Source organism: Apodemus sylvaticus, chromosome 7 (assembly GCF_947179515.1).
Source record: "Apodemus sylvaticus chromosome 7, mApoSyl1.1, whole genome shotgun sequence".
Taxonomy (NCBI): Eukaryota; Metazoa; Chordata; class Mammalia; order Rodentia; family Muridae; genus Apodemus; species Apodemus sylvaticus.
Window position 1 is genome coordinate 35,606,183 of NC_067478.1, and position 72,089 is coordinate 35,678,271.

The 72,089-nt window shown below is 39.1% G+C and overlaps 2 protein-coding genes, 1 non-coding gene and 1 pseudogene across 3 annotated transcripts; 1 reads left to right on the forward strand and 3 right to left on the reverse strand.

Annotated features, from left to right (window-relative positions):
- Positions 1-102, reverse strand: part of LOC127690415 (uncharacterized) — a 109-nt pseudogene extending 7 nt beyond the window's left edge.
- Positions 103-15,062: 14,960 nt separating this feature from the next.
- Positions 15,063-21,048, reverse strand: LOC127690205 (tripartite motif-containing protein 43C-like). The gene is made up of 6 exons (XM_052189750.1): positions 20,641-21,048; positions 19,977-20,072; positions 19,003-19,236; positions 17,946-17,968; positions 17,166-17,257; positions 15,063-15,556 (listed from the first exon to the last, which is right to left on the reverse strand). Exons 1-6 carry the CDS (start codon positions 21,046-21,048, stop codon positions 15,063-15,065), a joined length of 1,347 nt encoding a protein of 448 aa, XP_052045710.1.
- An 8,790-nt stretch (positions 21,049-29,838) lies between these two features.
- Positions 29,839-29,910, forward strand: LOC127690310 (small nucleolar RNA SNORD50). Its single transcript, XR_007979038.1, has one exon. It is a non-coding gene; the product is annotated as a small nucleolar RNA SNORD50 (small nucleolar RNA).
- Positions 29,911-49,059: 19,149 nt separating this feature from the next.
- On the reverse strand, positions 49,060-54,566 carry LOC127689561 (tripartite motif-containing protein 43C-like). Its single transcript, XM_052189252.1, has 6 exons — positions 54,159-54,566; positions 53,490-53,585; positions 52,511-52,744; positions 51,460-51,482; positions 50,765-50,856; positions 49,060-49,559 (listed from the first exon to the last, which is right to left on the reverse strand). Exons 1-6 carry the CDS (start codon positions 54,564-54,566, stop codon positions 49,060-49,062), a joined length of 1,353 nt encoding a protein of 450 aa, XP_052045212.1.
- Positions 54,567-72,089: the final 17,523 nt, after the last annotated feature.

Below are 72,089 nucleotides of genomic sequence, written 5' to 3' on the forward strand. Positions count from 1 at the left end.
ATAAAAAATATATCGAATAAAAAAAAGTATAGACATAGCTTCTCTCTTCTGCCACCTACTGACACACATGTGACATAGCAGTCACATCTGCAATGTCCCCCTCTTCTTTTTTTCATAGTGAATTTTAAACTAGACTAGGCTAGAGCCCTTTTCATCACTGTCATCATCATCATCAATAGAAAGGGCAAAGATAATAATAATAATAATAATAATAATAATAATAATAAATTAATAATAACACTACTAATGCTAATAATAATAATAAATAAAATGGCCCCAAGAGGACTATTGATGGAAGGAGAATTTGTAGAAACTAGTCTTGTCCTTGGTAGGTTGATCAAATTCCAGGATAGACACATGCCCATGAATATATTATTAGCCCTAATTGAACTTGGTGGGTTATTATGATAAAATGAAAAGCATCTGAAGTTGGTAAAAAGTCTAGACATAGGAATGCAGCCAGGAGGATTTGGGGTATTGGGTGGGAATGAACAGGATCAAAATACATTATATGGAGTTCTCAAAGAATTAATAAAATATTTCATTTAAAAATGTGATGAGGAAACAATAAGCAATCCCGTGCACACTCATTCCCTGTGTAGCCATGTCTCACGTCAATTCATGTTGAGGGTTTGTACAAGTTTGGCCAACTTTCCTCAAATGACAACTTGATTCAGAATGACTTGGAGTCTGAGTCATCACAGAAGACATGCAAGCATGAGTTGCCTCTCAGTGTGTATACTTGGTCAGAATCACTGGATGAAAGGAAGCTGACAGGCTGAAGACACTGGAGAAATGATCTATTTACTGGTTCAGAGCCCTTCTACAACTTAGAAATTCATATATTGACTCAGAAATCGAATGCAAAGTATCTATTTTTTTGTTGGTTATTTCTGTCAGGGTATTTGGCCAGGGCATCATGGATATAACTAATATAGAACACAGGGATAAAAAACTAGAAGAAATGTATTCTTACCTTCCAAACTCACTTGAAGTGATATAATATATTCTCCATAAGCTGTAAAATATTCTGGATAGCCAAAAAAAAGAAAAAAGAGAAAAAAGAAAAAAAAGAAAAGAAAACAAACAAACAATGGGCACTGTCCTAAACAGTCAGTTTCTGCTCTGAATTTGGTCTGTCCTGTCTAGTGGAACTATCCTCACATTTCACAGCACCACAGAGCACTTGTGCAGTTGTGTACTTTTTGTTTTGATTTAACATTATATACCTATCTTGTACACCAACAAGGTTCCTGTGGGTCATTTTGAAATGTCAAGTTTACTGGTAGAACAGTGTAATCACAGAGGGATTGTAGGAATGTCTCTGTGTAGTGATGCTCTAAATTGGATTTGAATGCTGCCTATCTGGCATCAAATCAATATAAATAATTATGTTGTGCCTCTTTCTCTATTGTCCCTCCTGAATTAATTTACCTACAACATCTTGTGGAACATAGTAGACTTTATCTACATCATCACTTGATATATAATTATTGTACACTAAACTCAGTGATACTCCTGCAGTACCATTCTAATTACAGTGACTTACTTAAAAAGAAATATGATCATATGTACAAACCCTCAACCATTAACAGTTTCCTCTGTTTGTTTGTCATGAAGCTGACATAACTCTACCTGTTAATGCATTCCCAGTTTTGGCAATCTTAAGGAAATTTTTCCAAAAGCGATCTGTGGCCCCCCTTGAAGTGGAAAGACCACAAGTCCTCCCGGGTACCTCCAGAGAAACAGCACATTTTACAACAAAAGATACTGTGGGAAAACACTAATTCCTTCCAATTACATAAATCTATGTAGAAGTTTTGCTGTAGTTTTTAATACTTAGATAATCTTAATTTATCTAGTTTATCAGTAGAAATACAACCATGGAATTTAAAGATGCAGTTAATTGTCACATTGATTTTCATTAACTAATGGTAAACCAGAGGAAAGTTGAGACTTTGTATGAGTACTCTTTGCTTCACCTGTGGTAAGCATGAATGACTGAGCCACATGTCAGCCACATTGTCCCAGACATGCATAAAAGGATATGTAAAGTCTCAAGAATGAGGATGAAATTTGAGTAAGATAAAGGCATTCCTAGGCAGGTCCATTGAGAGACAACCCTAGGAGCCATCATCTTACAACTTGTGCTTGGGAGACTAAGGGAGTGGGAAAGACTATTAAAGACAAAGAAATATGGGACGTTTCTGTGCATTTTCTCTTTCAAATGTATAATAATTATCAGTGGCAAGGTTGAGTGTGCTTTGCTTCTGGCTTTTTTATTTTAAGGCTACATTTCCCAGAACACTTAGACCATCCTTCCTCTGCCACTGCTAACACCCAAGTGTATGACTGTTGTTATAACACTCCTTGGAAAATTTGTTGGGTTTGCTTTCCCAGAAGCTGTGATAAAATTCTCTGACAAAAAAACATCCTGCAGTGGTCTGAATAGGAATGGCACCATAGCTGGGCAGTGGTGGTGTATGCCTTTAATCCCAGCACTTAGGAGGCAGAGGTAGGTATATTTCTGAGTTCAAGGCTAGCCTGGTCTACAGAGTGAGTTCCAGGACAGCCAAGGCTATACAGAGAAACACTGTCTTGAAAAAAACAAAACAAAACAAAAAACAAAAGGAATGGCCCCATAGACTCCTGTGATTGAGTACATGGCCCACAGGGAGGGGCATTATTAGGAGGTGTGGCCTTGTTGCAGTAGGTGTGGGATTGCTGAGGAAGTATGTCAATGTAGAGGTGGGCCTTGAGCTCAAGCTAGACCTAGTGTGTCACTCCCTTCCTGCTTGCTGTCTGACTTAGAAATCTCAGCTCCTTCTCAAGCACATATTCCTGCATTCTGCCATTTTTTACTGTCATGATGATAATGGACTAAACCTCTGACACTGTGCAAGCCAGCCCCAATTAAATATTTTGGTTTATAAGAGTTGCTATGGTTGTGGTATCTCTTCATAGCAAAAGAACCCCTAATTAAGACACATCGTTAGCAAGAAAAGGTTGACATTGCCATAGAAATTGAATTTGGAGCCCATAATTAAGAAGTAGCAGATAGAGGCAGAAAATGAAGGGAAAGTGATATTGCAGCCAAAACCTAGAAGCAAAGAAAAATGAGTGTCCTCGGCTGAGTTTTCTTCCTCTTATATGGCCTGTGATCCCATCCAAGAGAATGATTGCACCTACAGGAAACAGGTGTACAGAGCCATATTGGGGCAGTCTTGCACTTGGTCAGAGTTTGACTTTGGTCAAGGTTAACTTCTCCCAGTTAGCCAGGATCCTGCTCCACCTAGGGTGGAGTGCACGTAGTAAAGGTTAAGTTCATTGTTCTTCCTGGTATAGGGATTCCTGAATTAAACAGGTGACCCACCCAGCTGCCGGAGCAGTCAAGACGAAGACCTCCAAGAGAAGCTAGACAACTTCCACCGGAACTCAGCCTGGAGTCTGGGGGGAGGGTTTGCCCAAACTGTTAAAAGGTCCGGCGCCATTAAAGTTTACGGCTTTGATCAGTGAACATTGACTTAGCCGTACGTTCTTTTCGCTTCTCTTCCCTATGACCCCAAAATTCTCTCAACAGGTAACCCGGTTTACATGTAGCTGCTGGCGGCTACATAGTGGCGCCTGAACGTGGGAAGACCTGGCACGAGAGAATTTCTTGAGGTAGCCCTATCCAGCGAAGCTTCGCGGAAAAGTTGAAAATTAATGGTATCCGCACGGTAAGCAACATAGAAGTCAAAACTAGCGCTAGTGAATTCGTGTCTATCGTTGTGAGTGCAGGAATGGATACAGTTTTTCAAGCATACTGCGTGGACCCAGCGCAGGACTGCTTGGGTTGATAAGATAGGGAAATATGGGGAAGGAATTTGGTAGGCATTTGCCCAAAGCTCGTAAGAGCTGATTTCGGCGAAAAGAAAGGGGTTTTTAAAAATAGGCATATGTCCACAGCTTCTAAGAGCTGTTTAAAGAGGAAAATGGATGCAATTGCTTAACAAGCACGCTTAACTTTCTGTGTATCTTTCCGTGTTTGTCCCGGTGCACCGACTGTCTGTCTATGTGTATGTTTATGTCCTCTCTGTGTCTTTGTGTGAATGACTGTTTCATGTTAAAAAGAAAAATTGGTAAAGATTACATCTGCTGGTAACCTCTTGAGCTAGCCACAGTTTGTGTGGGGATTGATTCAAAGCCACGCTGCAGCAGCGTAGCTCACTCACCCAAGAGGCAAGCATGGCTGGGGAAAAAGCCGCTCTTAAAGCCCAGAAACCTCGAGATTTGGGAAGACTTTGGTTTGGCTTGTGAAATTCATGTAGTCGCTTTATACATGTTTCTAATTGGTTTTAATGATATAAGGCTTTACATTTCTTGACTAAAGAGTTATAAATTAATTGGTTATTATGTAAAAGGTATAGTGTTATTAAGAAAAGGTTAGTTTAAAACTGGTGATTCAGTGTTAGAGCTATCTTAACTAACTACACGTGGCCTAACGCCACTCATGCTTTGTTCTTGTTTATAATTGGATTTAAAGGTATATTTTGCATGTCTTGACTATAGAGTATTGGCTTAAGTCACTGCACATGATTTAAAAGGTATAATGTTATTAACAAAAGTTAGGTTAAGGCTGGTAGTTTAGGGTAGTCGCCATTTTGAACACGTGGCATGACGATTAAGGCTGGTAGTTTAGGGTAGTCGCCATTTTGAACACCACGTGGCATGACGTAATCCAGGAAATACAGGCCTTTGGGACGCTCCTAAATTGGCATGGTGTTTCATGTGAATCTTGGCCTGGAGATTAGACTTAATGAAGATTAAGATTTAAAATATTGTCTCTTTAATAAGTTACACTGTTATACACTTGAACATAAGAACTGGCATACAAACCTTGTGCTGTAAATATGTGTTTGCCATTAATTTTAAAGAAAATAGATTGTTTAAAATTGAGATTTGCTTCCAAAATTACAATTGTGCTCTAATATTGCAAGAAAACATTGAGTTACAATAAAAATCAGTGTGTCATTGGCTACAGTTTTCAGTTTGCAGGCTCGTAATTGTTAACATTTTGTAATTAAGATAATTTTGAGAGTGATACAGCTATGGGTTTTAGAGGCCCATTGCCTCTTTTCCACAAGTTTATAGGCTACAATGGTAGGAGCAAAATTTAACCCTCCAAGATTAAAAAGGAGATCTCTGTAGAAATGTATTTGATATCAAGTAGGTTCCTTTGACCATGAAATTACAGGTTTCTTTTGTTTAATCCTCAAAATGTCCTGCAGGACAGATAGTTTGGGTCTGGTCTTAGATAAAAGGCTCAGATTAGAAGATATTTACCTTCCAGTAATCTCATACAATGTTCTTGCCAAGGACTCAAGGTGGATCCTAGGGCAGATAAAAAAATTTACATTTGAGTTAATGCAAAGCTTAGAGCTGCCTCAGGGGAAGCTAGTGAGGAAGTTTTGAGAAATTGTTTCTGCCTTACAGGCCCCACCTAGGGAGTGTTTGGCTTTAAAAAAAAAAAAAAAGGTTTTTGACTTATCCAGGTGTGGGTTAAAATGCTGTTCAAATCTATGAAAGGTCAAGGAGGCTATAAAGGCATTAACATTTGGCCTGTCTACTCCCTACAAAATTATTGTAAATTTAAAGGGTTGGTTTTTTACTTTACATTCTGATAATTATAAAAGCATTTGCTTCTAATTTTAAAGAGACAACAAAACAATTTCATTAGAAAGTTTTGCCTCAAGGAATGGCTAACAGCCTTATGTCTTGTGAGAAAAAGTGTTTTGTCTCTGTTTCAATACTAGAAGTTAAGATCTTAAAATTTTCAGTGTATAATGTTCATAGAATGTTTGTTACAGGCCCTTGCTCCTATAGACTTTTAGAATTTTTAGGTAAATGGCTTTCAAAAGTTGTTAGGATATATTAATTGGCTTTATCTTATTTACCTCATTTTAAGCTTGCCACAAAAGGTCTTAAACCTCTGTTTTCAAGGTAGGAAACATTTGTTCCTTGCTTCAAGCAACAATCAAATTTATTATTAATGGTTGGTCTATTACATGGTAAGCATTTTTAGGCAAAATTAATAATTGTTATCCAAAAGATAATTTGTACTATCAGATCACATGTTTATTCCTTTAAGTTTCTCCCTGCTTCAACACAGATACCTGAATTGGGTGCTATAGCAGCTATTTTTAAGATGTTAAAGGTCAAGCTTTTAATAATAGTAGATATACATAGCTCATGGTTTATAATTGCTTAAAATTGGTCCATTTTTAATACTGCTAATTTTTAATTTCTACAGTTTATACAAATGAGATTCAAATTTCTAAGAACAAAGGATATGTTCTCTAAATGACTGTCCTTTAGGTATTTGAAATAATTCTATATTTTGTGCACATCAAATTATAAAGATTTGTTCTTGATGTCCTCAATTTCTACCTCTACCACGTAATGGTGTTAATCCTAGAGGACTTAGTTATTACAGATAAATGATATTCATATTTCTAATTTAGAAGATTAAAAAATATGTACATGTGACTAATGATTCATTTTTAGGCTGTCTAGTTGCAACTGCTCTAACAGAAAAAGCAACTATATTTTATATAATTACTTAGTTATTGCCTATGTTATGGGTTATACTTTGTGTTCCAACTTAAATTAATAAAACAATATCTTCTTGGAAGAAAGAAAAAAGGGGAAATTGTGTCCCTGTGCATATAATTTAAATTATGCTTGCATGTTTAAAAAAAAAATTTTAAAATTTAGATGCCAAGAAACTCCTTGCTAAATGTATATGACATCTTGTAATTAGACATATTGATGTCTAGGTGAAATGAAGGAATTCACTTACTAACATATGCCATGATCCTGATTTAATATTGGGGGAGAAGGCATGTCCTCTGTTTTTTCCACAGAATGCTGCAGAAGATATGCTGACTGTGTGCTTGCTGAATGCCCAGACCATGGTAACATAAGAGCTATATTGGGTATATGTTCTTGACTTACCTCAATTGTTAAATGTCCCAGGTTAGATAAATTGCCTAGCTTCAAGCTTTTAGACTTTGTGGGACAGAACATGGAGACTGTTATGCTAGCTTAGGAAAAATTAATTAGAAGAGTTAAAATGACTCTTCTCCTTATTGTGTTCAGCTGACTCAACCATAGACTGGTCTAGAAATAATTCCAATATTGAAGATTCCAATTTTGAAGATGGCTAACAATCTTCAGCCAGCTGTGTTAATTTAACATATAGTCTCCACTTTTCCTGAGAAGTAACAGCTTAATTCTTGATTCACAAGGCTACCTCTCCCACCTCAGAGGCCAAGCTTTGGATCCTTAAAGTTGTTAATTTACAACTGAATTGGATACTTCTGGGACAAGTTAATCCTATTCCACCTTTAACTCTTGACCTTGTCTGTTAAGCAGACTGGCTGTCTCCACCCAGGCTCACCTGGATGGAGAGATTACATGTCTGTTAAAGACACTTGCAGACCCCCCTGGCTTCAAAACTTACACAAGTGGATCTCCAAAGAGGGAGCCACATAGAACTCAGATCTATGTGTGTTTGTTTATGAACAAACATGGGTACCAGCGAGACGTGCGAGGCAAAGCACTGCATGGGGAGGTGAATTTCTGCTTCTGAGTCCCCAGGAAGTACACCTAATTGCATAGGGGTTAACGTCGAGAGGCTGTCCTTAAAATAATAAGGGAGCCTATTACCCCTCCTCTGAAAAAGACGTTATACAATATTTAAGAGGAATTACGGTCAATTCTTCCCCTCCTGGTTAAGGCCCGCCTTCTTATGAAGGATATTTATCCACTTGTTTTCTACCTCCTCGTGTTCAAATTAATAAAAAAAAGGGAGGACATGTACAGAGCCATATTGGGGCAGTCTTGCACTTGGTCAGAGTTTGACTTTGGTCAAGGTTAACTTCTCCCAGTTAGCCAGGATCCTGCTCCACCTAGGGTGGAGTGCACGTAGTAAAGGTTAAGTTCATTGTTCTTCCTGGTATAGGGATTCCTGAATTAAACAGGTGACCCACCCAGCTGCCGGAGCAGTCAAGACGAAGACCTCCAAGAGAAGCTAGACAACTTCCACCGGAACTCAGCCTGGAGTCTGGGGGGAGGGTTTGCCCAAACTGTTAAAAGGTCCGGCGCCATTAAAGTTTACGGCTTTGATCAGTGAACATTGACTTAGCCGTACGTTCTTTTCGCTTCTCTTCCCTATGACCCCAAAATTCTCTCAACAGGTAACCCGGTTTACATGTAGCTGCTGGCGGCTACAAACAGGTCTTCCCAAGATGACTTAATTTAATCAAACATCAGGGTCATACTTGGAGAACTCAGATCTTGTTAGTTGACAGCTATAATTAAGGATCATGGAGGCAACAAAGTGTTGTTTTCACTTCTGAGTATTAGCCTGTATTAGAGTGAGTGTATCTGATAGGAAACAGCTTTCTTTCCTCTCAAGAACCTGTAGGTAAATATCTTTCAGTGTAGGCCCAATGCTGCAGGAGAATCTGGTCCTCTCCCTTGTTCTTTGGGTCTTGTAGCAGCACTTCCTCTCTTCCCTGTGAAGCACTTGTTTACATGCACTCAACAGGGTAGAGTATCTAAAAAGTCAGAATGACTTTTCATTCTGTCAAAACAGCATGTCCTTAATATATGACTTGTAATGGCTTGACCATGCTCGGCCCAGGGAACAGCACTATTACAAGGTGTGGCCCTATTGGAGTAGGTGTGTCACTGTGGGTGTGGTCTTTAAGACCCTCATCCTAAATGCCTGGAAATCCAGGAGAATACAAAAGCCAACAAGGAGGAAATGCAAAAAAAACACTTAAAGAAATACAGGAGAACTTTGGTCAATAGGCTGAGGTCATGAAAGACGAAACACAAAAATCTCTTAAAGAAATACAGGAGAACTTTGGTCAACAGGCTGAGGTCATGAAAGACGAAACACAAAAATCTCTTAAAGAATTACAGGAAAACACAAACATGCAAGTGAAGGAGCTAAGCAAAACCATCCAGGATCTAAAATCAGAAGTAGAAACAACTAAGAAAACTCAAAGGGAGACAACTTTGGAGATAGAAAGCCTTGGGAAGAAATCAGGGGTCACAGATGCAAATATCAACAACAGAATACAAGAGATAGAAGAAAGAATCTCAGATGCTGAAGATTCCATAGAAACCATGGACTCAACAGTTAAAGCAAATGCAAAATGCAAAAAGCTTGTAACCCAAAATATCCAGGAAATCCAGGACACAATGAGAAGACCAAACCTAAGGATTATAGGCATAGATGAGAGTGAAGATTTACAACTTAAAGGGCCAGCAAACATCTTCAATAAAATTATGGAAGAAAACTTCCCTAACCTAAAGAGAGAGATGCCCATGAATATAAAAGAAGCCTACAGAACTCCAAACAGACTGGACCAGAACAGAAATACTTCCCGTCACATAATAATCAAAACACCAAATGTTCTAAACAAAGAAAGAATTCTAAAGGCAGTAAGAGAAAAAGGCCAAGTAACATATAAAGGAAGACCTATCAGAATCACAGCAGACTTTTCACCTGAGACTATGAAGGCTAGAAGGTCCTGGGCAGATCTCATGCAGACTCTAAGAGAACACAAATGCCAACCAAAACTACTATATCCAGCAAAACTCTCAATCACCATAGATGGAGAAACTAAGATATTTCATGACAAAACCAAGTTTACCCAATATCTATCCACAAACCCGGCCCTAAAAAGGATAATAGGAGGACAACACCAATACAAGGAGGGAAACTTCACCCTGGAAAAAGCAAGATAGTAACCTTTCATCAAACCCAAAAGAAGTTAAGCATTCAAATTTAAAAAATAACGTCAAAAATGATAGGAAGTAACAATCACTATTCCTTAATATCTCTTAACATCAATGGACTTAATGCCCCAATAAAAAGACACAGACTAACTGAATGGATACGTAAACAGGACCCTACATTTTGCTGCTTACAGGAAACACACCTCAGGGTCAAAGACAAACACTACCTTAGAGTAAAAGGCTGGAGGACAATTTTACAAGCAAATGGTCTCAGGAAACAAGGTGGAGTAGCCATTTTAATATCAGATAAAATTGACTTTCAACCCAAAGTCATCAAAAGGGACCCTGAGGGACACTTCTTGCTGGTCAAAGGAAAAATACAAAAAGAAGAACTGTCAATCCTGAACATCTATGCCCCAAATGCAAGGGCACCCTCTTTCGTAAAAGAAACTTTATTAAAACTAAAAGCACACATTGCACCTAACACAATAATTGTGGGTGACTTCAACACTCCACTTTCCTCAATGGACCGATCAGGAAAACAGAAACTAAACAGGGACACAATGAAACTAATTGATGCTTTGGACCAATTAGATTTAACAGATATATATAGAACATTCTATCCTAAAACAAAAGAATATACGTTTTTCTCAGCACCTCATGGTACCTTCTCCAAAATCGACCATATAATTGGTCACAAGACAGACCTCAACAAATATAAGAAGATCGAACTAATCCCATGCCTCCTATCTGATCACTATGGAGTAAAAGTGGTCTTCAATAGCAACAGAAACAACAGAAAGCCCACATACACGTGGAAACTGAACAATACTCTACTCAATGATACCTTGGTCAAGGAAGAAATAAAGAAAGAAATTAAAGACTTTTTAGAACACAATGAAAATGAAAACACAACATACCCAAATCTATGGGACACAATGAAAGCAGTGCTAAGAGGAAAACTCATAGCCCTGAGTGCCTCCAAAAAGAAAATGGAGAGAGCATACATTACCAGCTTAATGACACACCTGAAAGCCCTGGAACAAAAAGAAGCTATTTCGCCCAGGAGGAGTAGAAGGCAGGAAATCATCAAACTCAGGGCTGAAATCAATCAAGTAGAAACAAAGAGAACCATACAAAAAATCAATAATCCCAGGAGCTGGTTCTTTGAGAAAATCAACAAGATAGATAAACCCTTAGCCAGAATGACCAAAGGGCACAGAGAAAGTATCCAAATTAATAAACTTAGAAATGAAAAGGGAGATATAACAACGGAAACTGAGGAAATCCAAAAAATCATCAGATCCTACTACAAGAGCCTATACTCAACACAACTGGAGAATCTGGAGGAAATGGACAATTTCCTTGACAGATACCAAATACCAAAATTAAATCAGGACCAACTAGACCATCTAAACAGTCCCATAATGCCTAAAGAAATAGAAGGAGTCATAGAAAGTCTTCCAACCAAAAAAAAGCACAGGACCAGATGGCTTCAGTGCAGAATTCTACCAGACCTTCAAAGAAGAGTTAACACCAATACTCTTCAAACTATTCCACAAAATAGAAACAGAAGGAACACTACCCAATTCCTTCTACGAAGCGACAATTATGCTGATACCAAAGCCACACAAAGATCCAACAAAGAAAGAGAACTTCAGACCAATTTCCCTTATGAACATCGATGCAAAAATACTCAATAAAATTCTTGCCAACCGAATCCAAGAACACATCAAAATGATCATCCACCATGATCAAGTAGGCTTTATCCCGGGAATGCAGGGTTGGTTCAATATACGGAAATCCATCAATACAATCCACTACATAAACAAACTCAAAGAACAAAACCACATGGTCATTTCATTGGATGCTGAAAAAGCATTTGACAAAATTCAGCATCCCTTCAAGCTTAAAGTCTTGGAGAGAACAGGAATTCAAGGCCCATACCTAAACATAGTAAAAGCAATATACAGCAAACCGGTAGCCAGCATCAAACTAAATGGAGAGAAACTTGAAGCAATCCCACTGAAATCAGGGACCAGACAAGGCCGCCCCCTTTCTCCTTATCTTTTCAATATTGTACTTGAGGTACTAGCTCGGGCAATTCGACAACATAAGGAGGTCAAAGGGATACAAACCAGACACTCTGAAGCTAATAGAAAAGAAACTGGGGAAGACCCTTGAGAACATCGGTATAGGGAGAAAGTTTCTGAACAGAACACCAATAGCATATGCTCTAAGATCAAGAATTGACAAATGGGACCTCATAAAATTACAAAGTTTCTGTAAGGCAAAGGACACCATCAAAAGGACAAATCGGCAACCAACAAATTGGGAAAAGATCTTCACCAATCCTACATCAGATAGAGGGTTAATATCCAATATATATAAAGAACTCAAGAAGTTAGACTCCAGAAAACCAAACAACCCTATTATAAAATGTGGTACAGAGTTAAACAAAGAATTCTCACCTAAAGAACTTCGGATGGCAGAGAAACACCTTATAAAATGCTCAACCTCATTACTCATTAGGGAAATGCAAATCAAAACAACCCTGAGATTTCACCTTACACCAGTCAGAATGGCTAAGATTAAAAATTCAGGACACAGCAGGTGTTGGAGAGGAGGTAGAGAAAGAGGAACACTCCTCCACTGCTGGTGGGGTTGCAAATTGGTACAACCACTCTGGAAATCAGTCTGGCGGTTCCTCCGAAAAATGGGCACCTCACTTCCAGAAGATCCTGCTATACCACTCCTGGGCATATACCCAAAAGATTCCCCAGCATGTAATAAGGATACATGTTCCACTATGTTCATAGCAGCCCTAATTATAATTGCCAGAAGTTGGAAAGAACCCAGGTATCCCTCAACAGAAGAGTGGATGCAAAAAATGTGGTATATATACACAATGGAGTACTATTCAGCAATTAGAAACAATGAATTCATGAAATTCTTAGGCAAATGGATGGAGCTGGAGAATATCATACTAAGTGAGGTAACCCAGACTCAAAAGATGAATCATGGTATGCACTCACTAATAAGTGGATATTAACCTAGAAAACTGGAATACCCAAAACATAATCCACACATCAAATGAGGTACAAGAAGAAAGGAATAGTGGCTCCTTGTTCTGAAAAGACTCAGTGAAGCAGTATAGAGCAAAATCAGAACAGGGAAGTGGGAAGGGTTTGGTGGGAAAACAGGGGGAGGGAAGGGGACTGATGGGACTTTCGGGGAGTGGGGGTCCAGAAAAGGGGATATCATTTGAAATGTAAATAAATATATCAATAAATTTTAAAAAAAAGAATTAGTCAGTGGCTGACAATCTTTTGATAAAAAGATTGTTGAGATAATCTCTTGTGCACTGTGTATGAAGCATCACCTGTCTCAGCAACTTGTAAACATCTTCTCCTTCACCTTCTGATTTATTTAACAAAGAACTGGATGGCCTATTGCAAAGCAGGAGGGGAAAGGCGGGATTTCCGGGCAGAGCTAGGTACTCTGGGAAAGAGTCTGAGTCGGGAGAAAAAGCAAGTGTGGCACTCAGGAGCCAAAGAGCCACGGGGCAGACATATATTAGTATAAAGGGCCAATTGATGTAAAAGAGCTGTTGGGGACAAGCTTAAGCTAAGGCTGAGCTTTCAGAGTCCATAAAAGTTCCCCGTGTCATTACTCCACGGCTGGTGGGTCTGAGACAGTGTCCATGCCATGATAGAAAAAGTGAAAAGCATGTGACCAGTCGTTTCACTGGTTCACAAGCTCTCTCAGACTCACCCTAGTCTTCTAAGATTAGTCTCCATCTGTTCCTCACATCCCGGCGGATCTGCCGCAGGGTGTAGATATCATAGTTGAGTCTTTGCCACTCCAGTAAAGAGATAAAAATTCGAGTGCACTCACTCCCTCTGGCCTAACACCCCTACCGTATCTCTGCACTGTGCCTTGCCTGAGCCTGTGGCTCTGCTCTTCACTAAGATAACACACTCTGGAAGAGAAGAGAAGGCGTGGTAGATGCAGAGGTGACAGGAGTGTCATCAGCTGCCACTGCTGGAGGAAAAAAAAAAAAAGAAGTGGAACTTAGATTATGCTTTTAGGACCAGCATTGGAAAGACAGAGGGAATCATGCTGGCTAACCAAAGGGAAGGCAAAATTTTGAGAACTGATTTGTGAAAATCTAGGATGGTGAAAGAAAGTGACCTTGGACGGACATTACAATCTACTTCTCTCAGTGTTCTCAGGTACACAGGACACTCTTGAAAACCACCAGTGAGAGGTTTCTAGAAGAGGATTGCAGCTCTTGAATATCAGAAAATATTTGTGTGTTCTTAAGAGACTGGAAGAATATTCAAAGCTGTTTTATGTTGGGGACAATTAACTAACATTTTTTCAAGTGTGTCCCCAACATAAAACAGCTATAAAATAATAGAATTGAAAGAAAAGGGGGAAACTCACTTTCATTTTTTCCAGGAAAAATAAAATCCCTTCTCTCTGAATAATGAAAGCCTCGGTTTTTGTTCTATCATAAATGGTAAATAATTATTTTTGTTTAGATCAAATAGGGATTCATGCTTTTATTGATCAACAAATCTGCTTAAAACATATCTTTGTGTCTCTGCTAGACACAACTAAATTAGGATCACACAGACACATAATATTTTAATAGTGCTGGAATCCCACTTTGTATCCTGAGCACAATTAAAAGTTCTAGTTCTACAGTAGATCCATGATTCTAATTAGTATTTCTCAGAAATATGTAAAAACAAAAAGACAAAAAACTATAACCACTGTGAAAATAAGTGTTCTGGGAGGAACATATAGACCACGGATAAGAAGCAAGCAGTCACCCGTGTTTTACATTTAATATCATTGTAATATTTGACTGAGTTGGGATTTTACTGCTGTCAACAAACACCATGATAGAGGCAAATCTTAAAACTGACAACTTTTAATTGGGGCTGGCTTACAGGTTCAGATATTCAGTCCATTATCATCAAAATGGGAGCACAGCAACATCTAGGCAGGCATGGTACAGGCAGAGCTAAGGATTCTACATCTTCATCTGAAGGCTGCTAGTTGAAGACTGGCTTTCATGCAGCTGAGATAAGGTTCTTAAAGCCCACACCCGCAGTGAGACACATACTCCAACATGATCACACCTTCTAACAGTGCCACTCCCTGGGCTAAGCATATACAAACCATCACAATATTTAATCACAATAAAGAGAGGACACATTACCATAGAAAAGCATACTGGGTACAGCTTCCTATGATCATGTATAGACAGTACAGTAGTAAGGCCTGACAGTGCAATGGAAAGTTCCAGGACAGTAGCTGTATATGAGGGAACTCTTGGCTACATCCAGGAAACTCACACATCCACCCTCACAATCAAGGAACACGCCAACCTGGCCAGTTGGTTTCTCTATGTGGTGATGAAATGTTGGGCAGGTAGTGAGGAGGCTGTATTGATCATCGTCCTTCAAACATACAAGAAGAAATGCACCTTCAGATCCAATCTCAAAGTTTCTCTTCTTTAACCAGACATTGTTACAGACCCCTACAGCCCATTGCTCATGGTCCTTCAAATCCAGCTCCCAGTAATATTTTCCAGTGGTGAAGCTCTCTGCTCCCCAGGAAGCACGATAGGATCCAGGCACAGCCAGAACTGGGTTTTCATTGTAAGGTCTAGAGGTGAATCTTCTCACATCAAAAAGTAGGCTTGGGTTGCAGTTGAATATGATTAAATTTTGAAAGAAAATTTTCACTGTGGGAAGAGACATTTTAGTTAAAACGAATACTCATATTTGTCAGGAGAGAGAGACAGAGACAGAGACAGAGAGACAGACAGAGACAGACAGAGACAGGGACAGAGAGACAGATCCCTAGAGATTTCCTGGATTTTAAAAATAGAAAGTGTAAGACTGGAAGGGTAGTTATAATCCAGATAAATCAAAGTCAAGAGTTTTCCCAAAGAAACAGAATGAACACATAATGAAAAATTTTTTGAAAAACTTTAGAAGCTGCAGAGGTGGAAATCACAGCAAATAACAGCACAGTTCTGTCAGGGGCTTTAGTTACACCAGGCAAACAAGCTGTGCGCAATGCAATGAGGACCACCCCCCCAAAGGCTCACCCCCCCCAGAGTCTCCATGAAATGTTATTCCTAAATCCTAGGTCTTGATTGCTCATCTTATGGTTTCAATTTAATCCCACTATGAAGATTTGTATCAAAGATAAATCTAAGCATGCATTAGAAGTTGTTCCCTAGTAGCAATTTTCTGCATTTAACTAAACCATGGTCCTCTGACAATTTTTCCTTGTGATGTTACAATCCATATTTTGATCTCCAAGTGTGATTCAAACTGCCCCATGTTGTATCAACTTATTTTACTTTTTATTTTTATTGCCTGTGATATATGGCTTTGTCTGTTTGGGTTCTTTTTTAATGATCATTTTTGTAGTTTCTTTGAGATAGGATTTCTTGCTATATACCCTTGACTGGCATGGAACTCACTATGTCAATCTATTTAGTCTCAAACTCTTAGGCAATCCTCCTGATACCATGTTTTTCATATTGGGGTTTCAAGTGGGCGCCACTATATCTTGTGAATTTTAATCTATGGAGTATAATTCACTTTCAGATGTTTCTTATATTGTCAATCTACTATCGAAGTGTTTTAAAAATATTCATTTTTTAGATACATTCTTTATTTACATTTCAAATGATTTCCCCTTTCCTGGTTCCCCCCTCCCTGAAAGTCCCATATTCTTTTAAACTTAGTTTTAGAAACATGTTTTTTAAAGGATGAGATAGATTCCCGGGCTGTTTTATATTTTCTTGTTCTGAGAACTTCTGTGTACATGTTGTGAACGTTGCAATAAATGTTATATGTAAACTCTAAAAAAAATTCAACTGATAGGTGAGCATGGTTTCACATGACTTTAATTAAAGCATTTTGGAGCCAGAGGCACGTGGATCTCTGTGAGTCCCAGACCAGCCTAGTTTACAGAGCTAGTCCCAGGATAGCCAGGGAGACAAAGAGAAATAATGTCTCCAAAATAAAAAATATCAATTGCTAAAATATTTTATAGAAAACATAGAAATATCTTGATAGCTTAATATATATTAAACTGTACTGAATTAATCATTCTGTGTGTCTCATTGGACAAATACTATATTTATCAGCCTGAATGACGTACATCATTTAATTGGTATTCATTAATCTTTGTTTGTAAAATGACTGTGTGCCTAAATATGATTACAATGTGGCTTAACTAGACATATCTTTTTAGGGAATTAAAATATTCATTGTACAAAGGTTATCTCCCTGCTGAACGGCACCTCTGGTCATTATATCAGTGCTGACACTCACCTTGGAAGTAGTTGAACCTTACAGTCAACCCAGTATTGGGTTGGGCACTGAGTTTTGGTTTCATACCCTGTGTCAGCTGCACTGACTCACTCCTGCAAGGAGAAGACATTGATCAGCCTATGCTACAGATATCACCCCAGTGATGAGGAGAAATCTTCAGTCAGAGCTGAAAACCTTTGTCATACAAACAAAGGTATGTATTAAAATCTTTGTCATACAAACTGACAACTGAAGTTCAATCTCAGAAACCCATGGTGTAAGGAGAGGAAAGACTCCTGAGAGTGCTCCTGTGTCCTGCACACATGTGCACTCACATAGGTATTCCTAACAAATCAAATCAATAAAAGGAAACACTTACCTGAACATTTTTCACACAGAACATTTTCTTATATTAAAGAAATCCCATGGTCAGGAGACAGGGTGGCTTCCTCTTAGATGCTCTCTCTCAAGCCCTTCCTGTTACCAACCTCTTTCCCATGCTTCCAGCCCCTTTCTTCTACTACCAGGAAAGTACAGTCCATGGGCCTCAATGATTAGGATTTGAAAATGACAAATTTTAGCTCAAGCCCATTACATACACTGCTTCACTCATAGGGAGAAAGAAAAGACACTGTCTGGTGAAGACAAACAGGCTTCATATCCATGAAAACAATCCCAAACCCATCATCCATAACTAAGTATTTTCTGTATAAAGTGTATTTGTACATTGCTAAGAGAGCTTGTTCATCTTTGTAACAATAGTTCAGGGTTATCCTGGCTTACACTGAGGATTAAACTCACCTTCTGAACAAGTCATCCAAATCCTGCAAACAAATTAAGAGAAGCTTAGATATCTGAAGGAACAGCCCAGAATGTGGATCTATATATACATAAAGATTTTTTTAGAGATTTATTTATTCATTTTATGTATATGAGTACACTCATGCTCCCTAAAGACACACCAGAAGAGGGCATCAGATCCTATTACAAATGGTTGTAAACCACCATGTGGCTGCTGGGAATTAAACTCAGGACTGCTGGAAGAGCAGACAGTGCTCTTAACTGCTCAGTCATCTCTCCAGTCCATTAAGTTTTATATCATTATATAAATATATATGTAAATTTTATTATCTTTATATAACTGTCAGTCATTGCTACACCAATTCACCTTGCAAATATATATTCATGCCCCAGAGTCCATTGTGGACTTGCACAATGGAATGAATTCTTAATGAAATCAGGCTGTGAGAATATTTGGGAAGCATATGGGTAAGAATTATACACTACTTTGTAACATGCAACTGTCTGCAAAGAGGACATTCTTTGATCTTGGACAAAAAGCATAGAATACTTTCATTAAGGGTACTTCAAAATTGTGGCCTAACCCCTACATGTTGGCTCATATCTGCAGCTTTAGAATTTTGGGTTTAGGGCTCATGAATCCTGTGAATACGAGGCCATTGTACACCACAAAAGAAGAGCATATATCAAATCCCCCACCTCCCAAAGAAATATCAAAAACACAGCTTTCAAACAGAACAAACTTATGGTAGACTACTTTAAAACTGCACTAACATCCAAGTAGAGGTAAAATGGCGTGTTTGGTAACAAGAATCACTTAATTTGGGGTTTCAAAGACACAAGCTACAAACACAAATAAATGAGATATTCCATATGGAATCTGCTGACACAATGTCAACAAGCTTGCTCTTTTTAGGATATTACAGAAATTATCTCTCCAGATTTTTCTTAAAACCTGATAATAAGTACAGGGGATATAGAAAGGGATCTCAGATGTAAAAGTCATAGGTGTGGGCCTCAAATAATCAATCTGGTTCAAGCACTGTTCCATGCTTACCTGCAGCAGCAACACCTCAAATGGCTTCTGGGACATGGCCTTCAGCTCCTGATACAATTCTATTAGTTGTCTCCTCTTGTGGACCATCATGGCTTCACTTTTCCTGAGCTCCTCTAAAATAATATTGCTTTGATTTTTCATACACTCTATATATTGATTCTCTTCTTCATGGACGGGTGGATACAGTCTGCTATACTCTTTCTTGATCATTTCCCCCCGTAGGGCCACGTAGTGCTGAAGGAAAAGGGACATCCTAGATCACATCTGGAGAGTATTTGGTCCTTTCCATTGAATTCTTCTATGTTTAAAATTCACCTACAGGATCCCATCAGGGTGCTGCACATGCTGATTTACTGTCCCCACTTTTCAGAAATTGTAAGTCATTTGATTTTATACATTTCTTCATTATTATTAGAAGAAGCAAACAAATCCATTCTTTTTTCCCTTACCATTTTCTTCTGTTAAATGAGATTCTGAGATATCTGGAAAAAAGGTTTGGACTGATAATATGTTCACTCAAAAATGCAACTTTGGGCCAGGCAGTGGTAGCACATGCCTTTAATGCCAGCACTTGGGAGGCAAAGGCAGGCAGAGTTCTGAGTTTGAGGCCAGCCTGGTCTACAGACTAAGTTCCAGGACTGCCAGAGCTACACAGGGAAAGCCTGTCTCAAAAAAACAAAAAAAGAAAAAAAAAAGAAAGGAAAAGAAAAAATGCAACTTTGCATATACATAGTAACCAAAATTCCAAGTGGAGTCATAGAGTCTGGTGTACTCTGCTGAACACTCAGAAATTCGCCCATTAATGTCAAACTTTTCTACCAGATGGCTAGGTGTTTCTGTGTTCAAAATTGGATTTTGCCTTTACAAATTTAAGGTAAATATAAAAAGATTTCCTAGCATCACATCCCATGTATAATCCTCAAATTGCAAGATATCTGCCTCTGGTTCACTTTACACATCAGTCTCATACCCACCAACCACTGAAAGATTGTTCTCCTCTCTGCATTTAGAGTCTCCTGCTGTTCTTGGATCTTCTTCAATAAAGATGCCATTTGCTTTTCAAGTTTCAGCTGTAATAAATAAATAAATGTCATCCTTACATAAATAATGAGTTACCTGGCGGACAATCTCTAGCACTGAACACAATTACTTTAGAGAGGTTAGAAGAAAGATCACAGTGCTGTTTCTTTTTATTTTTATTAACTATGGAACTTTAGATTTCAGCCCATAGAATTACAAAATACAACCACCATGAGCTCAAGTAAAGTGATGGGCTGTAATTGACAACTGTCTGGATAATTAACATCCAACCCGGATCCCGGTTCTAAGCCGCTCATTCCAATGTACTTTTGGAATTTTAGTCTCATGTCATTTTCACTTTTTAAAGATGTAAATTTACCATGATTATAATTTTCAGTGACATGAATATAATGAATCGTGAACCTAGAAATGATATTTATATGTATGCACCTCTCAAAGAATGTTTACATTTTATAGTCATTCCTCATTCCCTGCTTAAAATGTGACAAGATTTGGAGTACAGTGGATTCCTCAGAATCAGGACACGCATCTCCCTGTGGTCTGCTAAGCCTCCTTCTCTCAAGCTCTCAGCCTTTTTTTTTCAGAAATATTACTTACCATTTGCATACAAGCACGTGCTCCAATAGTGCAGTGTGTGTGACCTCTGTGATCTTGGGAGTCAGAACACAATTGGCAGAGGAGGGCCATGCTCTCACCACAGAATGTCGTCTTTCTCTCCTTGTGGGTCATGCACTTGTGCTCCTCAGAAATCAAATACTTCATGAGCCTGTTTTCTCTCACAGTGGATACCAGAATCTTCATAGTGTTGTTATTAATGAATGTCCAATGGGATGGTTGCCTACATATAGGGCAGAGGTCAGGGATTCCAATGTCTTCCAAAGAAAAGATGAGACAGGCTTTGCAGAAGGTATGGCCACACCTTAAGAAGACTGGATCCATAAAGATGCCCTGGCAAATGAAGCAGGTGAGTATTTCGTGGGGGAGTTGTGAATTGTCTGACTCCATTTTTCTGAGGGGAAAAAAGGAGAATTATTATTATTGGATCAGAGAGGAGTAGCAAGGGACTAGACAAAATGTGATTCAACTTATGATTAAATTCTGATTATGGCAATACAGACATATTATTTTTGCCCAAGAATTTTCCCTACATATTGACTGATGTGACACCATTCTAGATCTAACATCTACATTCCTCCTGAAGGCTTCAGCCCACATTGGTATGTTTTTAAAGGCCAGAGACATTCCTCTCCAATGTTGTAGAGAAAATAATACCATACGGAGGAGTAATCCAAGTCCTTCTGCTCCATAGGCTGGCCTTTCACTGCAGGCATGTGCGTAAAACAGCTCCTGCATTTGTTGTCTATCCAAGAAAATACACACTACTTCATGCCTTCTCTACTAAATACTTTTGTTTGGTATCTGACTCTTACTTTCTTATTATTTAGATTCTACTGCCTCAACCCTTAGATCTTCATGGGAAATATCACTCACTTCTTTCTGCTGCAAAATGCCTAAAATAAGAATTTATGCTGTCTCCTACTTCAAGGATATCAAGGTGGGGAATAAATGGTGGCGGGAGCTCAAGGCAGCTGTTCTCATGACTTCCAAAATCAGGAAGCAAACAGCAAAGGAAAGCTTGCTCCTCAGCTCCCCTTCCCCCTTTTTCCTCATTGGAGCCCTCAACCCATGGGCTGGAGGAATGATCTCACCAACATTTAGTGTGGTTCTTCCCAATTGAATGAATCTAATCCAATAGATTTTCAAAAATATATCAGTTAATTTCTATAGCAAACCTGCTCCCCTCAGGTTAAACACAAGGGGAATTCTTTTTTAAGATTATTTATATTTTATATATGTTAGTACACTGTCATTGTCGTCAGACACACCAGAAGAGGGCTTCGGATCCCGATTAAAGATGGTTGTGGCTGCTGGGAATTGAACTCAGGACTTCTGGAAGATCAGTCAGTGCTCCTAACTGCTGAGCCATCTCTCCAGCCAACGGCAATTCTTTGTAGATACTTGTTTACTTCCTCATTTCTAAGTGAGGCTTGGTTATCTAACCAACAGGTACACATTTCCAATCTCTTTTAACTTTCACATATAGAAATAATCTCAGGCCCAGCAGTGGTGATGCATACCTTTAATCCCAGCACTTGGGAGGCAGAGGCAGGCAGATTTGAGTTCAAGGTCAGCCTTGTCTACAGATTCAGTTCCAGGATACCCAAGGCTATCTACATAGAGAAATCCTGTCTCAAAAAAAAAGAATAAAATAAAAGAAAAGAAAGAAAAGTAAAGAAAGAAAAGTGAAAAGAAAAGGAAGAAAGAAATAAAAGAAAGAAAGAATCTCAGTTTGATTGCAACAAATTTTTGTCAAAATAATTAAGCTACTACAGTTGGACATACAGGGAATCAAATGGGTTTAGCTGGAGGTTTGGTGTATTTCCAATTCCACTATCAATATTATCAACAATTGGATTAGCAAAAACATTGGGACTTTAATGCTGCCTTCCTTAATTTAGTTAATGGTTATGTTTTCCTTTGGCATGTTTTTTTTTGTACATTAGACATTTCACTACAAAACAAGAACACAAAGATAACCCAGATGAAATACAGAAATGAAAAATTGCACCAGATTTTAACCAGAATGTACTCTTATGAATAAGAGAGTGGTTAGTTTTCTCTACTTTAATTACATGTAACCTTCTAATCTAACATACCCAACACTAGCAGGAATAGCCAATTCTACCATGATCGTACACTTAAGTACCCATTTATACTGTGAGATCTTCCCTCCTGTAATTTATTTTATTTTATTTTGGGGGGTTTTTTGGATTTGGTTTTTTTCGAGACAGGGTTTCTCTGTATAGCCCTGGCTATCCAGGAACTCACTCTGTAGACCAGGCTTGCCTTGAACTCAAATCTGCCTGCCTCTGCCTCCCAAGTGCTGGGATTAAAGGTGTGCACCACCAACGCCTGGCTTCTCCTGTAATTTGTAACAGAAGAACAAAGAAAAGTCTTTTGCTGAAAATTGAGTTTTTATTTCTATACTTTCCTAGATATCTTTAAATTCCAATGTCCTTAAACTATTCAGGGCATTTGTTAAGCATAAAATGCTCTTGAAATATTTAAAATTTAGACAAAGCACAAAATTGAAAAGTATCATGAAACTATCTTTCAATATAATACATCAGATCAACTAAAATGTGCATACTGATAAATTTAAAATTATCTATAACCTTAAGCCACATTATATCCCAAGAAAGAAATCCAAAGGCAAACTGAATCAAGTTTTGCTGAATAGCAAAATATAACTTCTAAGCAAACACCTGTTTTTATTCAGTTAAAAATAGAGACTATGAAGGAATTTTCTCTTGTAAATTGTGCACTTACCCAAGCAATTATCCCCGTGCTCAGCAATGCTTGGTAGCAATACAATACTGGCTCAGTTCTGAGATCAGATCCTCAGAGCGCAGGGGTCTAGCAGTGTCTGGACCGGAAGGTTGAAAGCACACTGTGGTCTGATCTGAAATAGAATGAATCTGGTGGGCCATAGGACTGTGCTTAGAGTCTCGAAAGGCCACTCCCACTTCCGCCCATGGTGGCTTTTACTGATGCTTCCAATGGGTGAGCTTCTCTAAGTGGGATTATCTAAATGGATTGGAAGATTGAACTAACACCTTGACCAATCTCCACAAGCAAATCTCCCCCAAGGGATTTGCTGAATCACTGTATAGTTTATTGTGGTAGCTCACACCTTTACCCAGAGTTCACGGAATTAGAATGCTGAACCAGGAGGATTTCTAGTTAAAGGCTTTCCTAGAATGTGCAGTGAGAAATTTTCTAAAGAAAAATATTAGTAATTTTACAACACTGTTTTACTGTAACTACATATTATGCAATGTGCTTATACTTTGATACTTTGATTTTCATCAATGGTGACATCATTAATCTCTCATTCTAACAAATATCAACATGAACTTCTTTTTAGTTCTTTGGAGGATTTTTACAACTTCTTTTGCTCATATTGATCTCAACTGCTACCTCTTCCAAGTCTACCCCATTTACTAACTCGACTTTCGGTTCTAAAAGGTGGAAAATGCATGAATCTCCCTCTGTCTACTTTTGACTGCGTATAGTGACAGTAGACTTCAAAGATGCCTAGCTCCCAATCTGTTGAGTTCACATTAACCAAACAGTTGTGTGTTAATGTTGTAGATGTGAAATAACTAGGAAGCTTCCACATCTCAGTCAGGCTTTTGCATGCTTTGCATCTGGATGGTTTATTTTTTAATATGTTCTTAGTTAAAATAAATTCCATAGTTTTTCATCTCTCTTCCTTTCTTACAGGTCCTTCACAGAGGTGGTTACCATAGCTTCAGCTAGGATTTTAGGTAGATTCTCAAAGTTCAAAATGTCATGGTTTGGGTAGTTTTTTTCCTCCTCAAATGATTTAGTCAAGAGGGGAAAAATCCTCACAAGAAAAATTCTAGCCACTTGAGTTATACTTAATTCCAGATGTAGTCAAATTACTATCAAGAACAGTCATCACAAGGGCTGAGCACTTTGTATTGGGTGATCAGTTAGAAAGCTTATCCCTGATACAGGCTAATTCTTTGTCTAGGTGTCAGAGCTAAGGTCTTCACCTCAGCAGCCAAAGAGCAGAGAAGCAGACTGCCTGCCCTCACTCACTCCTTTCTTTTATTCCTGTGTGCCTAATCTATTGGATTGATGCTCACAGGATGGCTATTCCCTCTTGTTCTCTGAAAGGCCCTCATAGACATACCCAAGGGAATAGCCTGTTGATTTCCTAGGCATTTCTTTTTTTTCCTTGAAAATAAATTTTTCTCATGAAGCAGGTTTCCCATTTACAGCTGCCCATTATTGGGTTTGATGCACTGCAGACAACAAATTCCTTTAATATGTAGAGACATTCCATAATTGCTCTAACTCTAGAGAATCATGACTGATACAGAAGTTGGTACTGGGGCCTAGAGTATTACTGTGATAAGCGTTTTCATGTTTTTGTTTGGAAGAATGTTGATTTGGTGACTTTGGTTGTGGAAAGCAGTGAAGTGCTTTAAGTTGGGCTTAGTGAACCATTCTAGTAGGAATATGGAAGACATTGGTGCTGAAGGTGATTTGAACTGTGGGAAAAGAATGTCAGTATGAGGCCTAGAAGCTGTTCTTGTCGTATTTAGTGGGAAAATGTGCCTGCCTTTTGCCCTAGGCTTTTATCTTCCCTAGTTTTAAGAGTCTGCCTGAGGGTAGGTTGAAGAGACTCAGATTAATTGCATTGACGCGTCTCTTGTCAATTGCATGGAAGTCTCAAAAATGCCCAGCATGGACTTTGTTCTCTAATTAAGTCTCATGAAGAGTTATTTGAACAAGTATAGAAAGCTTTGAAAGAAAAAATATAAAATGTTTTATTCAAGTATTAAAGGGGGCGCCAGCTGGCCAGTGGTGGTGCAGGCCTTTAATCCCAGCACTTGGAAAGCAGATGCAGGCGAATTTCTAAGTTTGGGGCCAGCCTGGTCTACAGACTTAGTTCAAGGACATCCAGGAATATACTGAGGAACTCAGTCTAGAAAAAAAAAAAAAAAAAAAAAAAACAACCTAGAAACAGACAACAACAAAAACAAAACAACAAAAGGGGTTGCACTAGGAAGCGAAATGGAGCTTGATCGTGATTTCTAGGCTATTACATTAAACAAAGGGAGTGGTGATCTTGGAGCAAGATCCCCCCCAGCTAAATTTAGATCCAGGCATAGTGATACACACCTTCAATCTCCACATTAAGGACACAGAGCCATGCAGATCTCAGAGATAAATGTACAGAACAAGCCGGGCGGAGGTGGCACACGCCTGTAATCCCAGCACTCTGGGAGGCAGAGGTAGGCAGATTTCTGAGTTCGAGCCAGCCTGGTCTACAGAGTGAGTTCCAGGACACCCAGAGCTATACAGAGAAACCCTGTCTCAAAAAAAACAAAATCCCCCCCCCCCCCAAATATGTACAGAACAAGTTCCAGTACAGACAAGTTTAGGCAGTGAAGCAGGTGGCAAACAGAAAGCTAGTGATAATGAAATAGAACAAGGGGGCCATGCCCCATATCCTTCGTGCAGCAGAACTCAGCAGCTTCTGTCACTTAGACCTGGCTTTAGAGTCAGAAATAGAAGGGACTATTGGGGTAATTGATGCTGGTTAGCTGGAGCTACGAAATTAGAGGGGATTAAAAAAAGGCCAGCATCACTGAGGTGAAATCTTCTAGGAAGTGTTTTCTCAGAGTACAAAGAAGTTGTGTTCCAGAGATAGCTAAGGCTGTACCTGGTACTGCAGCTGGAACTGATAGTGTGAAATCACCCAGGTGTTACAGAATTTGAAGGTCTGCAGGAGTTGTGGAGTAAGCTGAGGCTTGCACATCCCTGACTTGTAACATGAATTGCTTGCTGTTTCCTTCCACACAAGTGTTTGGCTCTAGTGGTTTCAAAAGTTATAACAATATATAGTTCATTTAATTGTTTGCTTGTTCCCTTAGAAACAGTTCTTAATATTGCATTATCTGAAAAACAGACATCTTTGTTAAAGATTTATTTTTTATTATATGCAAATATACTGTAGCTGTCTTTAGATACCCCAAAAGAGGGCATCAGATCTCATTACTAATGATTGTGAGCCACCATGTGGTTACTGGGATTTGAACTCAGGACCTCCTTCTGCTCCTGCCATATTGTCATAGGCACACAAATGTACACATGGCCTAAGGTGTCTGTGTAATGCCTATTCACAAAATATGGTGACCTTCCTGAAGCACCATTCTGACTCTGATTACTAACTGGAAATAGGAAATGAGATCATTTTTTTTGAATCAGAAAGAAATTTATTGTCCTATTTATTATAGACTGAAAAAAAACCTATGAAAATGGAGAAGCTCTAGAAAACTCTTTGCCTCCTTTGTGTTTTTATTTTTTTTATTTTTTTATTTAATTATTTTTTATTCGATATAATTTTTTATTTACATTTCAAATGATTTCCCCTTTTCTAGCCCCCCACTCCCCGAAAGTCCCGTAAGCCCCCTTCTCTTCCCCTGTCCTCTCACCCATCCCTTCCCACATCCCCGTTCTGGTTTTGCCGAATACTGCTTCACTGAGTCTTTCCAGAACAAGGGGCCACTCCTCCTTTCTTCTTGTACCTCATTTGATGTGTGGATTATATTTTGGGTATTCCAGTTTTCTAGGTTAATATCCACTTATTAGTGAGTGCATACCATGATTCCTTATCTAAATTCTCTTGTTATTGCGATGAGTGTTAACACAGAATATTTAAGCTACAGGTTTAGAGAGATGGCTCAGCAGTTAAGAGCACTGACTGCTTTTCCAGAGGTCCTGAGTTCAATTAACAGCAACCACACAGTTGCTCACAACCATCTTGTAATGAGATCTAGTGCCCTCTTCTGGTGTGTCTGAAGACAGATACAGTGTACTTTATTGTGTTTGTTTATTTACTTATTTATTTATGATGAAATAAATAAATCTTTTTTTAAAAAAGATTAAAAAGACATACCAAAATCATTTAGAAAATGACATTCATCTAGTAACCTTAAAAACCTAATTCTGAGCCAGGCATGGTGGCTCACGCCTGTAATCCTAGCACTTGGGAGGCAGAGACAGGCAGATTTCTGAGTTCAAGGCCAATCTGGTCTATTGAGTGACTTCCAGGACAGCCAGGACTACACAGAGAAACCCTGTCCCAAAACAACAACAATAACAACAAACCAAAAACAAAAAACAAAAAAAACAAAACAAGACAAAACAAAAAAACCTAATAATGTGACTGTGTATATGGCTCAGTAAAGCATTTTCTTTGCAAGCCCATGTACCCAAGATCGATTCACTCCCAGAACCACATAAAAAAAAAAAAGATGTTCGTTGTGGCACATGGTTATAGTTTCAGAGCTGGGAGCTGGAGGATCTCCTTGTGCTCAGCCAGTCTAGCCTCATTTGTGAGCTCCAGATCAATAAAAGACCCTTTCTCAAAGGAAAAAAAATGGTGTTCGTGGGACAACACTTAAGGCTGTCCTTCATCCTCCACATACATGTGCATACATGAGCAGGGCTGCTTGGTTTCACCTGCATAGTTCTGTCCTCCAAGGTCCCTTCAGAGGTGCCCCTGCCATCTGGGCTACAGTTAGGGTGAGGTCAAGGCCACTCCCAGCTGCCAACCATGTGTGCCAACCAACTAGGCTGGAAGTCGGAGGAGACCTCACCTCCAACTGCTGTTGTTCCTTTGAATTCTGGCGCCACTCCCACTCCACATCAAGTTCAGTGGGTCTCCAGACTTGGAATAGACAGGTGGTGCGGAGCCTGTGGTAGTGCACACAGAACAGGATAGGCACTTGGCAGGTGCTCACCATGCCCTGGAATGCCCTGGAAGAAAAGACCACTGAGAACAGCTCCAGACAGTGCTCCAGGAAAGGCCACGCCCATGTGTTCTTCCGTCCAATCGGTGCTAGAGGGAGGGGCATCCTCCATTTCCCTCAACTGAAGGTATAATGGGAGCTGCTTGGAAAGCTAAGCATTCCTTCTTTTCTGTAGGTGTGTGGTTTAAGTGCCCGGAGGGTCAACCAAAATGTGGACATGCAAAGTGAATTTAGAGGCTCTGGGTCTGTGGAGCAGGGTACCCATGTAAACTTCCTAGGGGAAATGTGCAGCAGCAAAAGGGATTTCTGGATTGGAGCCTAGGTCCTGGGGAGATTGGGACTGGACAGCCTGGTTGAAGGCTGCTTGCTTTCTGGTTCCTTGGTCCCACCTTGGGTGGGTTCTTATACAGCAGGGTTTGCAGAAAAATATGCTAGGCCTCTTGTGCTATTCAGAAGGTACTGGTGACACCCAAGAGAAACACAAATCCTCTCACCTGAACAATGGCGACATCATTCCTCATATGGTCAAAACAGCTGCAAAACGATGCCAAGTTAAGGGCAATATAGCTTAGTTTTCTACTTGAAGTATTAGAGCAATAGGAAGTGGAGTGTGCTGCTTAGAATTTGTTTCTTTTCCTTAGGTGGAGGGGAGCCCATAGCATCCAAGAGAATTTGTAACAGAAAGTAACTTGATTAAAACCTGACTCTTTTGAAAGGTGTGTAAGAAACCTAGATTTATATTTTTGTCAGCATACATTTTTACCATTGTGAATTAGCATCAGCTTCCTGTAAATGTTTTCTGAAATAGTGCTGGTAAACTAAAGCCAACCAACTACCCTTGCTTTTTCAATTTGGAATGACTGTAGTGAATGCATAGGGTACAAATTAAAGTTGTGGGACGTACCTGGTCTGAACAGTGATGAACTATATCCAGAAGTTGATGACCTGAAGACAAATACAGCTTCTGAGAGAAGATCATTGTGCTTTAGTGAAGTGGTCTTGTTTACTCTTTCTATGCAGTTCATATTAATAGTGTGTCACTGTACTTCTTTCTTTCTGCCAGCAGGGAATGCCAACCCATTGGGATGTCTGTGGCCTGTAAAGATCCTAGAGCAGGAGTGCATGTGAGTGCTTCTCTGGTTTGTTTTCTGCTGAACTTTTTTTTTTGTTTGTTTTAAAGACTTATTTATTTTTATGTATAAGTACACTGAAGCTGTCTTCAGAAGCACCGGAAGAAGGCATCATCAGATATGTGTAAGGATGGCTGTGAGTCACCATGTGCTTGCTGGTGTTTGAACTCAGGACCTTTGGAAGAACAGTTGGTGCTCTTCCCTGCTAAGCCATCTTTCCAGCCCTGTGTTGAACTTAATGAAGTTGGTCTAGTCTATGATAATCCTATCATGAACCTGAATTCCTTTTGAAAAACCACAACTATGGATCTGGCTTCTGAGATGGACCATTACAAAGGTCTGTTGTGTTCTGTTTTAATTTTGGCAGTTATGTAATGCCTGTGTTTCTTTGTTTTTTATTTTTAGGGCCAGTGACACAAGATTTGAGAATGAAAACTAGATGTGATAAACATCCAGAAAAGGCAGAGACAAGAAGAAAATGCACAGTATTAGTACTGGGATGTTTGAGATGGGGTCTCCATGGCCCTGGCTGTCCCTGTTAATCTGTCTAGTGATCAGGACAGCATCTGGTATGGCCTGCAGAGTTGATTCTTGTACATTTTTTGTGGGCTGTATGTAAATGGATTGTTTTGCCAATCCATTGAGGGTACTCTGTTCTGTGAAGGTTGTGGTGAGCTGACACAGCTGTACAGACTTAGCATAGTGAATGCAATCATGAACTTAAAGCAGCAGGTCACCATCTCAGTGATTATAAACTTGATCGTGAGCTATTTCCTTAGGCATCCCACAGTGGATATTTGAGAATGCTGCAATAAACATCCAGTTGCATGTATTTCTTCAATTCAGTTTGTGTCAGAAGATTAACCAGAGTGCCCTGGTACATGTTCCACTTCCATGGTTATTGAGTTTTCAGAGCTAATGATCTTTGACTGATTGGTCTTTATTCCACCTGTCTCTGCTTCCCAAGCAGTAAGAATAAGTGGGCTTTAATTTCTAAATTCTTAACTGCTGCATACTTCCATTTTCCTTTGTGGTAATTGACAAGGGTTGAACTTGATTTTTTTTTTATTGGCAACAGTATCTCAAAATTGTCCTGATACTCAGCTATAGAGATGGCCTCAGTTTAAAGAAAAAGCCACCATGCCTACCCTTAGAATACTATAAAATTGGTAGACTTCAATTTTTTGTTACCTATATAAAGTAGTGTCACTGGTTATGGATAAATTCTTCTGGTATGCCGTTGCTTTGTGGTAACACTTTTCATGACAGTTCTCAGTATCCCTGGCTATCTGAACTCTGAACTTGGCTGATCTTGAACTCGATCCTCCTGCCTCCCCAACTCTTGGATTAAAAGCATGTCAGTCCACCCCTCTACCTAGTTTATTATTAAAGTCAAGGTCTTAAAATGATTTTTCACACTAAGCACCAGGAATCTAGTTTGTGTTGTTTTTTTCCCCCTATATATGTTAAGTTTTCCTGGTAGCATTGGTGAAAACTTGCTACATTTGAAAAATGAGTTTTCCTGTGGATACAAAGTTCTTTGTGGATTCTCTACATTAGGTGCAGCTGAATGTTTAGTCAGGTAGCTTATTTTTTAGGATGTCAGAATTCTGTTTGATACTGTTTTTTTTCCTTGTTCCTACATTCTGTTTTGCTATATCACATGTTATTTGTTGTGCCTCCTTTTTATTTATTTGAAGAAATATGAATTTCCCTTTTTTTTCTCTTTATTTTGGGTTTTTCGAGACAGAGTTTTTCTGTGTGACCCTGGCTGTCCTGGAACTCACTCTGTAGACCAGGCTCAGGAAATTCATGCTGGGCAGTGGTGGTGCAAGCCTTTAATCCCAGCACTCTGGGAGGCAGAGGCAGGTGGATTTCTGAGTTTGAGGCCAGCCTGGTCTACAGAGTGAGTTCTAAGATAGCCAGATCTATACAGGGAAAACCTGTCATGAAAAAACCAAATCCAAAAAACCTATATATATATACAGGATGCTGAATAAAATCAAAAGCAACCTTACAGAAATAGAAAACACAAGTGAAGATTTTCTATGTTGGTTGATTACTTTGGAAGAGTGCATCACTGTTTAGACCTGGAGCTCCTTCACACCAAACTGGTCTTAGGAATTTTTGGCAATCCTGCCTCCCAACTGTAGATTACAGGTAGGTGTCACCAAGCTAGCCAGAGACTCCTTCCTATTAAAGGATTAAACAAATGGAGGCCAAAACAGTTGAACTTTAGGAAACATACAGCTAGCCTTAAGGAACTGCATGAATAAAGCATGGTATGGTTTCAGATGTATTTGTGATACAATGGGATCTTGGTATTAATGGGATGGGAAGAAATGGAATGCAAGATAAGGCTGAATGCTAAGTACATTGTAGTTTCTGAGTAGATGAGTTCAAATTGCAATGGTTTTCAGTAAGAAACTGTGATAATAATTTGATGTGTTTATTGTACATTGAAAGAGAAACATGGTCAGTTTTTATAGGTTGGGGATTAGGGGTGTTATGTTTACGTGTGTAATTGCACTTTTAGGACAGAAGGGGGTGCTGAATCTCATGCTAGAGTTCAGATGCTGTGAGGGAGCTGGGTCCTGAACTTGGGTCCTGAAATGAGTAAGCACATTTGACCATTGAGCCATCCTTATTATTGACCTGAACAAGAGGCAAGTCCAAACAAGGAATCGTTTTAGTGGGAAGTAAAATTAGTTTCCATTAAATTTAATAACTCAAACCTTTTAATACACACTGGATGACATTTTTGACTAAACCTTTTAATTATAGATTCTGACTGAATAAATCTTTTTGTTAATAAAGGGCTTATACTAGTTATCATCCCTGACATCTAGCTTGTTAAGAAACCTACCTGAGAGCTCAATAGAGACTCAAGTCTTAAAAAAAACTGGGGTGTGGGTCTGCGGCTGGAGAGATGGCTGCAGTTCAAAGAACCTGGGTGTTGACAGTACACACCTTTAATCCAGGCACTCCTGGTTCCAGCCTCGCACAGTCCCTCACCCTAACACCACTCTCCACCGCTTAGAGAGTGGAGATTCCCCCATCCCCAGAATCCCAGAGATGGCTCAGCAGTTAATAGCACTGACAGTTCTGCAAAAAGTCATGTGATCAATTCCCAGCAACCACAAAGAGGCTCACAGCCATCTATAGTGCAATCTGATGGCCTCTTTGGGCATGCAGGTGCACACTCTGATTGAGAAATATATTTAGATAGTTTTCTTTTGTTTGAATCAGGGTCTCAATATGAAGCTCTCTGGAACTTAAGTTTGTAGGCCTGGCTGGCCTTGAACCACAGATTGCCCTGCCTCTGACTCCAGACTGCTGGGAATGAAGGTGAATGTATCCTTCTTAATTAATGGCTTCTTGGCATCACTCCTCAGGAGGTCTGCCTGGGTCATATAAGGGAACAAGCTGAGCTGGGTGCTGGTGGCAGGCAGTTCTCTGTGAGCTGAGGACAACCAGGGCTACACAGAGAAACCTTTTCTTTGGAAACAGAAAACCTTTATATATTTATGCGCACACACATAAATATAAAAATGCAAAAGGAAAGACTCTTTGGGGACTATTTCTGTTATCACTAGAGGGAGCAGACCCCTGCCTCTCAGGTTGAGTAGTAGAAACCCCAAAGGAATCAAAGACTTAATTGTAGGACTTTCAAATATGAAGCCAGTTTTCTGAACTAAAAGGTTACTACTTACTGTTGGGCACAGGAGGAGAAAGTGTTCCTAAAAGCTTATCTCAAACTGAAGGTCTGGGACTGGACAGATGACTCTGCTTTAGAGAGAGTATTACCGTTCTTGAGGACCTGTGTTCAAATCTCAACACTAATCTCTACTCTGGCTCCAACTCGAAGGGGGGACCAACACCTCTGATTTCTATGGGCACCTGCACTCACACATTGCACAGGTGCACAGACATGCCTAAAAACAAAATCTTAAAAACAAACTGAAGCCCAGACTGGATAACTGCACCTGCTCCAATAAAGAAACATCAACTGGTAAAGGGCCTTCCTGTCAAGCCTGACTGAGTGGAGTCCCACAAACCACACTGTGAAGGAGAAACCAACCTGTCCTCTTGCCTTCATGTTCATTACATGGTACAGCTTGATAGACACACAAAACAAGTAAAAATAATGATAGGGGAAAAGAGGGTTTATTTAAAGAGATGGAAGGATAGAAGAGAGACTCAGTGGGAGAGGAAGGCCCTAGCCTCTCAGACTTGCACCACAGTAAGGGGATAACTAAGAAGTGGCAGGGGATGGAGGATTTGGGATGGGTTGACCAGGTGGGGAGTAGTGAGTGGGATATAAAATGAATAATTTTAAAAAATAAATTTAAGAAAAACTGGGGTACAGACCCAAGCAGAATTCTCAACAGATGAATCTTAAATGCTGAGAAGCACTTAAAAAATGTACATCCTTAGTTATCAGATAAGGATAAATCAAAATGACTCAGATTTCATCTTCACAGTCATAAAAATGACTGAGAAAAAATCTCAAGTTACAATTCATCCTGGGAAAGATATGGAGCAAAGGAAACACTCCTCCAGTGCTGGTGTGAGTGAAAATTTGTACAGCCTTTTTGGAAATCAATTTGGTAGTATCACAGAAAACTGGAAATAGACCTATCTCAAGGCCCAGGTATACCACTCCTGGCTATACACCCATAAGATGCTGTATCATACCATAAGGACACGTGCTCAACTAAGTTCTTAGTAACTTTATTCTTAATAAGTAGAATTTGGAAACAACCGTAAAATGGATAAAGAAAATGTGGTACATTTACATAATGGAATATCACTCAAATATTAAAAACAATGACACCATTAAATTTGTTGGCAAATAGACTAATCTAGAAAATATCATCCTGAGTGAGGTAACCCATACCCAGAGAGACAAACATGGTATGTACTCAATTATAAGTGGATATAAGCCACTAAGTACAGGATAACTATTCTACAATCCACAGACAGAATGAAGCTAAGTATCAAAGAGGCATGTGAGAAACACTTCTGGAGTTAACATTGTTTGAGATTAATCATGAAGTGTCTGCCAACATCTGTCTTTGTTTTTAATTAAGATGTGTTATGGTCTACAAGTTCCTCTGCTTATGCATATGTCCTGAAGAGACTGTCCTAGTCTGATGGAAACAGCCTTAGTCAAACATAGACATTGTGTACCATAAATTTGCCACATAAGGATTTATGGTCACTGTTTATCTTCCTGGAATTGGTTATGCTTTGTGTTGATTGCCTTTAAAAGACATTGAGAAAACACACTAGCTGCTGGCATGGTATTCACCAACAGTCCTCCCATACCTCTTTCTGACATCTTCTTCCTGCCTTTCCTAGAATCATCCTCACTCCCCCAGTGGTGACTCCCACACTGACTGACCTGCTGGCTCCTGCCAGGGCCCAAGGAGTGATTCTTGAACCTCACTGAGAAGGGGAATTAAAATAGACATAGAGGTAGTCGGAGGGAGTGACTGGGTTAGGGAGTGTATGAGGAAGGTAACAGGAGAGATCAATTATGAGGAAAACAGAACTGGGAGAGGGGATTGGAAACAGTTTTGGGGAGGCAGGAGCATCTCTGGGAAGAGGTAGAAGCCGAGGACAGTGGAAACTCAAGGAATCTTTGAAGGTAACCTTCCCAAAGACTCTTAGCAATGGAGGATATGGAGCCTGGAAAGGCCACCCCCTCTTACCAGAAAAGACTTACAGTGGATGATGAGAACACCAAAACAGCCATACAACCTTCAACCCACAATTTGTCCTTCCTACAGGATGTTCAAGAGTACAAGATGTTCATTGAGGGAGGGGCCAGGCAAAGACTGACTCAACTTGAGACTTATGCCATGAGAGAAAGCCCTCCTTGACACTATTAATGATATTCTGCCATTCTCGCAGACAGGAGCCTAGCACAACTGGCATCTGGAAACAGATGCAGAGACCGACAGTGAAACATTAGGTAGACCTTGAGGAATCCTGTGGAAGACAGGGAGGAAGGATTGAAGGAACCAAGAAGTCAAGGACACCACAGAAAAACCTACAGAAACACTGAACAGAACCATCAAACAGAGGACATGGATGTGCTGGACTGAGGTTCTCTGTATATATGTAACAGATATGGAGCTTGGTGTTCATGTGGGATCATGCAGGAGCATGGCATGTCAGTGAACTAGTTGCCTGTCCTAAGCTACCTGTCTCCTAATTGGGCTGTGTTGTCCAGCCTCAATAGAAGAAGATATGCCTAGTCTTACTGCAACTTGAAATGCCAATGAGGTTTGATATCCATGAAAGGCTTTGTTTCTGACAAGGGGATGAGGGATAGTAGGAGGGAAAGAGAGGAGACACTGGGAGGATAAGAGGGAAGGAAAGCTGCAAGTGGAATGTAAAGTTAATAAATTAATGGGAAAAACACTCATGTTATTGAAATGAAAACAGATTGATCAATGGAAACAAATTAAAGACACAGTAATAAATCCAAACACCCATGGACACCTAATTTTTGAAAAAGAAACCAGAAATTCATAATGGTGAAAAGCAAACACCTTCAACAAATAGTGCTTATGTATTTGGATCTCAAGCTGTAGAGGAATGCAAATTGATCCATATCCATTACCCTATGTAAAATTCAAGACCAAGTGGATTGAAGGCCTCAACATAAAACAAGATACACTACAACTGATAGAAGGGAAAGTGAGGGAAATGCTTGAACTCATTGGCATAGAAGACAACTTCTTGAACACCAGTAGAGCAGGTACTAAAAACAGTGATTAGCCAGGTGGTGGTGGCACATACCTTTAATCCCAGTACTTGGGAGGCAGAGGCAGGCAAATTTCTGAGTTCGAGGCCAGCCTGGTCTGCAGAGTGAGTTCCAGGACAGCCAGAGCTACACAAAGAAACCCTGTCTTAACCCCTCCCCAAACCCCAAAACAAACAAACAAAAACAATGATTAATAAGTGGACTCTCATGAAACTGAAAAGGTTGTGTATAGAACAGTACACCATCAATAGGATAAAATGGCGTCTTTAGAATAGGAAAAGATTTTTCACCAAGTCAACATTCAGTAGAGGGCTAATATATAAAATACATGAAAAACTCAAGAAACTAGTCATCAACAAACTAAATAGTCCAATTATAAAATGGAATACACATGTAACCAGAGAATTCTCAATGGAGGAATTACAAATGGCTGAGAAACACATGTTCCAAATCATCAGTCATCAGGGAAATGAAAATCAAAACTCCTCTGAGATTCCAACTTATACCTGTCAATGTTTAACATCAATAACATCAGTGACAGCTCATGCTGGAGAGTAGGGGAACAATCTGCAATGTCTGCAGCTGTAAAAACTTATAAAAGAATTATGGAAATCAATATAGTTCCTCAGGAAACTGGGAACTGATCTCTCAAGTCCTAGCTATACCACTATTAGGCATATACTATACTATCACAGAAACATTTGCTCATGTATGTTCAAAGTAGCTTTATTCATAATAACCCCAAACGGGAAACAACAATAATTTTCCCTCAAATGAAGAATGGATAACTTAAATTTGGTACTTTTATTCCCATGCAAAATATCATTTATTATGAAGTATTAAAAATAAACACTTCATCTCCGCTTCGGGATCCAGAACAGCCTGGGCTGCAACACCACATCTCCAGGTCCTGCAAGAGGCAAGAGGGGAATCCGGGAGGTCTGCTGGGAGGAGTCAGTGTGCTCTGGTGGGTCCAGCAGGCCCCTGCGGGAACCTTCAGGTATCTGCTTCAGGATCTGAAAAGCATGGGCCACAGCACCCTGTCTCCAGGCAGTGCAGGAGGTCAGCTGTGCACCAGAGGCCACCTGGGAAGAGGCAGCTTGCACTGGTGAATCTAGCATTGACAAGACCAACTAACACCAGTGAGAACTAGATGGCAAAAGGCAAATGCAGGAACGTCACTAACAGAAATAACGGAAATATTGCAGCATCTGAATGCAATTCTCCTTTAATAGCATGTTCTGGATACCCCATCACACCAGTAAAACAAGATTTGGATTTAAAATCACTGGTTATAATGCTGGTACATGAACACATGAAGACTTCTCACTTGAGACTATGAAAGCTAGAAGATCCTGGGCAGATCTCATGCAGACTCTAAGAGAACACAAATGCCAGCCAAAACTACCATACCCAGCAAAACTTCAATCACCATAGATGGAGAAACTAAGATATTCCATGACAAAACCAAGTTTACCCAATATCTATCCACAAACCCAGCCCTACAAAAGATAATAGGAGGAAAACACCAATACAAGGAGGGAAACTTCACCCTGGAAAAAGCAAGATAGTAACCTTCTCTCATCAAACCCAAAAGAAGTTAACCAATCAAATTTAAAAAATAACATCAAAAATGACAGTAAGTAACAATCACTATTCCTTAATATCTCTTAACATCAATGGGCTCAATGCCCCAATAAAAAGACATAGACTAACTGACTGGATACGTAAACAGGACCCTACATTTTTCTGCACACAGGAAACACACCTCAGGGTCAAAGACAAACACTACCTTAGAGTAAAAGGCTGGAAGATAATTTTACAAGCAAATGGTCTCAGGAAACAAGTTGGAGTAGCCATTCTAATATCAGATAAAATTGACTTTCAACCCAAAGTCATCAAAAGAGACTTGGAGGGAAACTTCTTGCTGGTCAAAGGAAAAATACAACAAGAAGAACTCTCAATCCTGAATATCTATGCTCCAAATGCAAGGGCACCCTCATTCATAAAAGAAACTTTATTAAAGCTCAAAGTACACATTGCACCTAACACAATAATTGTGGGTGACGTTAACACGGCACTTTCCTCAATGGACCGATCAGGAAAACAGAAACTGAACAGGGACACAATGAAATTAATTGAAGCTTTGGACCAATTAGATTTAACAGATATATATATATAGAAAACATTCTATCCTAAAGCAAAAGAATATACCTTTTTCTCAGCACTTCGTGGTGCCTTCTCAAAAATCGACCATATAATTGGTCACAAGACAGACCTCAACAAATATAAGAAGATCAAACTAATCCCATGCCTCCTATCAGATCACTATGGAGTAAAATGGTCTTCAATAGCAACAAAAACAACAGAAAAACCACCTACACATGGAAACTGAACAATATTCTACTCAATGATTATTACTTTCTTGGTCAAGGAAGAGATAAAGAAAGAAATCAAAGACTTTTTAGAACTTAAAGTCTAAAATGAAAGTGAAAGACACAACATACCCAAAATCTATGGGACACAATGAAAGCAGTGCTAAGAGGAAAACTCATAGTCCCGAGTGCCTCCAAAAAGAAAATGGAGAGAGCATACACTAACAGCTTAATGACACACCTAAAAGCCCTGGAACAAAAAGAAGCTATTTCACCCAGGAGGAGTAGAAGGCAGGAAATCATCAAACTCAGGGCCGAAATCAATCAAGTAGAAATAAAGAGAACCACACAAAAATCAAGAAAACCAGGAACTGGTTCTTTGAGAAAATCAAAAAGATAGATAAACCCTTAGCCAGACTAACAAAAGGGCACAGAGACAGTATCCAGATTAACAAACTTAGAAATGAAAAGGAAGATATAACAACAGAAACTGAGGAAATTCAAAAAATCATTAGATCCTACTACAAAAGCCTATCCTCAACACAACTGGAGAATCTGGAGGAAATGGACAGTTTCCTAGACAGATATCTGACACCAAAACTAAATCAGGATCAAATAGATCAACTAAACAGTCCCATAACACCTGAAGAAATAAAAAGGGTCATAGAAAGTCTCCCAACCAAAAAAAGCACAGGACCAGATGGCTTCAGTGCAGAATTCTATCAGACCTTCATAGAAGACCTAACACCAATACTCTTCAAACTATTCCACAAAATAGAAACAGAAGGAACTCTACCCAACTCGTTCTATGAAGCCACAATTACGCTGATACCAAAACCACACAAAGATCCAGCAAAGAAAGAGAACTTCAGGCCAATTTCTCTTATGAATATTGATGCAAAAATACTTAATAAAATTCTTGCCAACCGAATCCAAGAACACATCAAAACGATCATCCACCATGATCAAGTAGGCTTCATCCCAGGGATGCAGGGATGGTTCAATATAAGGAAATCCATCAATGCTATCCACTACATAAACAAACTCAAAGAAAACAACCATATGATCATCTCATTAGATGGAGAAAAAGCATTTGACAAAATTCAGCATCCTTTCATGCTAAAAGTCTTGGAAAGAACAGGAATTCAAGGCCCATACCTAAACATCATTAAAGCAATATACAGCAAACCGGTAGCCAACATCAAACTAAACGGAGAGAAATTTGAAGCAATCCCACTAAACTCAGGGACTAGACAAGGCTGTCCTCTCTCTGCATATCTTTTCAATATAGTACTTGAAGTTCTAGCTAGAGCAATTAGACAACATAAGGAGGTCAAGGGGATACAAATTGGAAAGGAAGAAGTCAAATTATCACTATTTGCAGATGACATGATCATCAAAATCCCCACTCAGTTCTTCACAGAGTTAGAAAAAGCAATTCTCATATTCATCTGGAATAACAAAAAAACCAGGATAGCTAAAATTATTCTCAACAACAAAAGAAATTCTGGGGGAATCCCTGACTTCAAATCCCAGTCTTCTTAAGTGACCCAAAAACCTCAACCAGAGAACTCCTACAGCTGATAAACAACTTCAGCAAAGTGGCTGGTTATAAAATCAACTCAAGCAAATCAGTTGCCTTCATATACTCAAAGGATAGGCAGGCTGAGAAAGAAGTTAGGGAAATGACACCCTTCACAATAGCCACAAACAATATAAAGTATCTTGGTGTGACTCTAACCAAACAAGTGAAAGATCTATATGACAAGAACTTCAGGTCTCTGAAGAAGGAAATCGAAGAAGACCTCAGAAAATGGAAAAATCTGCCATGCTCGTGGATCTGCAGGATTAATATAGTTAAAATGGCCATCTTGCCAAAAGCAATCTACAGATTCAATGCAATCCCCATCAAAATCCCCACTCAGTTCTTCACAGAGTTAGAAAAAGCAATTCTCATATTCATCTGGAATAACAAAAAAACCAGGATAGCTAAAATTATTCTCAACAACAAAAGAAATTCTGGGGGAATCCCTGACTTCAAGCAATACTACAGAGCAATAGTGTTAAAAACTGCGTGGTATTGGCACAGTGACAGACAAGTGGACCAGTGGAATAGAATTGAAGATCCAGAAATGAATCCACATACCTATGGTCACTTGATCTTCGACAAAGGAGCCAAAAACATCCAGTGGAAAAAAGATAGCGTTTTCAACAAATCGTGCTGGATCAACTGGAGGTCAGATTGCAAAAGAATGCGAATTGATCCATTCTTATCTCCATGTACTAAACTTCACTCCAAGTGGATCAAGGACCTCCATGTAAAACCAGACACAATAAAACTATTAGAAAAGAAACTGGGAAAGACCCTTGACATTTGCACGTGGGTGGGGGGGTGGGGGGGTGGGAGTGGGAGTTCCTGAACAGATCACCAATAGCTTATCCTCTAACATCAAGAATTGACAAATGGGACCTCATAAAATAACCTTGTTCTGTAAGGCAAAGGACACTGTTAAAAGAACAAAATGGCAACCATCAAATTGGGAAAGGATATTCACCAACCCTACATCTGATAGAGGGCTAATATCCAATATATACAAGAACTCAAGCAGTTAGACCCCAGGGAACCAAATAACCCTATTAAAAATGGGGTACAGATCTAAACAAAGAATTTTCACCTGAAGAAATTCGGATGGCCGAGAGGCACCTTAAGAAGTGCTCAACATAATTAGTCATTAGGGAAATGCAGATCAAAACAACCCTGAGATTTCACCTTACACCAGTCAGAATGGCTAAGGTCAAAAACTCAGGAGACAGCAGGTGTTGGCGAGGATGTGCAGAAAGAGGAACACTCCTCCACTGCTGGTGGGGCTGTAAGATGGTACAACCACTTTGGAAATCAGTCTGGATGTTCCTCAGAAAACTGGACATGACACTTCTGGAGGAACCTGCTAATACTTCTCCTGGGCATATACCTAAAGGATTTCCCAGCATGCAATAAAGACACATGCTCCGTTGTGGTCATAGCAGCCTTATTTATAATAGCCAGAAGCTGGAAAGAACCCAGATGCCCCTCAAAGGAGAATTGGATACAGAAAATGTGGTATATTCACACAATGGAATACTACTCAGCAATTAGAAACAATGAATTCACAAAGTTTTTAGGCAAAAAGTTTGATTTGGAAAATATCATCCTACGTGAGGTAACCCAATCTCAAAAGAATACACATGGAATGCAATCTGTGATAAGTGGATATTAATTAGCCCAGAAGCCCTGAATACCCAAAGCACAAATCACATAACAAATGACTCCCATGAAGAAGTATGGAGAGGGTCCTGATCCTGGAAAGGATTGACCTAGCATTGTAGGGGAATATAAGGACAGAGAAAAAGGAGGGAGGTGATTGGAGAATGGATGGAGAGAAGAAGGTTTATGGGACATATGGGGAGGTGGGATCCGGGAAAGCGGAAATCTTTTGGAATGTAAACAAAGAATATAGAAAATAAAAAATATTAAAAAAAAAACAAATGACTTTCATGAAGAAGTATGGAGAAGGTCCTGATCTTGGAAAGGATTGATCTAGTATTGGAGGGGAATATAAGCACAGAGAAAAAAAGGAGGGAGGTGATTGGAGAATGGATGGAGAGAAGACAGTTCATGGGACATATGGGGAGGGGGGATCGGGGAAAGGGGAAATCATTTGGAATGTACAAAGAATATAGAAAATAGACATATTAAAAAATAAACAAATAAAAAACAAAACAAAAAATTAAACACTTCAAATAAGTACTACTTGTAAGATCCACTGATGTCCTTTTTAAGACTATTTTAGTTATTTGTTATTTTTTGGTTATCTAGTTATTAGTGGAAACTTGTGCATATGAATATGGGTCCCAGTGAAGGCCACAAGAGAGTGCATACCAGGGAGCTGGTTGTGAGCCACCCAACAAGGAACAGAGGTTGAGTCATCCTCAGGCCCTTTATAAGCAATTTTTGAATGTGACAGCATAATAGCTTTCTGCCCAAACTTTGTTGATATGAACATGTTTTGGCACTGAGTATAATGGACAATTGTAAGATCAAATAATTATAAGCACATTAATGCTCATGATACTCAGTGTCTAGGCTGCTGTATACAATCCCAAACTCAGCATAATATTCTTTCATCACCAAAGATATTTTATTCACATTTCTAACAAAAATGAGTAATTTTGGTTGTGACTTACATAACTAAGTCCAAACTGAAAACAATAGCTTCTGGTTTTTTGTTTGTTTGTTTGTTTGTTTGTTTGCTTGTTTATTTGAGTCAGGGTTTCTCTGTGTAAAAGATCTCTGGGTATCTTGGAATTGCTGTGTAGCCCAGACTGGCCTCAAACTCAGAGATCCACCTGCCTGTGCCTTGAGTGCTGTGATTAAAGGGGTGCACCACCACACCTGGCTCTCTTTCCACCCTTTAAGGGTCCACCAGGCCATGTTCTTCACAACCTTTGCTCTGCCTTTCCCCTGTTTGTTTTCTCTCTTGGCCTTCAGTCTTTTTCTTTGCCTCTGGACCATCCACCCTGGGTACTGGACATGTTGGTCTAGAATCTTTCTGTTTCTCTTAATTTCAGTTTCCATTTCATGTTATACTTTTCATCATCCATGTCACATTGCACTTTCTCCTGGCAATGTTTGGGTACCACCACACTTTCTATTTCAATGAGGTTCATTAAAGCATCACCATCAACTCTGGAAATACTTTTAAGTCTGTTGAGCTCCCTTGATGAATTCTTATTTCTCTTCTCAGCAAGCCTCTTCCTTTTCCCATGATTTACCTGAGAAACACCACTGCTGACCATGCTTAGAACACCAACCGGAAGCACAGACACTTCCAGCTGTAAATCTGGTACTTTTATACTATGGAATATTACACAGCTATTTTTTAAAATGACATCATGAAATTTTCAGGAAAATAGATGGAATTAGTGGAAAACACCCTGAATGAGGTAACAGAGACCCAGAAAAACTAGCCTGGTATACATTCAATTATAAGTGGGTATTAATTGTTAAGTACATGATAATCATGCTGCAGATCACCAACCCAGAGAGGCTAATTAACAAGGAGGGCTCTACCAGGGACAAATGTATGTCACTGACAAGAGGAAGTAGGATACATTTGAGGGTAGACTACAGTAGGTAGGGATGGGAACAGAAGGAATCAAGTTCTCAAGGAGGAATGTAGGGAGAGTATGGGAGAGTCAACTGGAAATGGTTGACTTTTGGAGCTGATGTAGAAATCTAGTGAAATGGAAAATCCCTGGAATGTACAAAGGTGACCCTAAAGACCATTCTCAGCAATGGAGGATGTAGAGCCTGGACCAGCCATATTCTATAACCAGGGAACTTACAGTGGTGGGATTGCAACATGAACCCAGCTATACTCCTTAGACCCACAAACTATCCTGCCTGAAAGTTGTGCTGGGGCAATGGTGAAGAACTTCTGGGAGTAGTCAAATTGTAAGTGGTCTAATTCAAACCACACAACAAGAGAGGGAGCCATGCCTGACACTACCTGGATAATCAAGAACTAGAATCTGAATAGCCAAGGACCAAGGGTAGGAAAAATAAGTCCATGAAATGATTCCTAGTGGTATTCTGCTACACTCATAGATTGGGGCCTAGTTCAATAATCATCAGAGACACTTTCCCTTAGAAGCTGATGAAAGTCAGTGTAAGACTCATAGCCATACATTAGATGGAGAGAGAACACAAATTGGAGTACTCCATTAGGTCTTTGCCCTCAGAGCTCAAGGAATCCTATGGCTGCGGGGGAGGAAGATTTTCTTTTTTTGAGACAGGGTTTCTCTGTGTAGCCCTGGCTGTCCTTGAACTCACTCTGTAGACCAGGCTGGACTCGAACTCAGAAATCTGCCTGCCTCTGTCTCCCAAGTTCTGGGCTTAAAGATGTGCACCACCACTACTCAGCAAGGGGTAGGGGAGGAAGAATAATAAGAGTCAGAAGAGTCAAGGACACTAGGAAGACACAGCCCACAGAATCAACTAAGCAGGGACTGAAGCAGACATCCTGGGGCATTGGTCTGTGCTTTGGGTCCTCTGCATGTTATGGCTTTTAGCTTCTGGCTTTGTAGGACTCCTAACAGTGGATAGAGGTCTAACTCTTTTGTCTGCTTTTGAGACCCATTTCCTGCTACAGAGCTGCCTTGCCCAGTCTTGGACTGGGAAAAATGGAAGAAGGAGAGGCTATGATCAGGCTGCATTGTATTTAAGAATAAATTTTATAATGTATATACATGAGTTTTGTGTTTCAGCTTATTACATTGAATTCAAAAGATAACAATAATTAAATAAGAAAGGATCTATATTCTATATTTCGTTAAAAGTAGCTAAGATGAAGGCCTTTTGCCCACCCCAAATGTGCATTTGAGGAACTTGGAACAGGAGATAAGCCCCTGAGATGCCATGACTGTTCTACTGTTTTCTTAAAGATTTATTTATTATTATATGTAAGTGCACTGTTGTTCTCTTCAGACACCAGAAGAGGGCATCGGATCTTATTACAGATGGTTATGAGCCACCATGTACTTGCTGGGATTTGAACTCAGGACCTTCAGAAGAGCAGTCAGTACTCTTGACCACTGTGTGTTTTAGATCTTATATTAATTTAAAGCAATTTCTTATACTGTATAGTCACCCATGAACCCTCCTTCAACTCCCTCTTCCTTGGTGTGCCTATTTTGAAGCAGATGTTCTGGTGCTCTGGTTCTTATGATGTATCTGCCTCTTCTGCAAAGTTTCCTGAGTGTTACATATAACATGTTATATTGTAGATGTATAAAAAGTGATGTTTTATGACTGGAATGTAATCTTTCAGGAAATTGGGGAATTCAGAGTTTCTCAAGAATTCTGAGCCGGGTGATGGTGGCACAGGCCTTTAATCCCAGCACTTGGGAGGCAGAGGCAGGTGGATTTCTGTGTTCAAGTCCAGCATGGTCTACAGAGTGAGTTCCAGGACAGCCAGGGCTACACAGAGAAACCTTGTCTCAAAAAACCACAAAAAGAACTTTGTATATGATTTAAATGCAACCCCAACATTTGCTTTCTCTTTTTCTAATAGAAATGGGTACATTAGAAATATAAAACACCTCATCATCACCTTTGAACGTAATGTTTCTATGTGTTTAGATCTCATTGAACTACATGATTCTTGATTATTTTTCTCAAATACCTGGTGCTGTCCAAGTAGTCATCACATGTGATTTCTTATGTATACTGTCTTTTTGGTCACTCTAGTTTTTTCTAAGATAATATTTGAAATATGATTCCTAAAGGGACACACTAAATTCTGAGGTCTCTGTATAGTCCTTGGTGTAATATTCTGGTCAGAGCCTAGGCATCACACAAGTCAAACTATATGTGACGAAATAAATGGTCAAGGCAGTAAAATCTTTGGGTTTTTTTTTTTTTTTTTTTTTTTTTTTTTTTTTGCTGTTCTTTTGGTTTTTTGGTTTTTTGGATTTGGTTTTTTCGAGACAGGGTTTCTCTGTATAGCCCTGGCTGTCCTGGAACTCATTCTGTACACCAGGCTGGCCTTGAACTCAGAAATCCACCTGCCTCTGCCTCCCAGAGTGCTGGGATTACAGGCATGTGCCACCACCGCACAGCTAGTAAAATCTTATCTACATGTTGGGATATTAAGAAGTATAACTTAGATTATGTCTTTAGGAACAACATGATAAAGACAGAGGGACCCATGCTGGCTAACCAAAGGGAAAGCAAAAATTTAAGATTTCAGAAATTCGAGGATGATGAAAGAAAGTGGCCTTGGATGGACATTACAATCTATTTCTCTCAGTGTTCTCAGGTGCACAGGACATTCTAGCAAACCGCCAATGGAAGGTTTCCAGAAGAGGATTGCAGCTTTTGAATGTCATAACACAATTATGTGTTCTCAGACTGGAAGAATACTCAATATTTAAAGCAGTTTTATGTTGGGGACAATTAACATGTTTCTAGTGTGTCCCCAACGTAAAGAGCTATAAAATAATGGAAATGAAAGAAGAGGGGGAAACTCACTTTCGTTTCTTTCTAGAAAAAAAATCCCTTTTCTCTGAATGATGGAAGTACGGTTCATTCACAGATCATAAATAATTAAATTTGTTTATATCAAATAGGGATTCAAGCTTTTATTGATCAACAAATCTGCCTACAGTACATCTGTACACCTCTGCCTAATACCACTAAGTTAGAATCACATAGATACATAATAATTCAGTAGACCTGGAATCCCACTTTGTATACAGAGCACGTTTAAAAGTTCTAATTCTAAGCCGGCTGCTGGTGGTGCATGCCTGTAATCCCAGCACTCTGGGAGGCTGAGGCAGGCAGATTTCTGAGTTTGAGGCCAGCCTGGTCTACAGAGTGAGCTCGAGGACAGCCAGGGCTATACAGAGAAACACTGTCTGTTAAAAACCAACTCCAAAAAAACCCAAAAATAAACAAATAAATAAAATAAATAAATAAATAAATAAATAGATAGATAGATAGATAAATAAATAAATAAATAAAGTTTCTGTAAGGCAAAGGACACCATCAAGAGGACAAATCGGCAACCAACAAATTGGGAAAAGATCTTCACCAATCCTACATCAGATAGAGGGCTAATATCCAATATATATAAAGAACTCAAGAAGTTAGACTCCAGAAAACCGAACAACCCTATTAAAAAATGGGGTACAGAGTTAAACAAAGAATTCTCACCTGAAGAACTTCAGATGGCGGAGAAGCATCTTAAAAAATGCTCAACTTCATTAGTCATTAGGGAAATGCAAATCAAAACAACCTTGAGATTTCATCTTACACCAGTCAGAATGGCTAAGATTAAAAATTCAGGAGACAGCAGGTGTTGGAGAGGGTGTGGAGAAAAAGGAACACTCCTCCACTGCTGGTGGGTTTGCAAATTGGTACAACCACTCTGGAAATCAGTCTGGCGGTTCCTCCGAAAACTGGGCACCTCACTTCCAGAAGATCCTGCTATACCACTCCTGGGCATATACCCAGAGGATTCTCCACCATGTAATAAGGATACATGCTCTACTTTGTTCATAGCAGCCCTATTTATAATTGCCAGATGTTGGAAAGAACCCAGGTATCCCTCAACAGAAGAGTGGATGCAAAAAATGTGGTATATCTACACAATGGAGTACTATTCAACCATTTGAAACAATGAATTCATGAAATTCTTAGGCAAATGGATGGAGCTAGAGAACATCATACTAAGTGAGGTAACCCAGACTCAAAAGGTGAATCATGGTATGCACTCACTAATAAGTGGATATTAACCTAGAAAACTGGAATACCCAAAACATAATCCACACATCAAATGAGGTACAAGAAGAAAGGAGGAGTGGCCCCTGGTTCTGGAAAGACTCAGTGAAGCAGTATTCGGCAAAACCAGAATGGGGAAGTGGGAAGGGGTGGGTGGGAGGACAGGGGAAGAGAAGGGGCTTACGGGACTTTCAGGGAGTGGGGGGGCTAGAAAAGGGGCAATCATTTGAAATGTAAATAAATTATATCGAATAAAAAAATTTAAAAAAACCAACTCCAAAAAAACCAAAAATAAATAAATAAATAAATAAATAAATAAATAAAAATAAATAAATAAAGTAAAAGTTCAAATTCTACAGTAGATTCTAGATTCTAATTAGCAATTCTTACAAATATGTAAAAATAAATGAAAAACACTAAACACTGTGAAAGTAAGTGTTCTGGGAGGAACATGTGGACCGCAGAAACAAAGCAAACAGTCACCCATCTTTTACATTTAATATCATTGTAATATTTGTCCTAGTTAGGGTTTTACTGCTTTCAACGGACCCCATGACCAAGGCAAGTCTTAAAAAGGACAATATTTAAATAGGGCTGGCTTACAGGTTCAGAGATTCAATCCATTATCATCAAAGTGGAAGCATAGCAACATCAAAGTGGGAGCAGGCGTCGTTCAGGCAGAACTGAGGATTCTTTTATTGTTGTTGTTGTTGGTTTATCTGAGACAGGATTTTTTTTCTGTGTAGCCCTGGCTGTCCTAGGAGAGCTGAGCATTCTACATCTTCATCTGAAGGCTGCTAGTGGAAGAATGGCTTCTAGTCAGCTAGGATGAGGGTCTTAAGGCCATAACCACAGTGACACACATATTTCAACATGGACACAACTTCTAATAATGCCATTCCCTGGGCCAAGCATATACAAACCATCACAATATTTAATCACAATAAACAGAGGACACATTATCATAGAAAAGCACTAGCATACTGGATATAGCTTCCTATGACCATTTGTAGACAGTACAGTAGTAAGGCCTGACAGTGCAATGGAAAGTTCCAGGGCAGTAGCTGTATATGAGAGAACTCTGGGTTACATCCAGGAAACTCACACATCCACCCTCACAATCAAGGAACACACCAACCCGACCAGTTGGTTTCTCTATGTGGTGATGAAATATTGGGCAGGTAGTGTGGAGACTGTAATGATCACCATCCATCAAACACACTAGAAGAAATGCTCCTTCAGATCCAATCTCAAAGTTTCTCTTCTTTAACCAGACATTGTCACAGACCCCTACAGCCCATTCCTTATAGTTCTTCAAATCCAGCTCCCAGTAATGTTTTCCAGTGGTAAAGCTCTCTGTTCCCCAGGAAGCACGATAGGATCTAGGCACAGCCAGAAATGTATGTCCATTGCAATATCTAGAGGTGAATCTTCTGACACCAAAAACTAAGCTTCTGTGGCAGTTGTATATGATCAAATTTTGAAAGAAAACTTTCACTGTAGGAAGAGACAAAATTTTAGTTAAGCAGGGTGGTGGTGGCACACTCCTTTATTCCCAGCACTTGGGAGGCAGAGGCAGCGAATTTCTGAGATTGAGGCCAGCCTGGTCTACAGAGTGTAATCCAGGACACCAAGGACCACACCTAGAAAAACCCTGTCTCAAAAAAAAAAAAGAACAACAAAACATCAAAAAAAGAAAGAAATTTTAGTTAAAACAAATATTTACATTTCTCAGGTGTGAGAGCGAGATCCCTAGAGATTTCCTGGGTTTTAAAAATAGAAAGTCTAACACTGGAAGGGTAGCTATAGCCCAGATAAATCAAAGTCAAGAAGTTCTACAAAGAAACAGAATGAGCACATAATGAAAACTGCTTTGAAAATCTATAGAAGCTGCAGAGGTAGAAGTCACAGCACAGAACTGCACAGTTCTCTCAGGGGCTTTAGTTACACCAGGCAAACAAACTGTGTGCAATGCAATGAGGACCCCCTGAATGCTGTACACCTGAGTCTCCATGAAAAGTTATTCCTATATCCTAGGTCATGATTGCTTTCATGTTATGGTTTTGATTTTCATCCCACTATGCAGATTTGTACCAAATATAAATCTAAGCATGCATTAGAAGTTGTTCCCTAGTAGCAATTGTCTGCATTTAATTAAAACCTGGTTGCTCTGATATTCTTTCCCTGTGATGTTACAATCCATATTTTGATTTCCAAGTGTGATTCAGACTGCCCCATATCTTATCAACTTGTTTTATTTTTATTGCCTGTGATATATGACTTTGTCTGTTTGGGTTTTGTATGTGTGTGTGCATGTGTGATCATTTCTGTAGATTCTTTTAGATAGGATTTCCTGCTATATACACTTGACTGGCATGGAACTCACTATGTCAATCTTTCTGGCCTCCAACTTTTGGGCTATCCTCCTGATTCCATGTTTTTAATACTGGGATTACAAGTTGGTGCCACTATATCTTGTGAATTTTTAATCTATGGAGTATAATAAACTTTATTTTCAGCCTGAATCATGTACATCATTAAATTGGTATTCATTAATCTTTGTAAAAAAAAATCTGCCTAAATATGATTACAATGTGGCTTAACAAGACATATATATTTTAGGGAATTAAAATATTCATTGTACAAAGGTCATCTCACTATTGAAGTGCACCTCTGGTCATTATATCAGTGCTGACACTCACCTTGGAAGTACTTGTACCTTGCAGTCAGCCCAGTATTAGGATGGGCACTGAGTTTTGGTTTCATTCTCTGCGTCAGCTGCACTAACTCACTCCTGCAAGGAGAAGACATTGATAGGCATGTGCTACAGATATCACCCCAGGGATGAGGAAAAATCTTCACTGGGAGCTAAGTATTAAAACCCTTGTCACATAACCTGACAACTGAAGTTCAATCTCAGGAACCCATGGTGTAAGGAGAGGACAAACTCCTGAGAGTGCTCCTGTGTCCTGCACACATGTGCACCCATACAGAACATTTTCTTATATTAAAGAAACCTCATGGTCAGGAGACATAGTGGTTTCCTCTTAGATGCTCTTTCTAAAACCCTTCCTGTTACCAACCTCTTTCCCATGCTTCCAGCCCCTTTCTTCTACTACCAGGAAAGTACAGCCCATGGGCCTCAATGATTAGGATTTGAAAATGACAAATTTTAGCTCAAGACCATTACATACACTCTTTACTAATAGGGAGAAAGAAAAGACACTGTCTGGTAATGCCAAACAGGCATCATATCCATGAACACAATCCCAAACCCATCATCCATAAACAACTAAGTATTTTCTATACAAAGTATATTTGTACATTCCTAAGAGGGCTTGTTCAGCTTTGTACCATAGTTCAGGGTATCCTGGCTTACACTGAGGATTAAACTCACCTGCTGAACAAGTCATCCAAATCCTGCAAACAAAACAAGAGAAGCTTAGATATCTGAAGGAACAGCCCACAATGTTGTTCTATATATACATAGTTTTTTTTAGAGATTTACTTATTCATTTTATGTATATGAGTACACTTTTCTCCCTACAGACACACCAGAAGGGGGCATCAGATCCCATTATAGATGGTTGTGAGCCACCATGTGGCTGCTGGGAATTGAACTCAAGATTGCTGGAAGATCAGTCAGTGCTCTTAACTGCTAATCCATCTCTCCAGCTCATAAAGTTTTATATCTTTATATATAAAAAAGTTTTATTTTCTTTACATAATTGTTAGTCATCACTACACTGATTCACCTTGCAAATGTATTTTCACATCCCAGGGTAATGCCAAAGAAGTGGATTAGCACAATGGAATGAATTCCTAATGAAATCAGGCTGTGAGAATATTTGGGAAGCATATGGGTAGGAGTTATACACTGCTTTGTAACACTCAGCTGTCTTCAAAGAGGACTTTCTTTGATCTTGTACTCAAGCATAGGAAACTTTCATTAAGGGTACTTCAAAACTGAGGCCTAACCCCTATATGGTGCCTCATATCTGTAATTTTAGAATTTTGGGTTTAGGTCTCAGGAATCCTGTGAATCTGAGGCCATTGTGCACCACAAAAGAAGAACATATATCAAATCCCCCATCTCCCAAAGAAAGCTCAAAAACACAGCTTTCAAACAGAACAAACTTATGGTAGACTACTTTAAAACTGTACTAGCATGCAAGAAGAGGTAAAATGGAGTGCTTGGTCACAAGAATCACTTAATTTGGGGTTTCAAAGCAAGCTACAAACACACACACACAAAAGAGATATTCAGTATGGAATCTGCTGACACAATGTCAACAAGCTTCTTTTTAGGATATTACAGAAATTATCTTTCCAGATTTTTCATAAAACCTGATAATAAGTACAGGGGATATAGAAATGGATCTCAGATGTAACAGTCACAGGTGTGGCCTCAGATAATAACACTGTTTCAAGCCCTCTTACATGCCTACCTGCAGCAGCAGCACCTCATATGGCTTCTGGGATGTTGCCTTCAGTTCCTGACACAATTCTATTAGTTGACTCCTCTTGTGGACCATCATGGCTTCATTTTCCCTGAGCGCCTCTAAAATAATACTGCTTTGATTTTTCATACATGCCATATATTGATTCACTTCTTCATTGAGGGGTGGATGTAATTTGCTATACTGTGTCCTGATCATTTCCCCCCGTAGGGTCACATCGTCCTGAAGGAAAAGGGACATCCTAGATCACATCTGGAGAGTATTTGATCCTCTCCACTGAATTCTTCTATGTTTAAATTCACCTACAGGATCCCATCAGGGCACTGCACACGCTGATTTACTGTTCCCACTTTTCAGAAAATGTAAATCATTTGATTTTATACATTTCTTCATTATTAATAGAGGAAACAAACAAACCCATCCTTTTCCCTTACCATTTTCATCTATTAAATGAGTGTCTGAGATATCTGGAAAAAAGATTTTGATTTATAATATGTTCATTCAAAAATGCAACTTTGGGCTGGGCAGTTGTAGCACATGCCTTTAATCCCAGCACTTGGGAGGCAGAGGCATGCAGATTTCTGAGTTTGAGGCCAGCCTGGTCTACAGAGTAAGTTCCAGGACTGCCAGGGCTACACAGAGAAACCCTGTCTCAAATAACCAAAAAAGAAAACAAAAAGAAAGGAAAAGAAAAAAAATGCAAGTTTGCACATACATAGCAACCAAAATTCCAAGTGGAGTCATAAAGTCTGATGTAATCTGCTAAACACTCAGAAATTCCCCCATTATTATCAAACTTTACTGCCACATGGCCAGGTTTTTTTCTGTGTTCAAAATTGGATTTTGCCTTTAAGAATTTACGGTTAACATAAAAGGATTTCCTAGCATCGCATCCCATATCTGATCCTCAAATTGTGAATGTCCAAGTTTGCGTCTGGTTGAATTTACACATCAGCTTCATACCCACCAACCAGTGAAAGATTGTTGTCCTCGCTTTATTTAGATTGTCTTGCTGTAATAGGATCTTCTTCAATAAAGATGCCATTTGCTTTTCAAGTTTCAGCTGTAATAAATAAATAAATGTCATCATTACTTAAATAATGAATTACCTGATGGACAAACTCTAGTACTGAACACAATTACTTTAGAAAGGGTAGAAGAAGGATCACAGTGCTGTTTCTTTTTATTTTTAGTAACTATGAAACTTTAAACTTCAGACCATAGAATTACAAAATACAACCACCCTGAGCTCAAGTAAAGTGATAGACTGCAATTGACGATTGTCTGGATAATTAGCATCCGACTGGGATCCCGGTTCTAAGCAGCTCATTCCAGTGTACTTTTGGGATTTTAGTCTTCTGTCATGAGCACTTTTTAAAGATGTAAATTTACCATGATTATAATTTTCAGTGATGTGAATATAATGAATCATGAAACTAGAAATGATATTTATACTTATGCACCTGGCTAGGAATGTTTACATTTTATAGTCAGTCATTCCTCATTCCCTGTTTAAAAAGTGACAAGATTTGGAGTACAATGGATTCTTCAGAATCAGGACACGCATCTTCCTGTGCTCTGCTAAGCCTCCCTCTCTCAAGCTCTCATCCATTTTTTTTTCAAAAATATTGCTTACCATTTGCATACAAGCACGCTCTCCAATAGTGCAGTGTGTGTGACCTCTGTGATCCTGTGAGTCAGAGCACAATTGGCAGAGGAAGGCCCTGCTCTCGCCACAGAATGTCATCTTTCTCTCCTTGTGGATCACGCACTTGTGTTCCTCAGAAATCAAATACTTCATGAGCCTGTTTTCTCTCACAGTGGATACCAGATTCTTCATAGTGTTGTTATTTATGAATGTCCAATGGGATGGTTGCCTACATATAGGGCAGAGGTCAGGGATTCTGAAGTCTTTTGAAGAAAGGATGAGACAGACCTTGCAGAAGGTATGGCCACACCTTAAGGAGACTGGAACCATAAAGATGCCCTGGCAAATGCAGCAGGTGAGTGTTTCCTGGGGGGTTTGCAAAATGTCTGACTCCATTTTTCTGAGGGGAAAAATAAGAATTATTATTATTGGACCAGAGAGGAGGAGCAAGAGACTAGACAAAATGTGATTCAACTTGTGATTAAATTCTGATTATGGCAATACAGACTTATTTTTTTCCCAAGAACTTTTCCCTACATATTGCCTGATGTGACACCATTCTAGAACTACCATCTACATTCCTCCTGAAGGCTTTGACCCACATTGTTATGTTTTTTTTTTTAATCAATGAGTCTAATTGTGGTTACTTACAGTAATATGAGTGAGGGGTTACAAGAGCAGAAACATCTCAAAGACAGCTTCTGTAATCACCAAATCCTACCACCAAATGAGAGACAGTTCAAAAAGCTGGAAACCTGGAGAACAATGTACATCCTGCAGGCAGGTCAACAGATCATTTTTTCTAGATGAGTCTATTGGTCTAAACCTCTTTGAGGAAGCTGAACTGGTTTCTGCTTCTTCCAGGAAGCTGGTTTACTCTTGGAGATTTCTTTGCAGCTCTGCTCCTCTGACAGTCTTCTTTGCAGCTTAGCTTATCTGAGAGTGACTCTAAGCAGACTTTACTATACACACTGGGATTGAACTGAATCTGATAAGTTTCAGGGACTTCCTGAAGCTATCTTGAATTCTTTGCCTTCTGTATTATTAAAGAGCTCTCCTGCAGAACAGGCTATTTCAGTCACTGAGGAAACTGCTACACAACAACAATCAACACCAAAAATCAACACAATGTCCACAATTAGCACACACATTTTGGTAATAACTTTAAATATCAGTGGCCTCAATTCTCCAATCAACAGACACAGGCTGAATGAATTGGTATGTTTTTAAAGGCCAGAGACAATCCTCTCCAATGTTATAGAGAAAAAAAATACCATATGGAGGAGTGATCCAAGTCCTTCTGTACCATAGGCTGGACTTTCACTGCAGGCATGTGAGTAAAACAGGTTCTGCATTTGTTGTCTATCCAAGTAAATGCACACTACTTCATGATTTCTCAACTAAACACTTTTGTTTGGTATCTGACTTTTACTTTCTTATTATTCAGATTCCACTGCCCCAACCCTTAAGTCTTCATGGGAAATATCACTCATTTCTCTTCTTTCTGCTACAAAATGCCTAAAAGAATAAGAATTTATATTGTCTCCTATTTCAAGGATATCATGGTGAGAAGAAATGGTGGGAGCTCAAGGCAGCTGCACTCATGACTTCCAAAATAAGGAAGCAAGAAGCAAAGGAAAGCTTGCTCCTCAGCTCCCCTTCCCCCTTTTTCTTCATTGGAGCCCTCAACCCATGGGCTGGAGGAATGATCTCACCAACACTTAGTGTAGTGTGGTCTTCCCAACTGAATGAATCTAATCCAATAGCTTTTCACAAATATATCAGGTCATTTCTATAGCAATCTTGCTTCTCTCAAGTTGAACACAAGGGAAATTATTTCTTTAAGATTTTTTTTTTATATTTTATGTATGTTGGTACAGTGTCACTGTCTTCAGATGCACCAGAAGAGGGCTTTGGATCCCGATTACAGATGGTTGTGGTTGCTGACAATTGAACTCAGGACTCTGGAAGAGCAGTCAGTGCTCCTAACTGCTGAGCTATCTCTCCATCCCAGGGCCAATTCTTTGTAGACACTTGTTTATTTCCCCAAAACAAAACTCCTGCCTTGAGTTTGTGGGAAGAAATCTTGAGGCATAAGTGAAGCTTTCATGTCTTTGTGAGACTTGGTTATCTAACCATAGGGTACATATTTCCAATCTCTTTTAATTTTCATATGTAGAAATAATCTCAGACCCAGCAGTGGTGGTGAACACCGTTAATCCCATCATTTGGGAGGCAGAGGCAGGCAATTTTGAGTTCAAGGCCAGCCTGGTCTAAGGATTGCATTCCAGGACATCCTGGACTACTTACACAGAGAAACCCTCTCTCGAAAAACCAAAACAAAAATAAAGAAAAGAAAAGAAAGAAATGTAACATAAATAAAGAAAAGAGAACAAAGAACAGAAAAGAAAGCTGGGCAGTGGTGGTGCACGCCTTTAATCCTAGTGCGTGGGAGCAGAGGCCGGCAGATTTCTGAGTTTGAGGCTAGTCTGCTCTAAGGCATGAGTTCCAGGACAGCCAGGGCTACCTGTCTGTCCTTGTCTTGAAAAAACAAAACAAAACAAAACAAAACAACGACAAAATAAAAAGGAAATGAAAATAAAAGGAAAGAAAGAAAGAAAGAAAGAAAGAAAGAAAGAAAGAAAGAAAGAAAGAAAGAAAGAAAGAAAGAAAAAGAATTTCAGTTTGATTGAGGCAAATTTTGACAAAATAATTAAGCTTCTGCAGTTAGACACAGATGGAATCAAATGGTTTTAGCTGGTGGTTTTGTGTATTTTAAAATCCACTACTAATATTATCAACAATTAGATTAGCAAAAACATTGGGATTTTAATGCTGCCTTCCTTAGTTTAGCTAAAGGTCATGTTTTCCTTTGGCATGCTTTTTTTTTTTTGTACATTAGATATTTCAGGACAAAACAAGAACACAGAGATAACCCAGATCAAACACAAAAATGAAAAAAAAAATTGCAAGAGATTTTAAATAGAATGTACTCTTATGAATAAGAGAGTAGTTAGTTTTCTCTAATTAATTACATGTAACCTTCCAATTTAACATACCCAACTCTATCAAGAATGTACTCTTATGAATAAGAGAGTAGTTAGTTTTCTCTAATTAATTACATGTAACCTTCCAATTTAACATACCCAACTCTATCAAGAATAGCCATGGTACACTTAAGTATCCATTTTTACTGTGAGATCTTCCCTCCTATAATTTATAACAGAAGAAAAATGAAAATTCTTTTGCTGAAAATTGAGTTTTGACTTCTATACTTTCCTAGATATCTTTGAATTCCAATGTCTTTAAGCCATTCAGGGCATTTGTTTAGCATAAAATGCACTTTGAAATATTTTAGAATGTAGACAATGCACAAAATTGTAAAGTATCATGAAACTATCTCTCAATACAATACATCAGATCAACTAAAATGTGCATAATGATAAATTTAAAATTATTTATAACCTTAACCCACATTATACCCCAAGAAAGAAATCCAAATGCAAACTGAGTCAGGTTTTGCTGAATAGCAAAATATAACTTCTAAGCAAACACCTGTTTGTATTTAGTTAAAAATATGGACTATGAAGGAATTTTCTCTTGTAAATTGTGCACTTACCCAAGCAATTATCCCTGTGCTCAGCAATCCTTGGTAGCAATACAATACTAGCTCAGTTCTGAGATCAGATCCTCAGAGCCCAGGGGTGATAGGTCTAGCAGTGTCTGGACCAGAAGGTTCAAAATACACTGTGGTCTGAACTGGAGAAAAATGAACCTGGTAGGCCCTAGGACAGTGCTTAGAGTCTCTAAGGACCACACCCACTTCCTCCCAAGGTGGTTTTTACTAATGCTTCCAATGGGTGAGCTTCTCTAAGTGGGATTATCTAAATGGATGAAAGGTTGAACTAACACCTTGGCCAATCTCCACAAGCAAATCTCCCCCAAGGGAATTCCTGAATCACTGTTTAGCTGGGTGTGGTAGCTCACACTTTTACCCAAAATTCAAGGAATTAGCATGCTGAAGAAGGAGAATTTTCAGTTCAAGACCTGACTAGAATATGCAGTGAGAAATTTTCTAAGGGAAAAAATTAGTAATTTTAAAACACTTTTACTGTAACTACATATTGTTCAGTGTGCTCATACTTTGCTTTCCTAGCTTAACAGAGGGTGGTGCCATTAATCTCTGATTCTAGCAAATATCAACATGAATATCATTTTTAGTTCTTTGGAGGATATTTTACAACTTCTTTTGCTCATATTGATCTCAACTGCTACTTCGTACAAGTCTACCCCCTTTACTAACTCGACTTTCTATTCTAAAAGAGGGGAAAATGCACCAATCTCCTTCTATTTACTTTTGACTGTGTATAGTGACAGTAGACTTTAAAGATGCCTAGCTCCCCACCTGTTGAGTTCTCATTAACCAGACTGTTGTGTGTTAATGTTGTAGATGTGAAATAACTAGGAACCATCCACATCTCAGCCATGTTTTTGCTTGCTTTGCACCTGGATGGTTTATTTTTAATATGTTCTTAGTTAAAATAGAATTCCATAGTTTTCCCTCTCCCTTCCCTTCTTATAGGTCCTTCATAGAGGTGGCTACCAGAGCTTTGGCTAGGATTTTAGGTAGATTCTTGAAGCTCAAAATGTCAGGGTTTGGGTAGGTTTTCCCTCTTCAAATGATTCAGTCAAGAGGGGAAAAATCCTCACAAGAAAAGTTCCAGCCCCTTGAGTTATACTTAATTCCAGATGTAGTCAAATTACTACCAAGAACAGTCATCACAAGGGTTGCACACTTTGTATTGGGTGATCAGTTAGGAAGCTTATCCCTGATACAGGCTAATTCTTTGTCTAGGTGTCAGAGCTAAGGTCTTCACCTCAGCAGCCAAAAAGCAGAGAAGCAGAATACCTGCCCTCACTCACTCCTTTCTTTTATTCCTGTGTGCCTAATCTATTGGATGGATGCTCACAGGATGGCTCTTCCCTCTTGTTCTCTGAAAGGCCATCATAGACATACTCAAGGGCCTGTTGATTGCCTAGGCACTTCTTTTTTATCATTGAAAATAAAGTTTTCTCATGAAGTGGGGCTTCCCATTCACATCTGTCAACTATTGGGTTAGAAGTACTGTAGACAACAAATTCCTTTAATATATAGAGACATTCCATAATTGCTCTAACTCTAGAGAACCTTGACTGATACAGAAGTTGGTACTGGGGACTAGGGTATTACTGTGATAAGCTTTTTCATGTTTTTGTCTGGATGAATGTTGATTTGGTGACTTTGGATATGGAAAACTGTGGAGTTCTTTAAGTTTGGCTTAGTGAACCCTTCTAGTAGGAATATGGAAGACATTGGTGCTGAGGGTGATTTGAACTGTGGGAGAAGGATCTCATTATGAGGTCTAGAGGCTGCTCTTTTGATATTTAGTGAAAAAATGTGCCTGCCTTTTGCCCTAGGATTTTCTCTGCCATAGTTTTAAGAGTCTGCCTGAGGGTAGGTTGAAGAGACTCCAATTAATTGCATAGACAATGGAAGTCTCAAAAATGTCCAGCATGGACTTTGTTCTCTGTTTAAGTCTCATGAAGAGGGTTTTGAACAAGTATAGCAAGCTTTGAAAGAAAAAATTTAAAAGTATTATTCAAGTATTAAAGGGGCACCAGCTGGCCAGTGGTGGTGCACGCCTTTAATCACAGCACTTGGGAGGCAGAGGCAGGTAAATTTCTAAGTTTGGGGCCAGCCTGGTCTACAGACTGAGTTCAAGGACATCCATGACTACTAAGAAACTCAGTCTAGAAAAACATAAAAACAAGAAAAAGACAAAAAGAAAAACAAAAAGAAAAAACAAAAGGGGGTGCACTGGGAATTGAAATGGAGCTTGATCCTGATTTCAAGGATATTACTTTGAATTAAGGGAGTGGTGATCTTGAAGAAAGATCTGTCCCAGCTAAATTTAGATCCAGACATGGTAATACACATCTTTTTGTTTTGTTTTGTTTTGTGTTTTAGTTTTAGTTTTTGTTTTTGTTTTTTGAGACAGGGTTTCTCTGTATAGTCACAGCTGTCCTGGAACTCACTCTGTAGACCAGGCTGGCCTTGAACTCAGAAATCTGCTTCCCTCTGCCTCCTGAGTGCTGGGATTAAAGGTGTGTACCACCATTGCCTGCAGTGATACATTCCTTTAATCCCCACATTAAGGAGTCAGAGCTACACAGTTGTTCTCAGAGATCAATCTACAGAGCAAGTTCCAGAACAGGAAGGTTTAGGCAGTGAAGGAGGTAGAAAACAGAAAGCTAGTGATAATGAAATAGAACAAGAGGGCCATGTTCCATCTCCTTCAAGCAGCAGAACTCGGCAGCTTCTGCCACTTAGACTTGGCTTTGGAGTCAGAAATAGAAGGGACTACTGGGATAACTGATGCTAGTTAGCTGGAGCTTCGAAATTAGTGGTGATTAAGAAAAGACCAGCATCACCGAGGTGAAATCTTCTGGGAAGTGTTTTCTGAGAGCAGAAAGAAGTTGTGTTCCAGAGATAGCCAAGGCTGTACCTGGTACTGCAGCTGGAATTGATAGTGTGCAATCACCCAGGTGTTACAGAATTTGAAGGTCTGCGGGAGTTGTGGAGTAAGCTGAGGCTTGGCACTGTGAGAGCTTAGAAAGAACATTGGTGAAGGTGCAGGCTAAGTTGCAATTGATGGCCCAGGAATGAAGGGATTATGCAATGAAGTTGAGGCTGGGCATTATGAAGGGAGCCTATGAAAGGCTATTGGTGAAGCCTAATTGCAGTGGAAGACTCATCCTATTGGAGATGCCAGCAGTACCATGGGATGACCCAACCAAGAACAGCAGCAGCAATGGACTGGAGTATAGTCAATCAGAGCCTAGAGTGCTACAGAGGGCAGAACTGGAGATGGGACCCAAGCCCTTTGGAGGAGCCCAGAAGATAATGTGTAGATCTCAGACATTGGAACTAGAAGCTGTGAAGGATGCCTTGCATACACCAAGATGTATCTGAGATGTCAGAACCTTGAGGTATCTGCCAAGGAAAGCTGTGAACACAGAGTAGAACCAGCTCAAGAGAATGAAGTTGGTTGGTGCTGAATACCAGATCTGCCAAGAGCAGTTAACAAGGATGAAAGGAATTCACATCAAACATGGAGATTTGAAGTTTGGAGGGTGCCTAGCTGGTTTTCTGTCTGGCTTTGACCCAGTATTTGTAACTTTAATTGCGATTACAGTTAAGATACTGCAAAAATCTCAGAAAAGACTTTGAACTTTTTAACATTGTCATGACTGTTATAGACTGGAGACTTTTGACGTTGGATTAAATGTACTTTGTATTATACTATGGCTTGGTATGGGCTCCATAGACTCATGTGTCACAGAGAAAAAGGAGAGAGGTGATGGGAGAATGGATGGAGAGAAGGTTTATGGGACATATGAGAAGGGGGGATCTGGGAAAGGGGAAATCATTTGGAATGTAAACAAAGAATATAGAAAATATATATATATACAGATATATATATGTATATATATATATATATTTTTTTTTAAAAAAAAAAAAAAAAAAAACCTGCTTCCCAGGGCTGCGCCCTCTTGTGGCCTTCACTGACATCCACATTCATATTCACAGGTTTCCACTAATAACTAAATAACTAAAAAATAACTAATAACTAAAATAGTCTTAAAAAGGACATCAGTGAATCTTACAAGTAGTACTTATTTGAAGTGTTTATTTTTTAATAATTCATAATAAATGATATTTTGAATGGGAATAAAAGTACCACATTTAATTTATCCATTCTTCATTTGAGGGAAATTTAATGTTGTTTCCAGTTTGGGGCTATTATGAATAAAGCCACTTTGAAAATACCTGAGCAAGTGTTTCTGTGATAGTATAGTGTGCTCTTTGGGCACATGCCCATTAGTGGAATAGCTGGGTCTTGAGAGATCATTTCCCAGTTTCCTGAGGAATTATATCGATTTACATAATGCTTGTACAAGTTTTTACAGCTGCCAGAGATAGAGGGTTGTTCTCCTACTCACCAGCATGAGCTGTCACTGATGTTATTGATTTTAACCATTGACAGGTATAAGATGGAATCTCAGAGGAGTTTTGATTTGCATTTCCCTGATGACTGAGGATTATGAACATTTAAGTGTTTCTCAGTCATTTGGAATTCCTCCATTGAGAATTCTCTGGTTATACGTTTATTCTATTTATAATTGGACTATTTAGTTTGTTGATGACTAATATCTTGAGTTTTTCATGTATTTTATATATTAGCCCTCTACTGAATGTTGATTTGTTGAAAATCTTTTCCTATTCTAAAGACTGCCATTTTATCCTATTGATGGAGTACTGTTCTATACACAAGCTTTCCAGTTTCATGGTGGCCCGCTTATTAATCATTGTTTTTAGTACCTGCTCTAGTGGTGTTATGTTCAAGAAGTTGTCTTCTATGCCAATGAGTTCAAGTATTTCCCCCATTTTCTCTTCTATAAGTTATAGTGTATCTTGTTTTATGTTGAGTTCTTCAATCCACTTGGTCTTGAGTTTTACATAGGGTAATAGATATGGATCAATTTGCATTCCTCTACAGCTTGAGATCCAAATAGATCAGCAAAATTTGTTGAAGGTGTTTTCTTTTCATTATTATGAATTTCTGTCTTCTGTATCAAAAATCAGGTTTCCATAGATGTGTGGATTTATTACTGAGTCTTATTTGATTCCACTGATCAATCTGTTTTATGTCAAACCCATGAGTGGTTTTCCCATTAGTTAATTAACTTTACATCCCACTTGCAGCTTCCCCTCCCTTAGCCTTCCAGTCTCTCCTCACTTCCCCTCCTATTATCCTTCATCCCCTTCTCAGAAAAGAAGCCTCCATGTATATTAACCTTCATTGGCATATCAAGTTGCAGTAAGACTAGGCATATCTTCTATTGAAGCTGGACAATGCAACCCAATTAGGAGACAGATAACTCAGGACAGGCAACAAGTTCACTGACATGCCATGCTCCTGCATGGTCCCACATGAACACCAAGCTCCATATCTGTTACATATGTGCAGAGGACCTAAGTCCAGCACATCCATGTTCTCTGTTTGATGGTTCTGTTCAGTGATTCTGTAGGTTTTCTTGTTGTGTCCTTGATTTCTTGGTTCCTTCAATCCTTTCTCCCTGTCTTCCACAGGATTCCTCAAGGTCTACCTAATGTTTGACTATAGGTCTCTGCATCTGTTTCCAGATGCCAGTTTTGCTAGGCTACAATCTACAAATATGGCATAATAACATTAATAGTGTCAGGGTGGGCTTTCTCTCATGTCATGAGTCTCAAGTTGGGTCAGTCTTTGGTTGGCCCCTACCTCCCCACAACTGTTTCCAGTCCCCTCTCCCAGTTCTGTTTTCCTCTGTCATCCTCATAATTGATCTCTGCTGTTCCCTTTCCCAAACCCTTTCCCAACCCAATCCTTTCCTCTGACCACCTCTATGTCTATTTTAATTCCCCTTCTCTGTGAGATTCAAGGATCACTCCTCAGGCCCTGACAGGAGCCAGCAGGTCAGTCAGTGTGGGAGTCACCACTGGGGGAGTGAGGATGATTACAGAAAAGGCAGAAAGAAGATGCCAGAAACAGGTATGTGAGGGCTGTTGGTGAATACCATGCCAGCAGCAAGTGTGTTTTCTCAATGTCTTTTAAAGGCAAGCAACACAAAGCATGACAAATTCCAGGAAAATAAACAGTGACCATAAATCCTTATGTGGCAAATTTATGGTACACAATGTCTATGTTTGACTAAGGCTGTTTCATTCAGACTAGGACAGTCTCTCAAGGCATATTCATAAGCAGAGGAATGTGTAGACCATAACACATCTTAATTAAAAACAAAGACAGATGTTGGCAGACTCATTCATGATTAATCTCAAGCAATGTTAACTCCAGAAGTGTTTCTCACAGGCCTCCTTGATACTTACTTAGCTTCATTCTGTCTGTGGATTGCAGAGTAGTTATCCTGTATGTAGTGGCTTGTGTCCAGTCATAAGTGAGTACATACCATGTTTGTCTTTCTGTGTCTGGGTTACCACTCAGGATGGTATTTTCTAGATTTATTTATTTGCCTACAAATTTAATTGTGTCATTTTTTAAAATATTTGAGTGATATTACATTATGTAAATGTACCACATTTTCTTTATCCATTTTTTGGTTGTTTCCAGTTTCTGGTTATTAAGAATAAAGTTACTAAGAACTTAGTTGAACACATGTCCTTATGGTATGATAGAGCATCTTATGGGTGTATACCCAGGAGTGGTATACCTGATCCTTGAGATAGTTTTCTGAGATACTACCAAATTGATTTCCAAAAAAGCTGTACAAGTTTGCACTGTCACCAGCATTGGATGAGTATTCCCTTTGCACCACATCTTTCCCAGGATGAACTGTAACTTGATATTTTTTTCTCAGCCATTTTGATGAGTGTGAAGATGAAATCTGAGTCATTTTGATTTGTCCTTATCTGATAACTAAGGATGCACATTTCTAAGTGCTTCTCAGCCATTTAAGAGTCATCTGTTGAGAATTCTGTTTGGGTCTGCACCCCATATTTTCTTAAATTTTATTTCATTTTTTTAAATTACTCACTTTACATCCCACTCACTACTTCCCTCCTGGTCAACCCATCCCAAATCCTTCATCCCCTGTCCCTTCTCCTCTGAGCCGTTGGGGTTCTCTCAGGGTATCACCTTATTGTGGCCCAAATCTGAGAGGCTAGGGCCTTCCTCTCCCACTGAGTCTCTCTTCTATCTGTCCATCTCTTTAAATAAACCCTCTTTTTCCCTATCACTATTTTTACTTGTTTTGTGTGTCTATCAAGCTGTACTATGTAATGAACATGAAGGCAAGAGGACAGGTTGGTTTCTCCTTTACAGTGTGGTTCGTGGACTCCACTCAGTCAGGTTTGACAGGAAGGCCCTTTACCAGTCGATGTTTCTTATTTTGGAGCAGGTGCAGTTATCCAGTCTGGGCTTCAGTTTGTTTTTAAGATTTTGTTTTTAGGCATGTCTGTGCACCTGTGCAATGTGTGAGTGCAGGTGCCCATAGAAATCAGAGGTGTTGGTCCCCCCTTCGAGTTGGAGTCAGAGTGCAGATAGGTCCTCTGTATCTTTTTTTTTAATTTATTGATATATTTATTTACATTTCAAATGATTTCCCCTTTTCTGGACCCCCACTCCCCGAAAGTCCCATCAGTCCCCTTCCCTCCCCCTGTTTTCCCACCCAACCCTTCCCACTTCCCTGTTCTGATTTTGTTCTATACTGTTTCACTGAGTCTTTCCAGAACAAGGGGCCACTCCTCCGTTCTTCTTGTACCTCATTTGATGTGTGGATTATGTTTTGGGTATCCCAGTTTTCTAGGTTAATATCCACTTATTAGTGAGTGCATACCATGATTCATCTTTTGAGTCTGGGTTACATCACTTAGTATGATGTTCTCCAGCTCCATCCATTTGCCTAAGAATTTCATGAATTCATTGTTTCTAATGGCTGAATAGTATTCCATTGTGTATATATACCACATTTTTTGCATCCACTCTTCTGTTGAGGGAAACCTGGGTTCTTTCCAACTTCTGGCAATTATAAATAGGGCTGCTGAAGTCCAACATTCAATTTTCTATGAAAAAATATTTTTTTCTTTTTTTGTGTATAATACAAAAGATTTTTTTCCTTTTTTTAATTCGATATATTTTTTATTTACATTTCAAATGATTTCCCCTTTTCTAGCCTCCCACTCCCCAAAAGTCCCATAAGGCCCCTTCTCTCCCCCTGTTGTCCCACCCACTCCTTCCCACTTCCCCGTTCTGGTTTTGCCGAATACTGCTTCACTGAGTCTTTCCAGAACAAGGGGCCACTCCTCCTTTCTTCTTGTACCTCATTTGATGTATGGATTATGTTTTGGGTATTCCAGGTTTCTAGGTTAATATCCACTTATTAGTGAGTGCATACCATGATTCACCTTTTGAGTCTGGGTTACCTCACTTAGTATGATGTGTTCTAGCTCCATCCATTTGCCTAAGAATTTCATGAATTCATTGTTTCTAATGGCTGAATAGTACTCCATTGTGTATATATACCACATTTTTTGCATCCACTCTTCTGTTGAGGGATACCTGGGTTCTTTCCAAGTTCTGGCAATTATAAATAGGGCTGCTATGAACATAGTAGAACATGTATCCTTATTACATGCTGGGGAATCTTTTGGTTATATGCCCAGGAGTGGTATAGCAGGATCTTCTGGAAGTGAGGTGCCCAGTTTTCTGAGGAACCACCAGACTGATTTCCAGAGTGGTTGTACCAATTTGCAACCCCACCAGCAGTGGAGGAGTGTTCCTCTTTCTCCACATCCTCACCAACACCTGCTGTCTCCTGAATTTTTAATCTTAGCCATTCTGACTTGTGTAAGGTGAATTCTCAGGGTTGTTTTGATTTGCATTTCCCTAATGACTAATGAAGTTGAGCATTTTTAAGATGTTTCTCTGCCATCCGAAATTCTTCAGGTGAGAATTCTTTGTTTAACTCTGTACCCCATTTTTAATAGGGTTGTTTGGCACGCATCATTCGATCTCTTTTAGCTGAGCTAGGCTTCTCTGTGTTTCACAAATAATTGAATATTTACTTTTTGCAATGGGCTTAATTCACGTAACCTAATGTCTTTAGATTTATCCATGTTGTGAATGGCAAGATACTATTCTTTTACAAGGCCAAAAAGCATCCCAATATACATATCTACCACATTTTCGATGTATATCTAGTCATGAATACAGACTTAGCTTGTCTGTTTCTTGGTTATTGTGAGTAGTGCTGTCATGAGCATCATTGGGCATTCATCTTTCTGGCATAATTTCATTTCCTTTGCACATATATATTCATTAGTGAGAATTTCTAGATTATATGTTAATTCTATTTTTAAATTTTTGAGAAAGTTCCAAATTGTTTTTCTAATGGCTGCTTTAATCCTTATCCCTACCAACAAAATAGTTTCTATTTTCCTCACATTCTCATTAGTCTTTTTATTTTGGACAATAGCTATTCTAGAACATAGAAGGTTGTTCTATGTTAACTTGCATTTCCTGATTGGTGATGCTCTTTATTTTATTTTACTTTTTACTTCCTCTTCTAAGAAATATCCATTGAAACCTTTTGCTCATTCAAAAACCTTTGAATTGGGCTTTCTGCTTTGAGTGACCTCTTTAGCACACTACAATTGCTGTGGTCTTCTTCCTGGTATCATAAATATTAAATCTGGTAATCTCTGTCTGAGTGGAGTCTTTAGCCCATTTACATCTGATATGAATATTAAAATGATTGAATTTAAACTTACCACTTGAATCTTGCTGTGACTTGTATTTTGTTTCCCTTTTACTCTTTCTCCACCTTTTCGATTATTTAGTTAGCAATTTCATGCCATCTATCTTCCTGGCACAACATTTTTCTGAGTAAAGAATACCATTTTGTCCTTTTACTAAGTTTAGGACTTTTATTACATGCTTTAAATTTTCCACAGCTTACCTAGAAGTCATATACCACTTCATGTGTGGTATAATTATGTAAAATGTATTTTCATTCTTAGGTCATTAAAATGGCTGTATTAATTAGTGGGATTCCAATGATCTAATTTTTTCATTGTTCTCATTCCTGTTTCTTCAGTTCACCATCAAGAAACCTGGCTTTCACTTCATCACTTTTATGTGCTTTGGGCTTTGGTTTTATCTCTTTATTTATTTAAAGATTTGAAATGCAATTATGCAAAAGTTATTCTAAGACTTCTCCATTATTCCCACTTTATTTAGGCTGAATTTATCTTCCTTTTTGTTGAGTTCAGTGCTGCTCTATATTCTCTGAATGGCCTTTCCTATTTTTTCCCTATTCTTAACTCCAAATCCTTTACCTTGCATGTGGTAAGCTTTTATACCCGTATCCCCACCCCTGGATTTCCAGTGCCCGTTTCACAATGATTGCCTGTATTTTGTTTTCATTTGGGTCTTAAGGAAGATACAGTTCCAGATCTGAAGCTAAGGTTAGTAGTGTTTTATGTGTGTTTATTTGTTCTGTTGTTTATAGCTTATGGAATTTTAAACATCTTATATTGTGAAAGCAGTTTATTCAGCTCTAGTTTTTAGAGGAAGCCTGCTTTATCCCTGAATACAGCCAGCGATTCCTATTGCTTTTCCCTGTATGAAAAGTGTGATGATGTTTCCTGTTACTCTGCACTAGTTAACTAGTTAACTTTGCCTACCTGCACACTCGGTGCCCAGCAGGTCCGTGTCTTTAGCCCAGCCCGTCACTGAATTCCTAATCTACTTTTGTGCAATGTACTATATTTTATATAGAATGCTAGGTATGCCATTAATTTTAATTTAATTATATTTTATTTTCAATTTTTGTTTTGCAAGCTCAAATTATGAATGTAGAATGATATTTGTTTATAGTCTACTTTCCCTTTTTCCTCTAAGACATTAATGAGAAATGGTTTTATTCTATTTGCACAATAAATAAATCAGAAAAAAAGAGGCACAAAAATAAAATAAAAAAAATAAAAATAAAAATAATAATAAATAGGGCTGCTATGAACATAGTAGAACATGTATCCTTATTACATGCTAGGGAATCTTTTGGGTATATGCCCAGGAGTGGTATAGCAGGATCTTCTGGAAGTGAGGTGCCCAGTTTTTGGAGGAACTGCCAGACTGATTTCCAGAGTGGTTGTACCAATTTGCAACCCCACCAGCAGTGAAGGAGTGTTCCTCTTTCTCCACATCCTTTCCAACACCTGCTGTCTCCTGAATTTTTAATCTTAGCCATCCTGACTGGTGTAAGGTGAAGTCTCAGGGTTGTTTTGATTTGCATTTCCCTAATGACTAATGAAGTTGAGCATTTTTTAAGATGCTTCTCCGCCATCTGAAGTTCTTCAGGTGAGAATTCTTTGTTTAACTCTGTACCCCATTTTTTAATAGGGTTGTTTGGTTTTCTGGAGTCTAACTTCTTGAGTTCTTTATATATATTGGATATTAGCCCTCTATCTGATGTAGGATTGGTGAAGATCTTTTCCCAATTTGTTGGTTGCCTGTTTGGTTTTCTGGAGTCTAACTTCTTGAGTTCTTTATATATATTGGATATTAGCCCTCTATCTGATGTAGGATTGGTGAAGATCTTTTCCCAATTTGTTGGTTGCCGATTTGTCCTTTTGGTGGTGTCCTTTGCCTTACAGAAACTTTGTAATTTTATGAGGTCCCATTTGTCAATTCTTGATCTTAGAGCATATGCTATTGGTGTTTTGTTCAGGAACTTTCTCCCTCTACCGATGTCCTCAAGGGTCTTCCCCAGTTTCTTTTCTATTAGCTTCAGAGTATCTGGCTTTATGTGGAGGTCCTTGATCTATTTGGATTTGAGCTTAGTACAAGGAGACAAGGATGGATCAATTCGCATTCTTCTGCATGCTGACCTCCAGTTGAACCAGCACCATTTGTTGAAAAGCCTATCTTTTTTCCATTGGATGTTTTCAGCCCCTTTGTCGAGGATCAAGTGGCCATAGGTGTGTGGGTTCATTTCTGGATCTTCAATCCTGTTCCATTGATCGGCCTGCCGGTCACTGTACCAATACCATGCAGTTTTTAACACTATTGCTCTGTAGTATTGCTTGAGGTCAGGGATACTGATTCCCCCAGAATTTCTTTTGTTGCTGAGAATAGTTTTAGCTATCCTGGGTTTTTTGTTATTCCAGATGAATTTGATAATTGCTCTTTCTAACTCTGTGAAGAATTGAGTTGGGATTTTGATGGGTATTGCATTGAATCTGTATATTGCTTTTGGCAAAATGGCCATTTTATAACTATATTGATCCTGCCGATGCATGAGCATGGGAGGTTTTCCCATTTTTTGAGGTCTTCTTCTATTTCCTTGTTCAGGGTCTCGAAGTTCGTGTCATACAGATCTTTCACATGTTTGGTAAGAGTCACCCCAAGATACTTTATACTGTTTGCGGCTATTGTGAAGGGGGTCATTTCCCTAATTTCTTTCTCAGCCTGCTTATCCTTTGAGTATAGGAAGGCCCCTGATTTGCTTGAGTTGATTTTATAACCTGCCACTTTGCTGAAGTTGTTTATCAGCTGTAGGAGTTCTCTAGTGGAGTTTTTTGGGTAGTCACTTAGGTAGACTATCATGTCATCTGCAAATAATGATAGTTTGACTTCTTCCTTTCCAATTTGTATCCCTTTTACCTCCTTATGTTGTCGAATTGCCCGAGCTAGTACCTCAAGTACAATATTGAAAAGATAAGGAGAAAGGGGTCAGCCCTGTCTAGTCCCTGATTTTAGTGGGATTGCTTCAAGTTTCTCTCCATTTAGTTTGATGCTGGCTACCGGTTTGCTGTATATTGCTTTAACGATGTTTAGGTATGGGCCTTGAATTCCTGTTCTTTCCAAGACTTTAAGCATGAAAGGATGCTGAATTTTGTCAAATGCTTTTTCAGCATCCAATGAAATGACCATGTGGTTTTTTTCTTTGAGTTTGTTTATGTAGTGGATTGCACTGATGGATTTCCTTATATTGAACCAACCCTGCATCCCTGGGATAAAGCCTACTTGATCATGGTGGATGATCATTTTGATGTGTTCTTGGATTCGATTGGCAAGAATTTTATTGAGTATTTTTGCATCGATGTTCATAAGGGAAATTGGTCTGAAGTTTTCTTTCTTTGTTGGATCTTTGTGTGGTTTTGGTATCAGCGTAATTGTGGCTTCGTAGAAGGAATTGGGTAGGGTTCCTTCTGTTTCTATTTTGTGGAATAGTTTGAAGAGTACTGGTGTTAGGTCTTCTTTGAAGATCTGATATAATTCTGCACTGAAACCATCTGGTCCTGTGCTTTTTTTGGTTGGAAGACTTTCTATGACCCCTTCTATTTCTTTAGGGGTTATGGGACTGTTTAGATGATCTATTTGGTCCTGATTTAATTTTGGTATTTGGTATCTGTCTAGGAAATTGTCCATTTCCTCCAGATTCTCCAGTTGTGGTGAGTATAGGCTTTTGTAGTAGGATCTGATGATTTTTTGGATTTCCTCAGTTTCTGGTGTAATATCTCCCTTTTCATTTCTAATTTTGTTAATTTGGATACTTTCTCTGTGCCCTTTGGTATGTCTGGCTAAGGGTTTATCTATCTTGTTGATTTTCTCAAAGAACCAGCTCCTGGACTCATTGGTTCTTTGTATGGTTCTCTTTGTTTCCTCTTGATTGATTTCAGCCCTGAGTTTGATGATTTCCTGTCTTCTACTCCTCCTGGGTGAAATAGCTTCTTTTTGTTCCAGGGCTTTCAGGTGTGTCAATAAGCTGCTAGTATATGCTCTCTCCATTTTCTTTTTGGAGGCACTCAGGGCTATGAGTTTTCCTCTTAGCACTGCTTTAATTGTGTCCAAAGATTTGGGTATGTTGTGCCTTCATTTTCATTAAATTCTAAAAAGTCTCTGATTTCTTTCTTTATTTCTTCTTTGGCCCAGGTGTCATTGAGTAGAGTATTGTTCAGCCTCCATGTGTATGTGGGCTTTCTGTTTTTGCTGCTATTGAAGACAACTCTTACACCATAGTGATCTGATAGGAGGCATGGGATTAGTTCGATCTTCTTGTATTTGTTGAGGTCTTTCTTGTGACCAATTATATGGTCGATTTTGGAGAAGGTACCATGAGGTGCTGAGAAAAATGTATATTCTTTTGCTTTAGGGTGAAATGTTCTATAAATATCCATCAAATCCAATTGGTCTAAAGCTTCAATTAGTTTTACTGTGTCCCTGTTTAGTTTCTGTTTTCCTGATCGGTCCATTGAGGAGAGTGGAGTGTTGAAGTCCACCACAATTATTGTGTTAGGTGCAATGTGTGCTT

What these genes read in the sequence shown, in the direction of transcription:
- LOC127690205 (XM_052189750.1), bottom strand. Translation starts at nt 21,048, where the DNA reads ATGGAGTCAGACAATTCACAACTCCCCCACGAAATACTCACCTGCTTC. An exon ending in CACGTGCTTGTATGCAAATG is followed by an intron (nt 20,073 to 20,640) that starts GTAAGTAATATT and finishes TATTTATTACAG; the next exon opens with CTGAAACTTGAAAAGCAAAT. An exon ending in TTGGATGACTTGTTCAGAAG is followed by an intron (nt 17,258 to 17,945) that starts GTGAGTTTAATC and finishes TTCTCCTTGCAG; the next exon opens with GAGTGAGTCAGTGCAGCTGA.
- LOC127689561 (XM_052189252.1), bottom strand. Translation starts at nt 54,566, where the DNA reads ATGGAGTCAGACATTTTGCAAACCCCCCAGGAAACACTCACCTGCTGC. An exon ending in CAACAATCTTTCACTGGTTG is followed by an intron (nt 52,745 to 53,489) that starts GTGGGTATGAAG and finishes CTTTTCCTTCAG; the next exon opens with GACGATGTGACCCTACGGGG. An exon ending in AAGGTACAAGTACTTCCAAG is followed by an intron (nt 49,560 to 50,764) that starts GTGAGTGTCAGC and finishes CTCTTCCTACAG; the next exon opens with TGAAAGTTTTCTTTCAAAAT.